This window comes from Lampetra fluviatilis, chromosome 25 (genome assembly GCF_964198595.1).
Source record: "Lampetra fluviatilis chromosome 25, kcLamFluv1.1, whole genome shotgun sequence".
In the NCBI taxonomy this organism is placed as follows: Eukaryota; Metazoa; Chordata; class Hyperoartia; order Petromyzontiformes; family Petromyzontidae; genus Lampetra; species Lampetra fluviatilis.
Window position 1 is genome coordinate 350693 of NC_136299.1, and position 72089 is coordinate 422781.

Genomic DNA, 72089 nt, shown 5'->3' on the forward strand with positions numbered 1-72089 from the left:
CCCCTCCCCCCTCTCTCTCCATTGTGTTGGCGTGTGCAGTAATTGGCCGCTTGCGCACAAGCGCTTCCACGTCCGTCGCCCACCCTTTTGGCCTCGCCCCCCCCCCGCCCCCCCCCTCCCTCCCGATACGTTCCATTCATTGGCTACCATAGTCTGATGAGCTCCCCCTAAGTTTGTACCCATCATCATTTTCGTTCTTTTGTCTATCATGTGTATTAGACCTCCCCTCCTCCTCTCTGCCCATTGTGTTGGCGGGTGCAGTGGCTGGCCGCTTGCGCACAATCGCTCCATTGTGTTGGCGTGTGCAGTAATTGGCCGCTTGCGCACAAGCGCTTCCACGTCCATCGCCCACCCTTTTGGCCTCGCCCCCCCTCCCTCCCGATACGTTCCTTTCATTGGCTACCATAGTCTGATGAGCTCCCCCCTCCCTCTGCCTCCCCCCTCAACTCGCTTTTAAGGGATTACATCTTGAATCATTGCCTCACTTGATACAGCTAATCTGGCTGTGACGGTCCCACCTGATGACGGAGACTTGTGTTGCCTCCGAAACGTCGTGATTTTTGTTTTTATTTTATTTTACTTTCTACGTGACTTTACCGAAAAAACCTAAGAACATATACGTACTACTCGTATTGCAAGACCTCGCTCGTTTATCAAATTAATATTTATTTTAAAATTTTGCTCGTCTTGCAGAACACTCGTATACCAAGTTACTCGCAATCCAATGTTTTACTATAATCTATTTTTACATCCATGAGTACTGATGTGACGGCACTTTGGGAGGCAGATGTGGCAGAAAGGCACCGTGTGTTTAAGCAAAAAATAAAAAATGTACTTCACTTGTTTTAAGCTTTCAGACTCTGAGAAGAAAAATGATCGCATTTTATGGGCTTATCTGCTGCCAGTGACCAGCAGGATGATTTGTTATCGAGTTATATCACCTAGAACCTACCTAACACACCGGCACGTACTGCCCCTCCGGTACAGGGACGTGAAGCACGTTTGCACTGCTACGCGGCGGCCAAGATGACACGCACTCTCTGCAAGTGTTCAAGCACACGCGAGCGCATGTCCTGTTACGTCGTTGGTTCCTTTAACACGTTGGTTTTACAGCCGATATTACCATTCACAAACACTCCCAAATCAATGATGAATCATTGCTTGTTCCGCTCTGTACTGGTTATCTGATATTATTTTTATTTATATAGCACCTTGGCTTAAGGCGCTGAACAAAGAATTAGCTATTTGTACAGCAAAATAGTGTGATGAGTTGATGAGAACGATGGTAGGACACGAATATGACACATGAAATTAACGATATTAGTCACGAGAAGATGCATTGCTGCAACGGTTAATAGACTCCTACATTCATAACATCAGCATTCCCATCTTGTGGTAAAGAATGATTATTTAGTCTTCGATGCAAACCCTCGGCTTGGGTTATACTCAGGCCAACAGCAAAACAAAACTGCACGAGAGACGGAAGAAACAATTCAAATAAGACGGTCGAAATCAGAACAAAAAAGAATGTGGCTTTGAATACATCAGCGAACCCCCAAATCCTGACAACCCCCGTGAACAACCGTGGATGGGAGGGGGATCATAGGTGATAGTGAGGGTCAGGCTTCAGTGTGGGGTGGCTCTGTCTCGGTGGCACTGTGACGGCGTGTCCGCGTGTCACGCGCCGACCTGGTGACCTCACTCCGAATGGAGTCATCACATTACAGCTGTGAATGAAAGCCACCGAGCATACGTCATCTAACACTGGAAAATTCCCGAGTGTGGCGGTGTTTGCCGCCACCAGACTTAAAGTCGCGAGCTGCCACTGTTGGGTACAAAATACAGCTGCCCTGACCCGTCTTGAGTTGACAAGTCTGTTGAGTTATTCCAGGGGCTATTGCGATCAATCCATTCACGCAGACCTTCCCAACCTGACGTACGGAATCGAGTTCATATTCATCTCCATGATCTGATCGTCTCACTTCAGCATACAGTATATGAGGTATATTACGTGCTGCATAATGTTTGACATTTAGTTAACTTGTAGATTTTCACAGCCAATATGATTCATATTCGATTTTTACAGATTGTCTGGTGATTGTCATTCCGACTTCCAGGATCTTACCTGTCAGATGCTTTATGCGTTTCAAGCCAAACATTGCATTGTCCAATCGCTAAGTTTGGCTGTGAGAATCGCCGTTCCAACTCCCCCACGGTGAGCTCAAACGATAATAACCTGCACGTCACTAAAAACACTTGTGCACCAGGTGACCTCAAATGAGCACGTTTGGCTACGTATGGTGCGAAAAAAGTTAATCATACATACATACACGTGACAATATAATTCGTTGGGCTCGCAACGTTTAGAAGGCTCATGGGTATCGCGATGGACGAAAGGCCGATGACGTCTCGGGTTGAGTGGTTGCGCATCTTGGACGTCTGTGGCTCTCAGAGCAGGCTGCTGGGGAACGCGTGTACATACGCGCCTTTCTTGGGAGTCACCGACATTACGGTGCCATTCAGCGAGTCGTCCTCCAGGAGGCGAATTACTCCCTCCACCACCGAGCAGGGCCTGCGCGCATGGACACGGAGTGAACAGTGAGCAGCGTGCTCGCGAGCGGGTGGACGTGCGGGCGGGCGGGCAGCGGTTGCGCTCGCCGCCGTCAGCAATCGTCCTTAGGCACTTTGTATTCGTCGCGTTTTCAGACCATCGCCATTCTGTGATTTAGATATTCCCGACGCTTTCACGAGCCATAATTCTGAGAATCGTTTCCTTTAACGTTTTTTTCTTTTCTTCACAAAAATAATTGCCTCCCTGTCCTCACATTTTATATTGTGCTGTATTGTCTAGGTGTGTTCCTCTGACGGACACATTACCCACGGTTTAATTAACTTATTGTATGTTACATTTTTAAGATGCGGGTGAAAGGGTGGTTGGGGTGCTTTAGGAAAATGGAACATAGCAATGAAGAGTAGCATAAATTATGGATGTGCCTCGAGGAGACTGCGTTTAATCGGTGCCTTTCACCTCCTACGACAACAAAATGGAACAAAAGTGAAAATCTGCAAAATAAGTGAAGTGGGACGTAGGCTTGGAAATACACCGAAAGAGAGAGGAGCAGGTGGACTAGAGAACGCACGCATGTCAGAGGCGTAACGTTGACTGTTAAGAAAAGTGGGGCTTGAGCAAGATGCATCATCGCAAACAGCAGGGACGACCTCTGGAGGCCGAGACTAACAGCAGAGTGGCAGCCAGAGTGGGGGGAACGCCCCCGACTAGATGCCCCACTGTGAAGTCGACAGTCAGATAACGCTTCAAGGTGTACATTCTTTAACCGGGTGAGACATTTAAGAGACCCAGGGATGGAGTCTCATTTGCAAGAGCGACCTGGGTCACCTACAATGACAAAGCAAACTAGTAAAACATGGCAGCGCTGTGGCAGGTGCCAGGTGAATCATGAGCTTGGGGACGTCTTCATCTAGCAGCGGATAGGTCATGCCCGATGACGACTATTAAACCTGCATGTACGTTGTACCTCTGCGTATGTTGCACTAATTTCACTGTCAAGAGGGCAGGCAAGGTAATGCACGGGTACTGTGTGTGAATGGGGAGGTCATAGCAATCACATCACAGGGCAGCGGTAGTGCAGTGGTTAGTGCACTGCGCTAGGAACCCGGCAACCCGAGTTCGGTTCCTGTACACGACCAATAACAGTGGAGAATATTTGAACCGGTCCTGGGCCTCCCCTAGGTCGACTCAGCCATACAATGAGTACCCGGTGCGGTGTGCAAACATCAGCACTGGGGAGCGGTGTGTAAACATCAGCACTGGGTAGTGGTGTTGGGCCACCCACCCCCTTGTGTGCCATGCTCGCCTTCACAGGCGTGGATTTTTCTCCGGCTCCTCCGGTTTTTCCTTCCACATTTAGAATAAATGTCCACATGATGATAAACCACTTCGTTGAGCTATCATTTTTGGTAGCCAGGTCGCTTCTAAAAAAAGAGCTAAACAGCTCAGTGGGCCTTAGCTGGTGAAATAACAAAAAATGTTTCAGTTTAGTTTATAGGTGCTCGCTACCAGCAATTTGTCTTGTTCTAACATCACGTGTGCGGGCATTCACACAGTGCAGTTCAGCAGCCAACCCCCGAGACTCAGACTTACTCTTTGCAAGCCCATCCTAAACAGCCCCTGGCTCCTTTATATTCAGTCATAATTACGATTCACAGGTCTCGTCATTCCAGAATCAGAATATGTATTTATACTTGTATATCCTATTGTGTAATTTGCGGTGCAATTTTTTTCAAAACTTGGCCAAACGTGGACCGTGATGCCATCACACACAATGGCCTAAGAATGATGTCACGGGACCTGTAACGTCCACTGTGAAGCAGAGTTCCGGTTAGTACTGTCAACATCATAATCTGTATTTATACTGCAGGAGGAATTCGATGAGCTACAAAGCTCTTTTTTCACAGACGGTTCAGTAGGGGCACAAGGTCAGAACGTTACAACAAACAAAAAGACGAACGGCGTGAAGAAATAACTTTAAAAATATACAAATTAAACTAAACTATTATTTATCTTCCCAGATAAAGCCCACTGGGCTATATTAACACATTTTTCAGAAGCAACCTGGCTATTACCAATGATAGCTCAACGAATAATTCTAGCGTGAATCTATGCAACAAGCCACAAACACAGATGTCCATTTAAACAACAAACAGGACAAAAACACGATAGTCGTACGAAAGTTAACAAAATCACCCAAACACATACAAATAAAACTAAACCATCCCCATCCTACCAGGCAAAGCCCGCTGCTGGTCGAAGGCCACCGCGTGCCATGTCAGTCATGGGATTCGTTTACCGTACTTCACCACGCTGGTCAGTGCCAGGGGGCATTTGTAGCTCGGGGCGCTATAAGTAGCTACTCACCCCGAGCTATAAATGCCCTGATTATATAAATTCCCTGATTGCATGTTCGTGTGGTTAATGCAGACAGGATTCCTTGCAAAAGGTTTCCGTTTGGTGTTTTAACATGTTAACACCTGTTTTATCGCCAGAAAGGGTAAAACCTATTCTTATATTTTGATACTGGCAAGAAAGGTCCCATATTACACCACACCAGGTATTTATTTGAGGTTGAGTCGGCCTAGGGGAGGCCCAGGACCGGTTCAGATAATCGTCACTGGTGTTGGCCATGAGCAGGAATCGAACTCGGGTCGCCGGGTTTGTAGTGCAGCGCACTAACCGCTACACTACCGCTCCCCACACACGTATCCGGGCGCACACACACACACACAGACACTCACTCTCAGCGCGCGGCTGACTCATTCCATCTGACGCAGGATCGCTCAAGCTGAACAAAATAGTTCAGCGTTTCAATTTGCAAGTTTGCCTTTTAAGTTAATGTAAAAAAAAAATGGAAGCTGGTTTGTAGTGCGGGTGTTCGCAAGTCTGGTGTTCGTAAATTGAGGACTTGCCTGTACGTATGTTGAACCGTGCTTATCGGAGGTACACTCCCCAAAATAACACACGCATAAAACACATTCGTGCACAGGCATGTATAAACACAACACGCACACAGTCTAACATGCATTTTTATTAAAAAATTGGCATGAACTGTGTGCAGAAACGATTGACAGAATACACCCTAGCCATACCTGAAAATGCAAACTGTTGTGACATAGCGACTTACCAAAGGAAGCTGGTGAGACGTGTGTACACAGGTGCGCCGTGTGGATATTTTAACATCTCTAATGTCACCGTGTTTTCAAGGCATTGTGAAATGCAATCCCCCAAAGCCCTACAACCTTCCCGCCACATTTGGCCAAATCACCTCTCTAGGCACTGTAAACTAAGCGGTAGGTCGCGCTCAGCCGCCATACATTGAGAGGGGTTTCTGCTATGGAAAGGTGGAATCGCCAGCAATGGATCAGAAAATCTGCCAACGTAGACCTCGTGGTTAGGGCGGAGACGTGAGCATGCGCGTCACCAGCTCGGGCTCAGCGGTGGCGCAGAGGTTCGCGGTTTGAAATCCTTGCAGGTCGCCCCCAGTTATTACCATAAAAAACATAAAATAATACGCGCCATCTGCTTCACTTGCAGTGGTCTAGTGGCATTATGGAAGATTAGGCCATCGTGTGCCGAAATCACGGTCCACATTTGCCAAATTTGAAAAAGATTATACTGCAAATGACTTTTTTACTTAATTTGAGAAAACACAAGGCAACATCGCTCTTTACTGACAGAATAATACACGGAGCCAGCTGCCACTGGGGGTGCCCCTAGGCCAGACCACGCAGCACCATTGCCCCTAGCGTGAACCAATGCAGCTCCTTCCGGCCAGCGCTATAAGAATGACAGCACCCAAATTCCACACGCGCACAGTTATTAATGTCATCATCGTCACTCACTGCATTATCGGCGTGTCCATGAGAGTCTTTACCATCCCCTCTCTCAGGTCCTCAAACTGCCCCATGGTGTCAGCCCTCCCCACCGTGCTCAGAAGCGGCGTGTCCACGTAGGTGGGACACACGCAGCACACGCGCACGCCACGGCCCTGCAGCTCACACGCGCCCTGCGTACACACGGATACGCGCAGGACGGGGATGCACGGGGACGCATGGTGACGCACAGGGTCAGGGGACGCTCTCCCGGGGAGCAACATGCGAAGCTCGAAGCGAGACAACGCTCGCGTGAAGGCAAAGCCCGGAGACACCCCGAGGCAGTTACGTGGTGGCCCAGCGGTGGCGCGGTCACCGCTAGTTGCAGAGGTTCGCGGCTCAAAAACTGGCTCGAGCACATTGCTAGGGTGCGTATTTGGGGTCTATACACCTCGCTGCATCAACCACGGATACCACGACGCCGACAGCTTCTCAGATACCGTGACGTCGCCCATAACGAGTAGGCAGTTGCATGCCAGCATCATGGACCGAAGATGCGCAATAAAAAAAAATGACACTGCAGCCGACTCAATTGTAATCAAGCATGGCGGCCAAACCTGAGTCACCTCGTTCCACACAGGGACAGCTGCGACTGGGGTGTGCCCTTTGAATGTTTGGGGTGAGATGCTACGTGAGGTGCTTTGAGTTGCTGAAGCATTTCAAGCGAGCGCTGTACAAGTGTAAATATTATGATTATTTCATAGCACATTTTAAAGGAAAGACACGCAGTAGATCATTGATTATCTGGGGGCTTAGGGGGGGAAGGGGGCGCTGGATTTTCAAAAACACCGGATAATCACTAATTATTTAAAACAGCTTATTTTTCATAATATAGGTTTTTGGGTCAGATCGCGTTATTTATAAATGTGTCGTAACCCTCCACCACCCGACACGGCCAAACAGTAAAAAATGTGTCACGTTTTCAAGGGACAAATTATTTGACTTCTTTAGCCCACCGGTGTGCTGAAGAGAGAATCAACAGCATTCTAAAATTTGAGTACGACGTTTCGCTGATAATTACAATCAGCTTCATTGGGCAAGAATGGTGAAGCTCTCCTGTTGCTTCCAGTCTTAAATAGAGCAGCATCAGGATGACGTCATCATTTAATTCAATTCAATGTGGTGCAGTGATTCGAGGCAAGGAGGGGGGTTATTGTAATTATATAGATTGGTAATCATTCAATTGTTATTCATTGGTATTTGTTTCCCTTATAAAGAATTGTAATTGTATTTATTTGATAATACGCTTCCAGGCCGCACTAAGCCTGTAGCTGTCAGAGCGATTGAAATTATTTCTGTTTCTCTCAATTTCAATGGATTCTCTAATTAGTCTTGGCCAGTAATAATTAGTTTTACACAACACCTCAACGTTATCAAAATCAATTGAGTGTCCTTGTTGACAAGCATGCTCTGCCACTGCCGACAGTTGTGTTTGAGATAATTTAATGTTTCTTTGGTGTTCTTTTAGTCTTACACTGATGTTGCGTCCCGTCTGTCCAATATAGCATCTGCCACATAAACAATTAATCTGATATACACCTTCAGTGCCAGATACCAGTTTTTGAATTTTGTGCACTGTACCAAATCTTACTTTAATGTTTTGCTTTTTCAAAACCCGGGCTAATTTGTCAGTTACTCCTGAGATGTATGGAATTTTGATTGTTTGAACAATCTTATCGCTTTCAGCAGTTTTGCTTTGCGTTCGTGATTTTGCCTTCAGTGCTCTGTTAATTTGAGCATTATTGTAGCCATTCTGTCTTAGTGCTTCTTTAAAACGTTTCATCTCTCTCACTAGACTCTCACCATCTGACACTGTTTTTGCCCGATGTATGAGTGTTTTGATAAGAGACGATTTCTGAGCTGGGTAATGATGTGAATCTGCATTCAGATAGGCATCAGTGTGCGTTTGCTTTCGGTAAACGCTGTGTGTTATTTTGCCATGAAGACCATGTCCCAGCAAAATATCTAGGAACGGGAGTCTGTTATTTACCTCCATTTCCATGGTGAACTGGATAGCCGGGTTTTGTGCATTGAGATGATTTAGGAAATCATTAAGTGCATCTTTACCATGTGGCCAGACAACCAAAGTGTCTTCTTGGTTCTTTCGGTAAAGTCACGTAGAAGGGAAATAATAAAATAATAAAAATAAAACATAATACAATAATTCTCACGACGTTTCGGCCACAACGCAAGCAGCCGTCCTCAGGTGAAGAACATGTCTGTCGAAAAAACAGCATCTGAATGAACACCACCAGGCTTGGCAGCGTATATTTAAGCTGGGTTGGAGGGGGAAGAGCGCCTTGACAAAATAATTTGCATATCAAGAGGAATTTAGCATATGTGTAATAAACGACTGGACCACGATGTCTGGCTCAGTGTCCTTTATTCGGTTCGTACTGTATTCCCACACGGCTGTCTCTACTCTGTAGCTTCTCCACGGTGCTGACTCCGATGTCGGCCCGGTCCACAACAGCAGCCCCGCTGCTGTTACTCTCACACAGCCCCCCCTTGGCTGTACTCGCTGCAACTCCTCTCTCCTTCGTCCTCTCTGCAGCTCTGACAGCCTCGTGCTGTCTCTCCCTCTTCTCTCCCGCCACACCTGGCAGCCACACCGCTGCCTCTAACACGCAGCCCTTCTGGCTGTCTTCTCCGCAGCTGCACACCACTCCGTAGCTTCCTCCTGTCTTCGGGGTTGGCTCCCGATGGCCGTCGGTGCCCCCCCTCTTCTCACTCGCCCGCGTGGCCTCACTCTTTTCCGTTCACACCCCGACTGACTTCCCCTTCCGGTTTACCCGCTTAAGGACCCGAACCTTCCACCCACGTCACATGGCTCCACCCCCCGTGACGTCACATCCGGAAGGTCGCTTACGCCCGCATTACACCACCCTCCCCCGTAGAAAAATCCCAGCCGACCTCGGCTGACCAATAGCAAATCGTAATGCGGCGAATCGACCTTCCCCCCTAAAGGACACTAAGCATACAATGTAACAGCAAGAACAACAACAACAACGCAATTAACATCAACGAACGTACAAAAAGCATGCAATAAATACAACTGTAAGAAAAAGATAACAACACAGCAACAATCAACGAAACGTAAGCGATTTGGAACGTGTGCGGGTCGCCGGCCCGTCCCGGACGGTCGGCGGCCCACTCGCAGAACGCGAACGCGATGAAAGTCGAGGAATGACAGGGGGTAATCCCCCTGTCGCAGCTGGAAGTCCACCAACGTCCCGTGTCCCTAAAGAATTAGTCTTGGGCTTGTCCCGTGACCGTGCCTGCAGCTGGGTCGGAAGGGCTGCAGGGTTCGAAGGTCCCGCAGACATGGCAGGCGTCCTCCGAGCAGGGCCCCTCGTCCCCCGCAATGTCACGGCCGGCCTGTCTGGAACAGGTACGACAGGCGCTCTAGCAAGATCAATGGACGCAGGCAGGGGAGAGTCAGCAGCAACAGACCCCGGCAAGGCAACATTGGGGGATGACGCATCATGTAAGGGAGCAACATATGGTTTCAAGCGCGATGTATGCACAACCCAGCGACGAGATCCAATTTGGACGCGTGCTGACTGTGGGTTGGGAACCGCAATGAGGCGTACGGGACCATGCCAGGGTTTGTGCAATTTCGGAGAGGTTCCCGGACGTACCTGTGGACAATGAAGCCAGGCTAGGTCCCCAACCTTCCAGGGGCACTCCCCCTCGGACCGTCGCGCATACCGCTCGTTCCGGGCCTGGGCTTTGGCCGTAGCCACGCAGGCATTCTCCCGCGCCTCCGTGACTCGGCGAACCGTGTCCTGAATGTATTCAGGAAGTGGTTTACGAGGTCCCTTCACCCCAGTTCCCAATTGCACATCCACCGGCGGCACGTTTTCCCGACCATACATAAGGTAAAACGGCGAATACCCTGTAGCCGCATGAGGCGTCATCCTGTACGCCGAAAGCACTCCGGGGATGTGCAGATCCCAATCTGATTGTTGTTTGCTCACGGTATGGCAAAGCATGGCAGACAATGTCCTGTTCAGCCGTTCAACCATACCATCCGTCTGCGGATGGTATGGGGATGTCCGTACTTTCTTAGTCCCAAGGCCCGCGCACACTTCCGCCAATAATTTAGAAGAGAAATTCCTGCCCTGGTCCGTGAGGAGTCTCTCAGGCGCCCCCTTGTCCATAATATACCCAAACAAAAAGGCGTCGGTAATGGCCGCGGCCGACTGATCGGGCAATGGCCAGGCCATCGGCCAACGGGAGAGGTACTCAACCCCTACCAGCAAATATTTATTACCCCTCGCCGATGGTGGAAAAGGTCCCAATATGTCCAGTGCCACCAATTCATTGACTCGAGACACCTGAATCGACTGGAGAGGCGGCACGTAAGGATGTTTCGGCGGCTTACGTCATGCACACGCAGGGCACGCGCGCACGTGCCCTACGACATCTGTCGCCATGCCGTGCCAAAAATAATGACGTTGCAACGTCAACAAGGTCTTCTGCACCCCTAAATGTAAGAGAGTGTCACAATGGAGAGTTCTAATCAACTCGAATCGCAAGGACGTTGGTACCACCAGGCGCCAACGTTCCTGGAACCCCTCCCGCCACATAAGCAGACCATCTCGGAGAGCGGTTTGCGGCCCCACAGCCGTACTCGGACTCCCATTGTCCCTAGCAGACCGCTTCCGCAAGGACACCAACGACTCATCCATCATCTGTTCCCGGATCCAGACAGACCGCGGCAGATTCAAAACCCCGTCAGCCGGTCCCGGTTCCATCGGAGTGTCCGACTTCTCGACGGCCAACGTAAGCGGCTGAGGGGGGGTTGGAATCGGCGAACACCTATGCGTCCCCGACGCACATTTACAAGGGGCGCGCCGCGGTAATCTGGAAAGTGCGTCAGCGTTCGCATGGCGCACTCCCTTCCGATGTTGAATTTGGAAGGAAAATTCCTGTAGTGTGTCCAACCAACGTGCCAACTGTCCGGATGGCTGGTCAATTTTAAGGGCATATTGCAAGGCCGCATGATCCGTACGCACAATAAAAGAACGACCGTAGAGGTATGGTCGAAATTGCCGTAGGAAAAAAACAACCGCCAATAGTTCTCTGCGAGTGACACAGTAGCGGGTTTCCGCAGGAGACAAGACTCGGCTACCATACGCCACGACACGCTCTACACCCCCTTTAGACTGTGATAATACCGCCCCAATACCCGTGTCACTCGCGTCCGTATCAAGAATGAATGGGTGATCGAAATCGGGATAATCCAATGTTGGGGCCATGGCCAATAGATCACGCAGACTCCGAAAGGCCGCCTCCTCCGGCTGTCCCCAAACAAACTTCCGTCCTTTACCCGTAAGGAGATGCAAGGGCCTCGCAATCGTCGCAAAACCCGGCACAAATCTTCGGTAATACGAGGCAAATCCCAAAAACCGCCGAACATCCCCCACGGTGGCTGGAGTCGGCCAATCCCGGACGCACGCCGTCTTTTCCGGATCCGTGGACACCCCCTCAGCACTCACAATGTGCCCCAAATAGCGGACGGACCGTTGCAGTAGGTGACATTTCTTTGGTTTGAATTTCAATTTGGCAGAACGCATCCTCGTGAACACTGTCTCCAGCCGCGTCAAATGTTCATCAAATGTGCGGCTGAAGACAATAATATCATCCAAATATATAAGACACGTCTCCCACTGCAACCCCGACAAAACGAGCTCCATCAATCTTTGAAATGTAGCAGGGGCCGCATTCAATCCCATCGGGAGACAGTTGAATTGAAATAACCCCTGCGGCGTACGGAATGCGGTTTTCTCCCGTGAGGACTCGTCAAGGGGAAGCTGCCAAAATCCCGAAGAGAGGTCCAGTGTGGAAAAGAACTTAGCCCCCGACAATGCGTCGAGGGAGTCATCCATACGCGGCAGGGGGTACGCATCTGCCACCGATATCTTATTCAATTTCCGGAAATCAACACAAAATCGCAATTTGCCATCCTTTTTCTTAACCAAGACGACCGGAGCGCCCCATGGGCTGTTAGATGGCGATATAATGTCCGCAGCCAACATGTCTTCCACTGCCCCCCGCACGTGTTCTCGCTCCGCAGGACTCATCCGATGCGAATTTAATCGAATAGGGGCAGCATCGCCCGTCTCAATGTGATGGTAAAGCAACGATGTGCGGCCCAAATCCAAATCATCGGAGCTGAACACATCGGAATATGTCAACAACAATTTACGCAGCGCACCACGTTGCTCCATGGACAGGGAAGAATTTCCGTCACATAAGTCAGCAACCCAACGATTATCCGAACCCCTTGGCTCGGAAACCCCAGCAACCACTCCCCGGCTATGCGGACAATCATGCGTCGCAAACGCCGTAGTGGCATGTGCCACAACCGTACCGGCCGGAACACGGACGTTTTCCCCCCCCGCATTAAGCACCTGTAAAAACGGTAATTGATCCGGCCGGACGATGGTCTGTGCCCCCACTAACGCCAACCCGGTTGTTATCGTGGCGGACGGTGACAACAAGACCCCTACTGCTCCTAGCCGATCAGGCAGGGGCTTCCGATACCGCAAGGGTATAAGCATCTGTGTACCAGGTGGGATGTCCACAGATGCAACGGACAGCGCCTGCACTTGTACGGCCGAAGCAGGTCGCCCCCAGGGCGACGGCAGAAACGAGATTTGACGGCCCCCCGGCAGTTCAATACAATTCTCATTGATTTTGATCAAAATGGGCATCTTAGCCAAAAAATCGGTGCCTAACAAACAAGGAACCGCCAAAGATCTCGATATTAACACAACGCCCGAGGCCGACACATCCCCAATAGATATTTTAGCATCCACCTGGCCCACGATACCCATGCTACCCCCGTTCGCAGCGACGCACGACCCATAAACCGGACGCACAGCCCCCGGCGGGATGCCCAACAGATGGAAAATGACATCCGAAATAATAGTCGCAGACGCGCCGGAGTCGACCAAAATGCGTACGTCCACCCCTTGTATAGACCCCGGTACAGTGGACGAACCCGTAGCGGCCGCGACGACTCTCCGTGCCAACTTGCGCCACTGCGTGACCGAGCGACAAGGCCCCGTCGAAGGGCTTTCTTTAACAACAACATTAGGATCGCGCAACGAAGGTGATGGGTGAGGTGTAAAGCCTTGCCGGGTGTCTGGTGCGTGCCGACATGCCTGTTTCGGAGGATCTTTAGTCGGCTTGTCCGGTACCGAGGCCTCCTGCTGCGGCGGAGCCGGGAAGCGGGCCCAGCAGTCTCTGGCGTAGTGGCCCCTACGCCCGCAGCGGAAACATTCGGCATCGTTGCGCCGAAGCGCAGGCCTTGCCTCCCGACGGCCCCGTTCCGGTAGCGCAGCGCGCGGCCTCGGCCCGCCGCGTCCCGTCCATGGAGCGGAGGCGGCCGTCAGCTGTTGAGGGCCCCGGTCATCCGGAACGTAGACAGCCTGCGCAGGGTTCCACCCCAGCGCATCCCCTTCTTTGACGGGCCCCCCCGTCCACGCTGTCACTTGTTTCCAGCGACGGAGATTGAATTGCGCATCGAGACAGCAGCCGTCCGGGAAGTTAGTTTCTCATGCCCACACACAGGCATGGGGATCCCTAGATCCCGAGACAGCTCCAACATTTTCCCTAATATGAGAGGCTCGAGCAGGTCCTGTGGCGTCTCAGGATAAGCTGCCATGGCCAGCTCCAGCACCGCACCCCTGAACGCCACGGGCGACTCCTCTGGTGCTCGTTGTCGTTGAGCGAATCGCCGATGCGCATCATCTGGTGGCTCATAAGCGTCGGCCATTTCTTGAAAAACACCACATAAAGTTGCCTTCTTATCGGTCGTTATGGAACGGAAAAATCGGACAGATTCGTCGTCCAGGAGAGTCGGCAACACCTCCAAAGCCTCAGCATCGGTCCATCTTGCTGTGCGTACCGCCGCCAAGAAGCGGCAGGAGAAAGCGCTCCAGTCCCCACCGATGGAAAATTCTTTAACTGTGGTAAGGTGGCGACTCCGACTCCTCTTCCCGCCGTCTTCCAATGGTGGTGGTTGTGGTGGCAAATTCAAAATGGCGTCGGCCCGCGGCGTGGCCAAGATGGCGGTTTGGCGCCGCGGAGCGCGCAAGATGGCGGCTTCTTGCCGCGTGGCCAATGGCGGCGGCAGGGCAGGCAACGTGGCGGCCCGCGGAGCACCAACTGCGTCCTCCATCGTCCCTGGCGCGACGAGATGGCATAAATGCGTCAGGACGTCCTTTAGTGCCTCCTGTTGTACCGCCATCTCTTGCCATCTTTGATCAGCGTCCGATGATGTCGACGGACCCGCCACCGCGCCGACATCCTCCACTCCCGTACCCGTGCTCGCCTCAGCAGGGCTCTCCTCCACCACCCCAGCAGAATCCGTGGTTGGAGGGAGTTCGTCGTCGTCGGACGAAGAAGCCGATGCAGGCGCCGGATTTACTTTCTTCCTCACTTGTTTCGACATGCCGTTGCACTTCTGACACCAGTGTAATAAACGACTGGACCACGATGTCTGGCTCAGTGTCCTTTATTCGGTTCGTACTGTATTCCCACACGGCTGTCTCTACTCTGTAGCTTCTCCACGGTGCTGACTCCGATGTCGGCCCGGTCCACAACAGCAGCCCCGCTGCTGTTACTCTCACACAGCCCCCCCTTGGCTGTACTCGCTGCAACTCCTCTCTCCTTCGTCCTCTCTGCAGCTCTGACAGCCTCGTGCTGTCTCTCCCTCTTCTCTCCCGCCACACCTGGCAGCCACACCGCTGCCTCTAACACGCAGCCCTTCTGGCTGTCTTCTCCGCAGCTGCACACCACTCCGTAGCTTCCTCCTGTCTTCGGGGTTGGCTCCCGATGGCCGTCGGTGCCCCCCCTCTTCTCACTCGCCCGCGTGGCCTCACTCTTTTCCGTTCACACCCCGACTGACTTCCCCTTCCGGTTTACCCGCTTAAGGACCCGAACCTTCCACCCACGTCACATGGCTCCACCCCCCGTGACGTCACATCCGGAAGGTCGCTTACGCCCGCATTACATATGTATGGGAAATGCAGATATGGGATTAGTCACTACTTGTGGAATGCGTAGGAGGTGGGCGGCGGGTTTCAAAGTCATATTATGCCCGTGCATTATGCAGGATTAGCAGTATCAAAGGGAGGGAGTAGGGTTAGCATTAATAAAGGGAAGGAATGTTAATAGTATGGAGCTGCAGCAACTAAACCACTACGTAAAAATTTTTTACAGAAAAAAGTTTAGCTGGAGGCATATTATATTTTTTGCGACATAGAATTGTAATGTATGACTTATTGTTAGTAGCTCAGCTTATTGGAGAGTATACTTAGTATACTGATGATACTGATGTAGTTTATATTTTAGTTTTTTACATGGTGGTTTAGTTGCTGCAGTTCCATACTATTAACATTCCTTCCCTTTATTAATGCTAACCCTACTCCCTCCCTTTGATGCTGCTAATCCTGCATAATGCACGGGCATAATATGACTTTTAAACCCCCCGCCCACCTCCTACGCATTCCACAAGTAGTGACTAATCCCATATCTGCATTTCCCATAAATATGCTAAATTCCTCTTGATATGCAAATTATTTTGTCAAGGCGCTCTTCCCCCTCCAACCCAGCTTAAATATACGCTGCCAAGCCTGGTGGTGTTCATTCAGACGCTGTCTTTCCGACAGACCTGTTCTTCACCTGAGGACGGCTGCTTGCGTTGTGGCCGAAACGTCGTGAGAATTATTTAATTATGTTTTATTATTATTTTATTATTTCCCTTCTACGTGACTTTACCGAAAGAACCAAGAAGATGAATCCCTGCAGTCACGAAAGCTTTAAATCGAAATTTAACCAAAGTGTCATCAACATACCTAAACCAAAAAAATGGTTTTAATGTACTCGAGGCAAGTGCTCTTGTTTCAAAATTCTCCATGTACAGATTGGCTATAGCAGGAGATAAAGGAGAGCCCATTTCTGCTCCTTCCCTTTGTTTAAAGAAATCGCCTCTCCATAAGAAGTACGTGTTATTTAAGCAATGATCAGCTAGTTTCGGAACATCTTTTGGTAAACCTGTATTCTTTACCAGTGTATCAAGTAATTTAAGCAACTCGTTCACTGGAACCTTTGTGAATAGAGAAATCACATGAAAACTCACCAGAATATCATTAGGGTTAAGTTTGATATCTTTAATCACATTCACAAGATGTTCTGAATTTTTAATGAATAAAGATGTCCTACCGATGTACAGCTGTATTTGTTTAGTTATATATTTTGCCAATTTATATGTGGCAGAGCCAATTGTACTGACTATGGGTTGTAATGGGATGCCGATTTTATGAACCTTTGGTAGCCCATACAATCGCGGTGGTTTTGAAGCCCTTGGCTTAATTCGGTATTGCTCATTCTTAGGAATTAATTCATTTGCAATGATTGCAGTAGTCTTACATTCTAAAGTATTGGTTGGATCTCGTTTAATATTAATGTAGGTACTTTCATCGAGTAAATCTTTAATTGTATCATCATAATCAGCTCGTGACATCACTACAGTAGTGCGGCCTTTATCAGCTGCTAGGATTTGAATATCTTTATTGAATCGGAGCTCTCTTAAGGCTTTTGCTTCGTTCAAGCTAATATTTACTTTTGGTACTTTACTATTCTCAATTATTTTGGCAACCTCGTGTCTAGTCATCTCTGCCTCATTATGTGGAAGTAGTCTTACTGCTGATTCTACCTCAGCAATTATCTCATCCACTGGAATTGTGCGTGGGGTAACGGTAAAGTTAAGGCCTTTAGAAAGGACAGAAATCATGTCACTGGTTAAAACAGTGTTAGATAAGTTCATTACGGTTTTGTTTTTAAATTGTTAGTTTTTAGTAGGGACTTGTTTACTATGAAGTCTAAATAATTTATTCATTTGGCTAGTTTTTGTTTGATTAAACACATTATCAGCTGATTGTTGTGTTATAGTATCGATTATATTCCAAAAATGCATAGATACATTATTGCTTATATCCAAGTGCAACAGCCTTAGAGATTCCGAAATATAAGACAATTCACTCCTGTTGTGTTGTATTCTCTCTATTAATAATAATTCGCTAGCGTTGTGTAGTATTTGATTAGCACATTATTGTTGTGTATATGTTTTTTGTGTTTTAAATTTGTTTACAAATAGACGAATAAATATTCTACTGTAAACAGTTCCTGTATTCAATGTGCTGTACTTATTACTCCAATCTCGAAGACTCTGCATGGGGTGATGATAAAGGGCTGTAGAATTGAGAGGTAGCCATTCAGAGTCTGAATCCAACTCCATCAGCTGTGATGGAGATTTGCCGGATCGGCCTCCGGATAATGTTGAAAGCCGGGTAATCGATGATGAACTGTATTTTAAAATTAAAATAAAAACTCCTTGTGTTTTGTACGATTTCACCTCTCGCGCTTGAAATAAAAAACTCACCGCGACGGCGCGGGAAAATCCGACGACGCCGTGCTTGGATGCACAGTATACCGGCGCGTACGGGATGACGCCCAGGCCTGCAAACACACAGTGGGCACAACGGCAAAGCGGGACAGCTCAAACCCCCCGCAGTGCGACCAACGAGACAACAGCAGCAGCAGCCCGAGCCAAACAGTGCCTGTATACAGCGGGGGTGGTGGGGAGGACACCGGCGTGGCTCCCGGGCCACTGCCGTGCACCCCCCGGCGTTACGACAACGTGCCAGCACTGTTCGGGAGATGAAATTACGTTGAACTGGGTGAAAAAGGCAGCAAAAGGATGAACAAGCAGAGTAAGTCGCCGATGGAACAATCGCTATTAACCACCCTCCCCGGGTCTGTCGATCCCCTGCTGGACGAAGGAGGCCTGTTCAAACGCCGGGCCCTGGTCACGTGGGTTGTGCCTCACCACGCTGGTCAGTGTGGTTTGATGATGGATAAGGCCCAGGGCCCAATCAAATATCGCTCGCCAGTGACCCTATGCTGACATCGATCTCATCTAAGCAGCAGTTTGAAAGAATCACCCACTGGCCATCACTCGTGACCCCTTCTAGACTGCTGCCCTTGCGGGCTCGGTGTGGGAGGGGGCGTGGGGTGAGGGGGGGTGTTGGATGGATCGGAGGCCACGTGATTTGAGCGACGTAACCTGGTTAGGCTTGGCACTTTTCTGTCCCCTGGCTCTGTCCACAGATTTTTCTTTAGAATTGCTGGTTGTTGTGTTTAGTTTGTTGTCCTTTTCCCCTGCAACTCCGATTAGCACGGTTGGCTATGTGCGGTGCGAAAGAAGTTCAACGTACATACATACACAACTCGCCAAGACGGGGGTGTGCAACCAGCGTCGCTTGAGTGAATCTCGATCACAAACGGACGAACGAAGTGTCCGTTGTTCCGTCGTCAACAGTTCCCCGCTACTCCCACACCGCGGCTGCCATTGACTGAGCACGAAGCAGTTTTTGCCGATACAGCGAACCCCTCACACTGTCTCAAACCCCGGGTGCATTTTTACCACGGAGGGGCTCATTTATTCTTTTCAACAACCCCGCGTCCAGTTTACGCGGGAGGATCCTTGGGGGGTGCGGTGGAGCAATCGCGACAATCATTGCATGGAATCGTTTCCAGATGCGACGACGTTCGCAGTGGCTGGCCGCACGACGAGGACCGTGAGGAGGGCCGCTCACCTGCCATCGACGCGATGTTGATGACGACGCCACCCTTGCTGAGCATCTCAAAGGCCAGGTACGTGCTCCTCACTACGGCCACCTGCACGCAACGCATGGCGGGTGCAGGGTCTGAGAGTGCAAAGCCGCCGCCACCGCCGTCGCACACGCGCGGCCTCAGTAGCGTCTGTGTGCAGCATCGAGCGGAATTCGCTCGATGCTGCACACGGACGCTACTTCAAGAGCCTCGGAGCAATTGGGGGATACGCTCTAATTAATCCGCTAGCAGCACCCCCCCCCCACTCCGCATTCCCATTGGCAGACACCGGTTTGTCCACAGAATGACCGCTGCTGACTTCCCACAAGCAGTATTAATATTATCGAATCTATGGGTCTCCGTGCAAGTCGATGAGTCTCCGTGCGAATCTATGGGTCTCTGCAAGTCGATGGGTCTCCGTGTGAGTCTATGGGTCTCCGTGCGAGTCTATGGGTCTCTGTGCAAGTCGATGGATCTCTGTGCAAGTCGATGGGCCTCCGTATGAGTCGATGAACACGCATCCACTGCGCGAGTTCTCCAAGAGCATATCACCAGGGTGACGTTCATGGTCTAGATGCCTCCACCAGGGTTATGCTGATGGTCTACACGCACACGACAGCTTGCTGTTGAAGGTCTACACGTACCAGGTTGATGTTGAAGGTCTTCTCCCACTCAGCTTCATTGTTGATACCGGCGTTGTTGATGACGATGTCGATCGCCCCAAAGTGGCTCTTGGTCTTGTCGAAGGCGTCTGCGTTGCAAGATCCACAATGGAAAGGGGGCATAGCGTCGTCTCGCTGCCGATCGCAATGCTCACAATGTCCCGGCCACCAGAGCTTCTGGACAAATGTGTTCCATCAGCGTCGGTTTAAAAACTAAACTTTTTATTTCACCAGGTAAGGCCCACTGAACTATAGAGCTCTTTTTCAGACGTGACCTGGCCACAAATCATAGCTCAACAAAGTGGCTTATCACCCACAACCTCCTGTATACCAGGTGAGGGAGTGAACATCTCACCACTGGTGGCACTCCGGACTGGTATCGCCTTCTTTGAACCTCATCAGCAGGGTGTGTGCCCTGTTCAACAAAATGCTGCTGCTGTGTCGACCGGTGCCATAGGCCGAGCTGTGCTGGGTGGACTTCGCATCCACCCGACACAGGCCGTGTGACTGCGCATGGGAAGGCAGTGGCATTATTATCCTGTTTGTCTGCACGGTGGCGTGAAGTCGGTTGCCTTTACGTTCGTGTGCATTTGGTGCAAGGGAACATGTTTGTGTGTTGTGGCAAAGGCCCTGCGCCTGTGGGCACGGCCTCTTGTCTGTCATTCAGGTGTTTGTGTTTGAATGTATTAGTGGGGAGCGGTAGTGTAGCGGTTAGCTATACGTTGCGCTAAAAACTCGGCAACCCGAATTCGATTCCCGCCCACGGCCACCAACACCAGTGGCGATTATTTGAACCAGTCCTGGGCCTCAAATGGGTACTTGATGCGGTGTGTAAAACATCACCACTCAGGAGACAAAGGCGGCCGGGTGTGGTGTTGGCCACCCACCCCCTCATGAGCTGTCAGCCTTCATAGGTATTCGCTTACAGCACTTGCCCCAAAAGTCTATTAAGGCTACACGGAGGTTCTTTGTCTTGTGTTTTCATTTCCAGGGGGCGGGAAAACCTGCTTAGCAGGAAAAGGCGTGTGCTCATGCCAAGAGGCCATTAAAGCAGGGACAGTGGGGCCCGCATTATAATAGATAAGGATCTGAAGGAGATTTCGGTGTTATTGGTGGCGTCCAGAGAGTACTTGACCCTCCTGCTGTCTTCGTGGCCTGGGTGATGACGGCCAATGTGCACGGCATTTTATGGAATAATGCCGTGATGCTTTAGAAGGAACCTGAATTAAGATATTACTCATGATATTAACCGGGTATTCCTTGTTAATATGAACATGATCTGGGTATTCCTTGTTAAAATAAAGAACTTATTTATAGGATCTTATCCAAATTGTAATGGCGTATTAGCATTATACACGCACACAAAAAGATACATATCTCCGTATAGCCTTAACAGACTCTTGGGGCAAGTGCTGTTAGCGAGCAGCACCTGTGTGTGTCTGAGTTTTGTTCTATTCAAACGACTTTGGTGGACAAGAGGGGTAGGTAGTGCGTTTGCAGCTTGTTGCATCGATTCACGGCTCGAATTCTTCGTTGAGCTATCATTTGCGATAGCCAGGTTGCTTATGAAAAAATTAGTGAATAGTTCTAGATTTGAAGCTTTCGTGACTGCAAGGATTCATAATCTTAGGTGTTTTCGGTAAAGTCACGTAGGTAAAACATTAAAATTTATAAAAGTTAAATAAAATAAAAATCACGACGTTTCGGAGGCAACACAAGTCTCCGTCATCAGGTGGGACCGTCACAGCCAGATTTGCTGCATCAAGTGAGGCAATGATTCAAGATGTAATCCCTTAAAAGCAAGTTGAGGGGGGAGGAGAGGGGGGGGGAGCTCATCAGAATGTGGTAGCCAATGAATGGAATGTATCGATACGATACGTTATATACAAAGGAGAGGGGGGGGGGAGCTCATCAGAATGTGGTAGCCAATGAATGGAACGTATCATATCGATACGTTCCATTCATTGGCTACCACATTCTGATGAGCTCCCCCCCCCTCAACTTGCTTTTAAGGGATTACATCTTGAATCATTGCCTCACTTGATGCAGCAAATCTGGCTGTGACGGTCCCACCTGATGACGGAGACTTGTGTTGCCTCCGAAACGTCGTGATTTTTATTTTATTTTACTTTTATTAATTTTAATGTTTTACCTACGTGACTTTACCGAAAACACCTAAGAATATGAGTGAATAGCTCTGTGGCGTTTACCTGGTAAGATAACAAATAGTTTAGTTGTATTTGTATATTTTTTAAAAGTTATTTGTTTACCTTTCCTATATTTTGCACTCTTATCATGTTTTGAATTGTTTATTATTGTAACGTTCTGACCCGCCCCTACTGGACATCTGTGAAAAAGAGCTTTCGCTCATCGGATTTCTCCAGTATAAATATTCTGATTTTGATAGTACTAACCGTAACATTATGCACCATCAGCTTCACAGTGGACGTTACAGATCCCTCGACATCACGGTCTCCGTGTGAGTCTATGAGTCTCTGTGTGAGTCGATGAACTCATATCCACTGCGCTACATGATAGCTAAACAAAGAATTTGAACCGTCAGTCTATGCACAATGGCGTGATGGCATCACAGTCCACGTTTGGCCAAATTGTGACAAAAATTACACCGCAAATTACTCAAGAGGATATACAGCACAGGAATCGTAATGCCCTACTGTGTACACTTGTCCATTACCCTCCAGGAAACGAATCACGAAGCGTAGAGGCTTTCCTGGGTAAACATGAAAAACAATAATAATCATGTATGTATGTTGAACTTCTTTCGCACCGTATGTGGCGAACCGTGCTAATCGCAGGTGTGGGGGACGCTGCTCGAAGCGCCCGTGCGGCAATGCTCCAAGTGCAGGCGTCGCGTGTGAGCAATGATTAGCATCGCAAGCGTGGGTCAAGGGAGCCGTGCTGCTGTTGAACAGCACTCACTCAATGATCAGCATAGCAAGCGTGGGTCAGGGAGCCGTGCTGCTGTTGAACAGCACTCACTCAATGATCAGCATCGCATATGTGGGTTATTGAGCCGTGCTGCTGTTGAACAGCACTCACTCAATGATCAGCAGCATCGCAAGCGTGGGTCATTGAGCCGTGCTGCTGTTGAACAGCACTCACTCAATGATCAGCATCGCAAGCGTGGGTCAGGGAGCCGTGCTGCTGTTGAACAGCACACACGGTCCAGGACCCAATCCACGTGTTAAATGAACAGTGTGAGCCTGCCATGCGCTACACAAGTGTACGAAACATCATCTTCCTTTATGAATGTTTTTCATTAAAATGAACGCTGCCTACATCACGTGGTAACGTGGCGATGCATGGCATGGATTTATGGAAATTATTTGGACTTTACCCTGGAGTAATCTATTATCCCTGTAATGCCAACGCACAAACAACACACGCCCTCAACACAGCTTTTCATCAATGCATACGGTAAATACGGTGATAGTGTATGATGTGATGCAATTGTGCAGTGTAGTGGTGTAGTGTAGGATTGTGTTCATGTGGTGTAATGTAATTGTGCAATCTAGTGGTGTAGTGTACAATTGTGTTGATGTGGTGTAATGTAATTATGTAGTGGTGTGGTGTAGGATTGTGGTGGAATATAAATGTGTAGTGTAGTGGTGTTAGTATAAGGTTGTGGTGATAAGGTGTAGTGTAATGGTGTAATGTAGTGATGTAGTGTAGCAGTGCAGTGAAGCATAGCGCTGGAGTATAATGGTGTACTGTAACGATGGTGCAGTAAAGTGTAGGCTGTAGTGTAGTGGTGTAGTGATAGGATGTCGTAGTTTTGTAGTGGGCCCATGTAGTGCGGTGTAGAAGACGTGACCATCACAAACCCTGCAGCTCCGTGGCACTGGTAACGTCACATTGCAGAAATATGCTCTTGTCTGCTCCAAATTGAGAATCCAGTTCGGACTTTGCTGCCTGTCCAACAATGGGGTTGATGTCAACCAAAGACACCTGCGCAGAGAAAGAGTCGTATTCAGTGGTGGAGATGTAGGCCGGTACATGCCAGTACGCCACAATGGCCAGATGTGCATAGCGGCTCTCTTCAGAATGGTCCCGCAGAGGAGAAAAGGGCATGTGAGCGTGGGCAGCTGCAGGATGAAGAGGCTTCATCATCGCGGCGCTCCGACACGTCCCACACATACTCTGACTACCCACGTTTTACGTTAAATGCACAGATAATCATCACCCACAGCACCCCCCATGTCCGAGCACACGTGAGAAGTTGCACTGCACGTCGGTGGCTTTCGGAGAACTTTGATCTTAAAAGTAAATTAATTAAGCACGCAGAAAGTAAATTTATGAGATGCCAAGGGTCAAGGCTGAGAATTTATTTAACTAGGACAAGTACCACTTCAGCAGAGACTTTGCCCTTTGACACACACTGCTCGGCATGAAAACAAGCAGTCAACAGTGAATGCGCCGTGTGCAAGACACACACATCATCATCCATCCAGGGCTGAATGAAAGTCTGTTTCCATATCATCACCATCCCCGAAGGTCTTGTGACACCGCAATCCATCCCAATCCATCTTGAAATGCTTGAACGTCGACGACTGTTATCACTGCCACGTTAGACCCCAGGTCGGCCCTGAATCCACCGGAACACAATCAATCCCTGGCACCATCTCACCTATACACCAGGTTGACCGCCTCCATCGCGTACCCTCAAACCCAGAAGCATTTGCACTCCACTTGATAAGGCATCCTCCACGATAGGTGAACAAGGCAGCAGAAGGACCCGTCACGAAGATGGACAACTGCAGCTCATACCCGCTTGCCACCGCGTCCAACGCCCGAACGGTGTGCTATCGGGTGGGTAGGACGGTGTTGAGAGTATAAATGAACTCACCAACAACTGCCCTCGGACAACAACAAAAAATCACGACAGACAAAATATTCTCCCCCCCTCGTCGTGCATTGTCTCCCCATTTTTTTTGTTTAGTGGAGCCAAGTGGGCCGAGGGCACATTTGCACCACGGACGGCAGCCAACCCCTAAGAGATAGGAGCAGGTCACATGGTTTTACTTGGAGCATCACAACGCAAAGATCCCCTGTATAGCCTGAACAGACTGTTGGGGCAAGTGCTGTTAGCGAGCATCTATGAAGGCTGGCATGGCACACGAGGGGGTGGGTGGCCGACACCACGCCTGGCCGTCTTTGTCTCCCAAGCGGTGATGTTTACACACCGCTCCAAGTACTCTTCTCAGGCTGAGTCGACCTAGGGGAGACCCATTACCGGTTCAGATAATCGTCACTGGTGTTGGTGGCCATAAGCGGGAAATTGCGGTGATGCAAAATAAAGTCACGTGTGTGTGTCCCTGGATGTGATTCTTTCCAAGGTTGTGCACCGAAATATTATTTGGCTGCCTTTGGCCACGACGCATTTTTTGTAGGATCCTATTTGAGGGTGTTTTTTATGATTCCTCATTCAATCATTTGCCCATGGTGGAGAGTGTACTGTAGTGAACGGATGGGACCCACATATAGAAGGTAATAACTCTGAAATCTAAGGCCAGAAGCATAATTTTCAATACCAACGTTGTTTTATCCATGAGCATTTGGCTTCCCTCCACGGGGCTAGTGATTACAACAAAATGTATTTTTTAAAAGACAAATCCTGAGTCAATTTTAACTTCACCTGGTCTCCTCAGCAGGGTGTGGCCGATTTAACCCATGCGAGTGAAACACGCGTTGAGAGTATTTGGCTGCTATACGTATCCACAAAATAAGCCACTTCGTTGCGCTCTCATTTGTGGCCAGGTTGCTTCTTAAAAAGAGCTATAACGCTCAGTGGGCCTAACCTGGTAAAATAAAAAGTTTAGTTTTAGTATATTTGTTTTTAGTGATTTGCTTACATTTTCTATACTTTTCACTCCTATATTTTCTTGTATTGTTTGTTGCTTTAACTTTCTGACCCACCCCCTACTGGACATATGTGAAAAAGAGCTTCATAGCTCATTGGATTTCTGAAGGATAAATAAATATTCTGAATCTGAGTGGGTGGCAACGTGTTGTTTTGCGTTCAACAGACCACCCCGTGGTTGGAATGTGTCCTCACTTCACATTTCGCTAATTGTGCTGTGGAAACATTGAGAGATCTTACTCTGAGAGTTGATTATGATTGCAATTTCCTCTTTCTCATGAGAAAGGTCAAATGTAAATATTGAACAATCCAGCCTCCTCTCTGGTGCACACTGGCACTTCCTCCATGTGCATGGAGACCCCGAGATTATAGCGCTCTTACCCTCAGCGGTTTTAGTCTCTGCTGAGGCATGAGGGGCAGCAAAGCCAAACTGTGCGAATGATCCTTCATTTGACCGAGTCCCTGCAAATGTATTTGGAGCGACCTTAAAAGGTGTCGCACGGATTTGTAAGCCGTATTATACGGCCTACATGTCTTCTCACTTGGCGCTCGCTGCAGGGCGTGTGCAAAAGTGGGGTTGGCGGATCACACACAGATCACGTATATGTGTGTATGTTGAATTTCTTTCGCACCATATGTAGCCAACCGTGATAATCAGACAACAAACTTGTCCTATAGGGGCAGGAAGAGGCCTGTAGGAGACTACAGTAAGAGGGCTGTTGACCTTACACATCAAATTTGTGACAAGAAAACCCCAAAGTAAGAGAATAATAGCGCAGGCTGCAAATCCACGTTTCAAACCGCAGTGATACGTGTGAAATTACTCGGCTTCTGCGCATCGCGTGCAAAACCATCAGCGCTTCCTTGAGACGTGCAGTGTGGTCCTCTTGCCTGTCAGTCGATCGCAATCGCTCAAATTTACTTTGAGAGTGACTTAAACATCACCAAATAATAATTTAAGTTTTAAGACGATTAGTTTCACAATGCAGTTCTTCAGGAACTGCTCGTGGTTTTTTTTTGCTGCCAAACGCACGTGTTTTTTTGTGTGACCCATCTGGTACAGGGTGGTCTTGGGTATTTTTCCCCTTTCCAATGGCTATTTCCCCTGGTTACGCCGGTTCACATGCGCAAACAAAACAATGCGGTTATTCCGCCGGGTTATATGAATGCTACTAATAGCACGAGTTCAGCTTGTAATGTGCTGCCGCACAGCATTCGCTCAGAGAGACAGAGAGGGTGACTCCAGGAGGAACCACTGACAAAACAGGAAGGCAGCAGCAGCAGCCAGGCTGTAAACCGGCGACAACTGCCCAAGTTCTGCGGTCCTATATTCCAGGGGTCGGCAACTTATAGCTCCGGAGTCGCATGTGGTGGCTCTTTCGCTTCCTCCATGTGGCTCTTTGGTTGCCCCCTTGCAGGTAGTCGCTTGCTTTTTTTTACTTAGATCTTAAACGTAATTTAATGTAAAGATGATTAATAAAATATGGCAGGGAAAAGGGGTCACTAAGGAATGTATTGATGACAACAAAATGTACAACAGTCAAACTGTAGTGTTAAAGAATAGGGGGGAACAGGGAAAATATAAATAGGCGCAGTTTATTCCATGACCTATTTTGTTGATTAAGTCAGAATGTGTATTGTTGTCATCTGCTGTATACCTTATATTTCAGTGTCGTGGGTCCCATCCGCTCACGGCACTACAATCTCTGCCATAGGCAAATGAGTTTCATGAGGAATCGGATAACCACCCCCCCCCCCCCCCTAGATTATTGATGTATCCACAGTTGCGCCCCCGGTCGACTGGCTCCACCGGCGCCAAACGCGAAGCGGTGGCCCGCGGCGAGAATTCCCCGCCGCGTGAATCTCCCGAGGGGGCCCACAAAGGTGCACGCCGCACGGAGGGGGGGGGGGTCGGGGCGGCGATTGTGCTCCACTTCCTCGGCGCACAGCGCTCACTTCGCCTTTGTTGGAGCTGCTCCGCTCCTGGGCCGCTTCCCCATTGCAGGGGGTGGATGGGAATTATGGGAGAGGTGCCACAGGGACATGCGGTGTGTGTGTGCGCCGCGAGACGCGTCGATCACAAAAGGCCCGAACAGTAGAAAAACACACAACGTCCACACAATCGCTCCCAAACACCCACCCACTGTAGCAGCAACAGGACCCAGCTCCTGAAAACCCCCTCGGCGAGATCCTTCTGGGGATGCGCCACGCCTGTGTAAGCAATGTAATGCTGTTGTTGTTACCTAACCTCCGATTAGAAGTTGGATAAATGAATGAACATATTTGCATTGGAGAGTTAGTCCCAAATTGTTACACAGTCGCGCTGTGGTCTCGTGAGCGGGGGTAACCACTTAATGAGGGCATAAATGATGGTGCCTCCACTACCACCACCACGGTTACTCCACCACCAATGTCTTCACCACCACCACCACCAGCACGGTGTCTCCACCACCACCACCAGCACGGTGTCTCCACCACCACTGTGTCTTCACCTCCACTCTCAATCACTCTGCGTCTCTCCACCACGAACGGTGTCTCCACCACCACCAACCACTCCTCTACCACCACCACCACCACCACGCTGTGTCCGTCCATGAATTATAACGGTCTCCACCATCCGCGTCTCCCCCGTCTGCCCTCGTGTGTGCGTGTCGCCTCAGCCTCACACTCACCTTCCCTCCCCTGGCGAGGATGGCCTCTGTGAACGCCTTCCCGAGCCCCTGGGCCGCGCCGCTCACCAGCGCCACCTTCCCCTGGAGCAGCATCGCCTCCTCCTCCGCCTCCTCTCTCTGTCTGTGGCCTCCGCAGCGCTGTGGCGTCTCTCGCTCTCTCTCTGGGGGCTTCACAGCGCCCTCGCGTGCGCTCTGCCGCCTCCGACTCCTCCGCCTCCTCTCTTTAAAGGACAACTTCTGCCCGCCGCTGCCGCCGTGGACCTCGCAATCTCCGCCCACACGAGGGGCAGGAGGCGGGGGGGATTCTCCTGCTGCTGCCTGCCGCTCAGAGAGCGCCGGGTCCCGGGGGTCACGGAGAGTGCGAGGGGTGGGCGCCAGGGGGCGGTAGAGCGCAGCCACTCTCCTCATCACTCTCCTCACTCTCACGGGACGTGACCACTCTCATCACACTCATCACTCTCCTCACTCTCACGGGACGTGACCACTCTCATCACTCTCCTCACGGGAAGACACAGGTGTATGTATTCGCGTCTATCCATGAAGAGATTTACTCTAGGAGCGTAGCCCTCTTTGTGAATATCTAACCGGACTCCCTTTGAACGGGGACTGCTGTCCAACGACTACAGCAGATATCACCATTCACGATACCCTCCATAAAGAGCAGAACGGTCAGTCTCATTTTGCTCAAAGGTCGTCTGGTTTTTGTCCCCTTTTGCCGAGTCCATAAGATTGAAGAACCAATGCGTAGGTTGGCCTTGAATGCGGCTACTTTGAATGTGCACCCACATGCACAGGATGGGAAACAAATACACCCAGACTCTTCATGCAAAGTGATTGAGAAACAACCTGCACTGTAACACTGCTTGTAAGTCGGACGATGGCAGCACAGTGCAAAGACTGCGTTCGCGAAACAAGCCTAGCGGCGGTCTCATTGCGAAACTGCGTTCTGATGCATTCTGATGCGGTACCGTTCTGTTCCTCTGTGCCCCCTGTTCTGTTCCTCTGTGCCCCGTTATCTTCCCCTGTGCCCCCTGTACTGTTCCTGTTCTATTACTCTGTGCCCCTGTTCTGTTCCTCTGTGCCCCCTGTACTGTTCCTGTTCTATTCCTCTGTGTCCCCTGTTGTTTCTCTGTGTCCCCTGTACTGTTCCTGTTCTATTCCTCTGTGTCCCCTGTTCTGTTTCTCTGTGTCCCCTGTACTGTTCCTGTTCTATTCCTCTGAGCCCCCTGTTCTGTTTCTCTGTGTCCCCTATACTGTTCCTGTTCTATTCCTCTGTGCCCCCTGTTCTGTTTCTCTGTGTCCCCTGTACTGTTCCTGTTCTATTCCTCTGAGCCCCCTGTTCTGTTTCTCTGTGTCCCCTATACTGTTCCTGTTCTATTCCTCTGTGTCCCCTGTTCTGTTTCTCTGTGTCCCCTGTACTGTTCCTGTTCTATTCCTCTGAGCCCCCTGTTCTGTTTCTCTGTGCCCCCTGTACTGTTCCTGTTCTATTCCTCTGTGCCCCCTGTTCTGTTCCTCTGTGCCCCCTATACTGTTCCTGTTCTATTCCTCTGTGCCCCCTGTTCTGTTTCTCTGTGTCCCCTGTAATGTTCCCGTTCTGCTGTAATGTGCACCGATGCCCATTTAAATGAGGGCGATATTGGCAAGTACAATACAGATTGATGGATTGATAATGATGAAGCTTGTGCCTGGCTCAGCGCAGGCACACACACAATAAATACATAGGTATCGACCGAAGTGTAATGTTCCACCATCGCCGACTCTAGTTTGGCCTGGACACCTGTGCACAAGAGCTTCATAGCTCATCAGGTTCATCCCAGTTTCAATCAAATAGCTATGTCTAAGTGTTATACAATGGCAAACGTATCCACATTAAGACAGCTCAGTGTTGTTTTCCATAGTACTAGTTACATGTTTATTTTATTTTATGTAAATTGTGGTTAAGCAGAAAGGATAGGTAATTTAAAACATTTCTTTCTAAACAGCATCATCAGAAACAGCAGCAACAACAATAATTTTATTCGCCATTCTCACAGCACATTTACGATGCATGCTTTTCTGCGCGTAGAATACAAACAGCAACGACATCAAAGGTCTCGAAACAGTGCACAGAGATCACCAACAAACCACAGCGCGTCTGCGACGTTTCTTTTTTGTTTAACGCACGAGGCTCTTCCTGAAACGCCAATCCAATGAAGGGCTCTGCAAAGCTCAGGACTTCATTGATCTACACAATGGATCTGCGTGGCGACCCACCTGTTCGCTCACTGGACTCGAATGCCCCAGCATTTAAACCCTCACGCACACGACGAACCTTGCAAGAACTAGCCCATGTCCACGTAACAGCCAGAGTTGTCCCTAGGGTACGGTACGAGTGAATCAGGGGCAACCGCCCTGGGCCCCGCGCATGGGGGGGAGGGGCGCGTTTCGAAGTCAGTGTCAGATGTAACACTTCCGGTTTAGTTCTAAAGCTTCGGGGGGCCCACACAGTGGGGTTTGCCCTGGGCCCCGCATGCCACCCTCCCCCCCCCCCCCCAGTGCAGGATTAAGCTAGTGCGGGGCCTGTAGCATATGTTATAAAGGGGCCCTAAATGAAAATAAAAAACACAAAAATGAAAACCCACGTATTTTTTACTTCCATAGCAAATTAATTGTATTTTTCATTTGCTATACAGCCAGATAATACGACAAATCGCTAACCGTAAACACCCAGTCTTTCATAACAGTTGAAGGTAGCATAGTACTATAGTAATAGAGCAAGTGCAGAATCACTGAATTGATAGCTTGAAAGCATTTAGCGTGGGGCTCTTGAAAGTGCGGGGCCCGTAGCTAATGTAGCTACTCTTGATCCGGCACTGCCCCCCCCACCCCTCGCCTATGGATACAGCAATAGAGGCAGCATGCTTGCCACACAACCTAGACACCAGAGGGGACAAACGCCTGTTCATTCAACTCAAGCAATAGTGACGTCTACAGTAACAGGCCGAGTTCACAAGCATGCGTAAATGCAGAACGCTGCTAAATTCACGTTGTCTTACCGCTTCTAAAACAAATCACAAAATGACACGAAACGTCAGCGGGCATGGTAATGGTGTCACGCGTACAGGCTGCAGAAAGAGCCGTAATCGATATGCACGGGGTACTCCAGGGACGTGCGGGCAGGGGAGGCAGGGGAGGCAGAGGCTCACCTGTTATACTCCAATGAAAATAGCTCTTACGAAAAAATAATCAAATAAAATAAATATTAAGATTTTTCCACTGATCTGTGTTATAAATGTAATTTTTGTACGATTCCAATAATTTTTATAGTGAAAATCGCCAAATTTGCGGAGCTCCGCTGCAAATACAGGAAGAGATTAGAGGTGAGGCAGCAAAGAGCTCAGCCTCCCCTCTGATTGCGCAACCCCTCAGGAACTGGATGGAGCGCGGGCAATAAGCGCGTGTCTGTTACTATCTCAGCATGTCACCAATATAATGTTTGTAGACCCCTTCATTTCATGCCCTCGCCTTCCATACGCCATGTAACTTATTTCACGTATGTGTATAAAGATATTTAGGCTCGCTGGTCTCGTCATGAAACTGCAATGAAAAAGCACCAGGGGAGGCAGCTATCACATCTGCCTGACTGAGGGGGGCGTGTTAGACACGCCCCCCTCAGTGAGGCCACGCCCCCATCAGTGTGTGAATCTGGCTCTGACACGAGCCAGTGCCTCCCCAGCCATTGACCTCACCGCACGTCACCGGGTTACACAGATAGGACCCCATTCGGGGAACCTTGGAGAGCGCTGTTACAGAACTCCGTAATCAACTACAGCCATTCTTGAATTAATTTTGCTAAACAGGGCCACGACCACCTTCTTGGGAGAGCATCGCTCTATTCTCTGAAGTCGGGGGCTCGTGGTTCAGAATAGAGCTATCTTGGTGCACCAACAATTGACTTCCATCAGTATCAGATGTCATAAACTTCTCTGCACACAAAAGTGATGTTTAAATACTGCACTCGCTACAAAACCTACTGAAACCGGTACAAGTGGCTGATGATTAACCATTCTGTGGGTCAGATGCTTATGTGCATCATACCCCCCTTCCACCCAACTATATAATTAAACTTGTCACGTGAACAAACATGCCGATGTATTACTGCTTCAGCACTCCGCTGCTGATGAAGAGCAATTCATAGCAACTCAAGAAGCGACGTGTTTCACCGGTAGCTTACATCCAGCATCAGGCGATTTACACAATTTAAACAAAAAACATTGACGCTTTCGTTCGTATGACAACTTCATTTATTTGGCTGTATCGGGTGGAGGAGGGTGCATGGCAAATATTGCCATTTGTTTTTCCTCACGCGATCTTATCCAAAAAAATAGATTATTAATCATAACAGAGTGTTTTTTTTACGTTACGCTTCACGCACAAAAAACACAAATACTCTGATGTGCATGCATTAATTCTGCTTGCTCCGGCCGGGAAGCGTTGTGCCAGATTGCTCGACTTACAATGTAAAGAAAGGGTTTGAGTTTAAGTTTTTCGGGATGTCAATAATGGTCACGAACAGTGGTTGTCACTGGGACAGATTGGAATCCACCACAATAATGTGGAATGTCCACCACTGACTCAAAGCTGCTCACCGAGGCAAGCACCGTGAGAGACACTTTGGCTTTTGTCATGTTGCTTTAGTTGCTGAATCCAGTTTCAGTAGATTACAAAAAAAGTAAATTAGGTTTCGATCCTCAACTCTGAGTCTTCAATCAAGGCAGATTAAATGCATGCATCAAAGTAAATGGTTAGTTTATCCTATACAGTATAGCCTTGCAACAAAAACAAAACATATAAGAGTTTCCCAATTAGTTTACGCGGAAATGGATGTAATCCACCACATTGTAAACGTGCCGCATGGACTTAGCATCCGAGTCGTGTCGACGTTCCGATGCGGTCGATCTTCAACCCAAAGCAACCGTTTCGCCCTTTTCTGGCCTCCCGACCTTTCTTGCTCGCTTTCCGGTCCTCCTGCAGCGCCCTGCGATTCACGCGGCCGATTTCCCTCGACGCTTGCCTCGGCAAGGCGGTGCGCTCCCATCTCGCCTCGTGCTCCCGCCGTCGAAGCGACGCTCGCGACACCACCGCATGGCCGCCCGGGCCGCCGAGCTGCCGGCGCGCTGTGCCGTCGGGCTCCTCGTGGCGTCGGCCCAACCGCCCGCCGCCGTCCATCCGCGACCCTTTGCGGGTTCGGCCGCGAAAGCGCCGTTGGTATTTCAGGAAATCCAAGATGAGCTGGGACCAGTGCAGCGTCGGGTCGTGACTGGGGCCCTGGCTGCTCTCGCGGTCCGCGTGGAGCGGCCGCTCAGCGGAGCGCTGGCGCCCCCTGCCGCCACCTCCAAGCACCGGCACGCGCGAAGCCGCTGCCAACGGGCGAGCGTCGTTCCGAGACGTCGCCTTTTGATTAGATTTGCCAGCATATTCCTTCTCGCCGTGAGCCCCGTGATCGTTTGCTATAATGGGGTGGTCGTATTCAGCTTTGTGTTTGGAGATTTTGAATTTTGTGTCTATGTCTGCCACCTCGAATTCATTGGCCTTGGGTGACCGGTGAGATGCGGCCAATGCGTGAATGCCTCCGCTGTTTAATAACGCCCTCAGAGGTGTTTTATACACAGAGGCTCGAGTGGTATCATTTACGCCTTTGTGAAGATTTGCTTTGGCAGAAACATTCGTAAATTTGGGAGGCATTCCAGATTTCACTGGTTTGGAGGTGAAATTGAATACAGTAGCTTGAGGAGAGGGTGGTTTAGTACTCATTTTGATACCGTCTCTTCCTGCGGCCAATGTTGGGATTTGTGTTGTACGGTTCATTTTGTTCCTGAGTTCCACGGTGAAGACTGGAGCCTGTGTATCACTTGCAATCGTTCCTCGTTTAACCGCTGAGCGCAAGATGTGTGCTTGTGTTTCGCTTGGACCGATTCCATGTTCACTTTTAGATCCATCGCCTTTGATTGAGGAGTTTATTTTTCCACGCAGTATCCTTGGAGGGATCACGGGATCCATCTGCTTCTGAGGAATATTTTTTTGGGGGGAGGGGGGTTAGAGGGGTGGGTGGGAATGTGGGGGAAAGACAAGCGTAGAGTGACATGACGATGGAAAATGCATGTCCAAGCGATGTTAATTTGTGTTTCCAATGCAACGGGGCTCAATTGTTGGCAAGGAGAGGTCATCACACTTCTGAGTGCCTGTAATCCAGGTGGCCTGCGTTGTTTTGCATCCAGCGTGTTGTGCACGTAAAGGATACACAGCACATGAACTAAACTATAAACTATATTTTATTTATTTTAACCAAGTAAGGCCCACTGAGCTATGTAGCTATTTTTCAGAAGAGACCTGGCTACCACAAATGCTAGCGCAACATTGGGCGTTCATAATTTGACACCCATAAAGGCAACGTGCTGCAGTGTATTTATTTGATCATGAGTAATTTGTGAGTTAGGGACCCATGTGGTAGACTAAGGTTGGGTAGGTGACGTTAGTTGCTTTGCTGGTCAAGCAAAGTTGATGTGCAGTCATTAGCTGATGGGGCTCAACTATATCAAGAGTTTCAATTTAAAGCTTTCGTGACTGCAGGGATTCATCTTCTTGGTTCTTTCGGTAAAGTCACGTAGAAGGGAAGTCATAAAATAATAAAAATAAAACATAATAAAATCAAATAATTCTCACGACGTTTCGGCTACAACGCAAACAGCCGTCTTCATTCTTCACCTGAAGACGGCTGCTTGCGTTGTAGCCGAAACGTCGTGAGAATTATTTGATTTTATTATGTTTTATTTGTATTATTTTATTACTTCCCTTCGTCGTGAGAATTGTTTTATTTTATTATGTTTTATTTTTTATTATTTTATTACTTCCCTTCTACGTGACTATATCAAGAGTCACGATTCCCAGAATAAGACAAATTCTAACATCATCAAATGTAACTCTCTCCCACGTGAATAATGGAGCCATTAATGTCACCGGCTCATTTGCAATCCGCTAAGCACGTCCCCTGCTCACCACAGTCCCACGGCCGCAGAAACAGCCTCATAACAGCGTGCTGTAACTCTGACACTCACACATTCACATAACTATGCGCAGATGTGTTTAAATATTACAATTTTCCAACGGTGAACTCATCGAATAAATTCGGGATGCCACCTGTCTACGTTTGACCCGGAGAATGCCGGAATCTGGATTGATCGGCGTTCGTGTGGCAGGAATTGATTGGGCTCGGCGGATCTGCTACTTTGCATCATGTGAACATTTATTACAGTAGACCGCACAGTTTTTATAATATAATAGACCCCGGCTGAGATATATTTCGGGTTTTTGTTTATCGTGGAATAGGTGGAAATCCCTATAATCAACTTATGGAACACTGAAGTTTACATAATTGTGATAAGGAATGGACACCAGATAGTCACAAACGCATCGATGACTCCAGCAGCAAGCCTGCTGTTGAGGCTTAAGGACACTTACGCCAAAGGGTGGAGTGCTATTAATAGTCACATTTTTTAATTCAGCGTTGCTATTTAAACACGTACAAATCCCGCAAAGCAGCAGCTGTATGCAAAAGTGATTTAACTTTAGATCTATCCACCACCACCACCGCTGCTGACATTATGAGCCTGTGTGCGCACACATAGCGCCTTGTACACGACTGCTGCACCGCGCGACGATTCAATAAGGACGAGGGGGGGAGGGTGATAGATGTTTAGAACTCCCACGCACTTGGGTGGGACTTCCAAGTTATAACCATCACCACATTGGAACCAGAACCACATTATAACTTCAAGCATATAACCACAACAGCCAGAATATAACCACAGTATAACCACAAGAGGCACATTATAACCACAATTGAAACCACAACATAACCACGACATTATAAACACAAAATCCACATAACTACAACAGCCACATTATAACCACACCCATTGTAACCATAACCACAGTATAACCACATCATAACCCCAACCACAGTATAAATAAATATAACCGAGACTGCATTACAACCACAAACATAACGAGTTTTTAATAATCATCATCACTGTGACGACAACCACATAAGAACAACCTTCCATTGCCGCAAGAGAGCACACACGCCGTCTAAATCTCATCTCCCATGGAAGCCGATCACAGGGTCAGACGGCTCACTGTGGGGTCACACGGCTCACCGCGGGGTCACACGGCTCACCGCGGGGTCACACGGCTCATTGCGGGGTCACACGGCTCATTGCGGGGTCACATGGCTCACCGTGGAGTCACACGGCTCACCGCGGGGTCACACGGCTCATCGTGGGGTCACACGGCTCATCGTGGAGTTACACGGCTCACCGCGGGGTCACACGGCTCATCGTGGGGTCACACGGCTCACTGTGGGGTCACATGGCTCACCGTAGGGTCACACGGATTGATTGCGGGGTCACACGGCTCATTGCGGGGTCACACGGCTCACCATGGGGTCACACGGCTCACTGTGGGGTCACATGGCTCACCGTGGGGTCACACGGCTGATTGCGGGGTCACACGACTCATTGCGGGGTCACACATGAAGTGGTAGCGAATCGAGGGAAAATGAGCAGATCAAAGGTGATGTCTCTCTTGGCGAGAAAGTTTAATTATCAGAACGACTCTCAGAAAGTTAGGAGTTTCTGCATCACAATTAACCCTTATCTTTATTTTCAGCTTTACTTTTAGGCTTACATCTACAGTACACGTATACCTGTTAACTACATTACATGCTTCTTCCAGATTATAAGCTTTTGTGACTGCAAGAATTCATACGCTTTGGTTTTTTCGGTAAAGTCACGTAGGTAAAAAATATAATAAATGAAAACAACTCAATTAAATCACGACGTTTCGGAAGCAACACAAGCCTCCGTCTTCAGGTGGAACACTCCACAGCAAAATCACTGTAGTGAATAAAGAGAGCTGTTTAGATACACGCGATTATATGGGGTAAGCGAAGGGGGAGGAGCCAAGGAGTCGGGGGGAGGGGGGGTATTAGCTGATTAACAGATAAGATAAGGATAAGGGTAAGTGTAAGAGAAATGTGAAGCGGCCAGGGCGGACCGAGCATTGGGATGCGGATACTATAGAGGCTCCTGGGCTCCTGGGCATAATGCTTCTGGGCATAATGCTATGGGGGGGAGGGGTGAGTATTGGGCACTATTAAAACACTGTACGTCAAATTTCGGAGTGATGGTAGTGTATAAAGCTGGGAGTAAAATAATGGAAATATGGATATGACTGTAAAACTATAAAGCAGCTAACGTTTAACTTGGTTAATTGCATCCTTCCAATGATTGTTCAATTTGAAACCATCCTCTTATGTCTATGTTTGTGTATCTGGATAGCTTCATGGACAAATCTTTGGTAGTATCCAGGAGGCTTGCAGAGTACCTTGGTATCGGAGAACACAATGTCATGCGAACCCGCAGTGTTATTACAGTGGTCAGCTACGGCCGAAGAATTCGTCCGACCGTGTTTAAAAACCGACTTGTGCTCGCGAATGCGGTCAGAAATATGTCGTTTCGTTTCCCCGATATAACAATCACCACAGGTGCAAGTCAGTTTGTACACACCAGGGTATTGTAAGTCAGGAATGACATCCTTTACGGATGGGATCAGATCACGGATTTTGTGTACTGTACTGAATCGGACCTGGATCTTGTGTTTGTTTAGGATTTTGGAAATCTTTTTGGTCACGCCTACTATGTATGGCAACGTAATGATTTTGATCGGAGTCTCAAGGGGTTGTTTCTCCACGGTGGGAGAAACAGCTTGGCGGATAGCACGGTCCGAGTATCCATTCATCTTGAGGGCAGATGTACATGTTCCAATTCACTGGCCAGGTGGTGTTGGTCAGAGATGCAATGGGGCCTATGGTATAGTGTTGTGATGAGGGAATTATTTTGTGCCGGATGGTGGTGGGAATCAGGCTTCAAGTAGGAATCTGTGTGGTTGGGCTTCCTGTAGACAGAATGTCCCAAAGAGCCATTGGGCCTCCTTTCAAACAGAACATCCAGGAATGGTAGCTTGCCATCCTTCTCCACTTCCATGGTGAATTTGATGGATGGGTGTATGGAGTTGATGTGGTCGAGAAATTGGTTCATTGGCTATCACTGGTGACAAGGGGGAAACCATAGGGGTGCCCTCATTTTGTTTGTAGAAGGTACCATTCCAGGTGAAGTACGTGTTGGTGAGGCAGTGCCTAACCAGCGCAGGGACATCAGGGTTCAGTCCATGTTGAACTAAGTCTTCAATTATTGTTATGGTGTCAGGTACTGGAACTTTGGTGAATAGAGAGACCACATCAAAGCTGACGAGGACATCAGGAGATAGTACAATGTCCTTGACTAGAGAGACTAAGTGAGTTGAGTTAAGTACTGCTGAGGTGGTCTTGCCAGTGAAGGGAAGCAGAGTATCCGATAGAAAACGGGCTAGTTTGTAGGTAGGTGAGTTGATCGTGGACACGATGAGCCGTAGTGGGGTACATTCTTTATGGATCTTGGGAAGTCCATAGAATCTGGGAGGTCTCGCAGCCGAGGGTTTCAGGGAGAGTCGTTTGATTGGTTCGATAAGTCGAACTAGTGATGATCTTATATTCTTAGGTTTATTCGGTAAAGTCACATAGGTAAAAAAAAGAATAATAAAATATTAATAATAAAAAATGAAAATAACTACATTAAATTACGACGTTTCGGAGGCAACACAAGTCTCCGTCTTCAGGTGGGACCGTCACAGCCAAATGTACTGTATTAAATGAAGGGAAATCCAAGAGACAATATCTTATATACTGGTTAAGGGGAGGGGGGAAGAGCTTATCTAAATGTGTCAGTCAGGGACTTGGAGGGTGGGGGGAGGTGGGCGGGGCTAGAAGGGAAGGTACAGGTTAAGCACCTTCGCAAGAATTACGGCCGATGTTGGCATCCAAAACCAAAATATAGCAGCACTGTTAAACGCTGGGGATGTGTGATGCCGCCGCCGCGAAGCCGCTCGGCGGGCGCCCCATCGTGATGCCGCCGCCGCGAAGCCGCTCGGCGGGTGCCCCATCTACAACCTCGCCACCACCAAGCGACGGGGCCGACCCCGCTTCCCCCTCACCGCCCCCCACATAAAAACACCTTACATCATTTCCCCCCCATAGAGCTCCGAGGGGAGGTCACCTGGCCAACAGGTTTTCACCTGGAAGCCCTGATAGGGATAATCTTCACGGTTTCCTGCGGCCAGGGAATTGGGCGATCTCCCCCGATGCTAATTCGCACCGCGGCGCTGCGACCTGGGTTGAGATTACATGGTCACGGCGGGGGCTATCCAGCCACCACGGTTAAACGCACCCCCACACATGGATCGGCAAGGCAGGCAGGGGGGCGCAGCCACGAACGGGAGAAACCACGGTGGGCGGCTGATTAGCATAGCAGATGTGCTCGTGGACCGCCGCCGCGCAGCAGCCAGTGGAGGGCCCTTTGTTATGGAAACCGCGGCTGATTAGCATAGCAAAGGCGCTCGTGGACCGCCGCCGGCGCCGCAGTCCGCGGCGGGCCCTTTGTTAGGGAAACCGGGAGTGCGGCTGAGCAAGCACAGCGACCTGATTGGCCAAGAAGACCCTCGGGTCGGCGGCGGCTTTCTTTGATGTGGGTTAGCCATAAAAGGGGGGCGCAGAAAGGTAGAGCGCTCTTGCTCCTAAGGTCAGCCCTCGGAACGGTCTCCAGTTCGGCCACTCGAACGTCCGTGAGACGCGTCGAGGTGAGCAGCGAGGACGAGACCACTGGAGCGCCGTACGCATCTAACTGTGAGTAAGAGGAAAGAGAGTGTTAGGATTGAGTCTAGGGAAACCAACACCGCTTAGAGCCCATCAAATTAGATAAATCGGGTACAGACCCTTGGGCGATAGTGTAGGCCTGCCTTGCCAATCCTTACTGACTCAACAGTGAATCACAGTCGGCCGGTAATAAATCATTAATAACTAATCACAGCCTCGTGTGGTTTCGACGAGCGTGTGAAAGCGCGTGGTGCTGTATGTACGTGCGCTCACAGCGTGTGTAGTCAGTGCTCCACGGGTGTGCGCTCCCTCTTGCTGCTGCGGACCCCGCACCGCGTACGGACTAACTCCCCTTGCGAACGCCCGTCTCGCAGCCCTTTAAACCCCCCGTAACGAAAACCCCAATCGGCAACGCAGACGCGAGCGACGTCATTCGCCCTCCGATCCCTGACCCCACGTTCAGAGCGTGTGATTGCTGCGCGGGGCTGTGTGAGGGGAGGCGTCGCGTTTGATTGGCGGAGAGGCAACGAAGCGTCTACAGGCGACCGTGAGCCGGCGACCGAGCCATGCCCCTCTCGCGAACTCGCGGGGGTGCGACCCAAGGAGGGGAGCCGTCGGGCGACAGACCTTATCCCGTGAGTGATGAGCCCAGCGGCGGCAGCAGCTGTTCGCACACCAGCGAGGGATCGGGAAATGGCGGGACCCCTGCAGCCGGCACCCAGCAGGGAGAGGCCTCGGGGGCCAGCGGCCCCAACAGATGTCAACAACTCGGTAAAATAGACTAGTACCTGTCAAATAAGATGGTACAAATATGTGCAGTTAATCTTTTTTACATGGTTTTATGTACTGTACTTAATTGGACCTGGATCTTATGTTTGTTTAGAATTTTGGAGATATTTTTAGTCATGCCTGCTATGTATGGCAACGTGATGGTTTTGATTGGAGTTTCAGGTGGTTGTTTCTGTATGGTGGGAAAAACAGCTTGGAGGATAGTACGGTCAGAGTATCCGTTCATCTTGAGGGCTAGATATACATGTTTCAATTCACTGGTCAGGTGGTGTTGGTCAGAGATGCAATGAGCTCTGTGGTATAGTGTTTTTTATGAGAGGATTATTTTGAGCCGGGTGGTGGTGAGAATCAGGTTCACACTACAGCACATTTACACTCACAAGGAAGCCATCTCTCTCCAAGAACCCCGAGCACGCCACCCACCCCACTTATATATACTCCATCTTTGTGCAACCTTCCAGTAGCTCTGTTTTAGTATTGCCTTAAATTGTGAACAATCACCGTATCGTACATGAGTACATCTTATCGGCATAATCATTGGTTCACTGCAGCTCAAAAACTCGGTCCCTACAAGGCGTGTGGTGAAGTTAGGAGATGCCTATGTGTGTGCTCGGCATTTGAAGGTCTGAAGACCAGAATCGGTGACTTCGCCGACAATGTGTTCAGTGAGGCCGTTCCGTATCTGGACAGCAGAGTGAAGAAGGGAGCTTCTGTCCAGGGAGCATGTTCTGGAAACTGGGCGGGGCGGGGGCGGGGGGCGTTGCTATAACAACCAATCCGCTGCTTTCCAATTGCCTTCGAGTGCCATTTAATACATTACTTAAACTTTAAACAACTAAACAGTGTTTAGTTTTTAAAAGTAAACAACGTGTTAAATCTTGACGTAAAGCTTTCGTGACTGCAGGAATTCATATTCTTTGTGTCTTTCGGTAAAGCCACGTAGATATTAAAAAAATCACGGCGTTTAGATCGCAACAAAAGCAATCGTCGTCAGGTGAAAAAATATAGCGGGAGAGGAAAAATATATATCACGACGATCGAAACGTCGTGATATTGTTATTATTTTTTCTATCTACGTGGCTTTACCGACAGACCCAAGAATATAAACAATGTGTTGTTATTTTAACAGTTAAGGTCCCCAATGAGATATTTAGCTCTTTTTCAGAAGCGACCTGGCTATCAAAAATAATAGCTAAACGAAGTGGCTTATCACGTGGGTATGTATAGCAGCCAAATACTCTTCAACGCATGTTTCTAAATGTGGAGGGGAAAACCGGAGGACCTGGAGAAAAATCCACAGGACTACAGGGATAGAGACACGTAAACTCTAAATATTTAAGCATCAAGGTCGGGATCGAACCCACGACCTGCTGCATACCAGGCGAGGTAGTTAACTGCTGTGCCGAAATGCCCTTACATCACCCCAACTTGTTCTTACACGACCCTTACATCACTCCCCTTCCTTGAGAGTGAATTTCCCTTGGCTAATCAAGCGTAATTTGTTTTTCTAACTGATAAACAATATAATATTACCCTGTTCTCCCATTACTCCTTTAAGAAAGTAAATAAAACCCCGCTGTGGCCAGACAAAAAAGCGACGAGAGAGAGCGAGAGAGAGAAACACAGAGCACAGAAAGGAACAAAACAGAAAATTGCACAACGCAAAAAAGCATGCACATCTCACATGGTCGCACGGACTCTGACAACAACTCTGTTGATCTTGGAGAAGGAACAGCAGGAAGTGAACCCGACGGGCGAGCAGATGGGTGTGCAGCGGGTGACACCTTGGCACCCGGAAGGGTCGATGACGTCGAAGATGCAGGTGATGACGGACGAAGAGTGTCTGGGTTATGAATATTTGCTTTGGGAGATAAGGATCAACGTACTGATGGCGATTCCCCCCATTGAGGCGCAGTGCTATGGCACAAATCGTTGGTAAAAAGACACGAAGCCAATTAATCTATGTACATCGGATACTGACGTGGTACGGGCCATTCCCTAATGCTCGCTGTCTTTGTGGGGTCCATAGCGACACCCGCCGCGCTGATAATGTGGCCCAAGTGCCACAGCGACGACTGAAACAAATGGCGTTGCAAGGGATTGAGCTTCAGCCTAGCTTCCTGTACTGGGTTTTGTCAGGTTTGTTGTATGTTGCAGACGCCTACACATTGCTTGGAGCTGATTTGGATCGGCTGCAGTCCTTTCACACGTGATGCTAAAGACGTCTTCTTGGTATCTGATGGTTAGACTTTATCAGAAATGTCACCATTGCATCTGTGACCAGTGTCCTAGCGATCGATGGAGCTCAGTTCGAGGGAAACTGCTGTCACTCTGTGGGCGCCATCACCCCGTCTTTGACGTGCAAACTCTAGCAGCAAATAGCGCACTTCAGTTGGCGGTCGACGTTCGAAGTGGACAGTGATCCTCAAAAGAATGGCGGCACCCCATCCCCGTAGTCCCCCTCCACCCCACTCGAGATGCCGGTGTACGGAAGTGAGAGTGGTTCATGCAAATGCTGCTGCAACGGTCTTTCGCTGCTTATGCGGGATGAATTAATTAGCTTCCTGAACCCTATAGATAACACTTGGTACAACCAGGAACGTTGCCGGAGCGATCTCGGCAAACAATTGGAATGGTACAGCTCCTTCCAGTGTCCTAGCACCCGTTTTGGGTTGAGACTCAAGAGCTAAAGGGAAGCTGCCAGGACCCGGTACAAGAGGTATTGACACCGTCAATGCAGCTAATGAGCCATCAAGACTTGGGCAAGGCTAGTATGCGTTGGTCCAATGGAAGTCCACACAAAAGTGCTGGTGGCCTCCCATATAGGTTGGTGGACAGGATAATTAATGTCTATCCTACGCACCACCCGATGTGCGTGATTCTTTTCGATGGGGCTCAACAACTGCTCCAATTGTTTTGCCGAATAAGGGCCACATTGCTTGTGTCGATGTTGGTGATCCATGAGTGAAGTACACCGCAAGTCACAGGCGTCCCAACTGAAAATATCTCAAAATTTGCGGAACAACGTCCGGAGCTGTATTATTTCGACCTCTTGACAGCTCGGGGTTGTCTAAGCTGATGGTATCCATCCATGAGTCATCGCTCGAAGCTACGGGACTTCTCACTGTTGCTACCATCTCCGAGTCGCACCGATGCAACTCGTTAGACAAGGGGCCTCACATGGCTAGTCTATTTCCTATTTCGGCATCTTACTAACCAGTGTAGTCCAAAATGATCACACTCATGATGATCTTTTAAGAGTAAAACTCTTTAATATTAAAAATAATGAAAAACCTGACCAGCCACAAAGCACGGCCACACTCCCACTCACATCATAGCTCCACCTCACTGTCCATAAACGGTGGGAAGAGAACGGCTCTGCCCCTTTTAACACGACAATGCTTGTAAGTTATCTACACATGGGCCAGTATACTTCCAGCCTAGACAGTGGAGGCTACCTCTGCATTGGTTGTTACGTAAACAATATTTCTGCACCCACCAGGGAGTGGAGGTTAGCCACCCCCAGCACCGGAGAAGCTCATGGGATGAGGGAATCCAAGCGAGAGGTGACTAGAGGAGTCCGATAACGCGAGGGGAATCCTCAGACTTGGCTCATCCAGCTTCTCCATCTCGTCTGTCTCCTCCTCCTCATCTTTCCTGACTTCTATGGACTCTTTCTGGTGAGGGTTTACATCAGGTACTGGAAAACATCCCAGAGCTTCCATCATATGAAAGGGAATCCACATAGGGAAATCTTTGGGTAAAGACTTTATTTTTTGTTAAATCCCTCACACTTCAACACATTCGCACTTGTAAGAAGCCACCTGTCCAAGAACTCCCGAGCACACGTCACACTCCCATTCTATATCCTCTCACCTAGATCTTTCTGGAACCTTGTAGCACGTTCCTCCCTCTCCTCCTTCCCACCAACTAATCCCCTGACTTTCTCTTGCTTAGCTGTCTCCCAGCCATAATTAATTAATTAAGTAGTTATACTGTGCCTACATCAGTGTTCTTCACCAATTTTCAAATGGGGGCCACTTTCGCCGATAAGACATCATCAGTGTGAGGGCCGCCACGCATTTGAAACCATTGGGGTTTGACAGCAGCACGATGATGATGATGATGGGGGGAGTTTTCTCCATTTGTGTATTGTCGGTGGGCCGCACGTCAGGGGCCGCACTAAAGGCCACCAGGGGCCGCCAGTGGCCCGCGGGCCTTGCAATGAAGATCACTGGCCTTCATGCCCATACACCATTCCAACATGTCCTTACACGATCCTCACAAATGTTTTGTTTGTTTCAGCACGTTCATTTAAATAATAATAATGCAATGTTAGGTATATGTGTTATGTACGAGAATATTCAGTCTCTTTCCACAATTTCCCCAGGAATTTCTTTACCAAGAAACTGTTTTTGGTTTCATGATTTTTCCCATGTAGCATTTTGGGAGATCCAGAGCGTAACAAACGGACGGTCATATGGGAACAATATATATGAAGTATTGCTCCTATATTCATAGGTTTTAGCAGCCAAAAATATAATTGAGTTTTTGTTTAGGCCTCACGGTAATGATCTGGCCAAATTAGTATCGTGAAGACACCCGGTTAAACCACCCCAACATAGCCAAATAAATTATTTTGTCACGTTGTGTGTTAATGTTTGACACGCCAATTACATAATTATTATTGTGTAAGCTCACTCAACGGTGAGCCGATGCACAATTCTCACAACCACATCTAGCAATCTGATTGCTACATTTCGTTGTCGGAAATTATTCTCCTGTACAGCATAATCATCGCCACCAGAGTAGATACTGCGGCTTGAAGCAAGAAACCAGCAGCAGTGATCGTGCTGGCAGCTCTGCCTGAGCCAGTGGTGGAAATTCCCCATTTCCATGATAGGGACAAAGATGGCGTGGAGGAGGCCGTGATGGCGGAGAGGAGGCCGTGATGGCGTGGAGGAGGCCGTGATGGCGTGGAGGAGGCCGTGATGGCGGGGAGGAGGCCGCGATGGCGTGGAGGAGGCCGTGATGGCGTGGAGGAGGCCGTGATGGCGGGAAGGAGGCCGTGATGGTGTGGAGGAGGCCGTGATGGCGTGGAGGAGACTGTGATGGCGGGGAGGACGCCGTGATGGTGTGGAGGAGGCCGTGATGGCGTGGAGGAGGCCGTGATGGCGTGGAGGAGACCGTGATGGCGTGGAGGAGGCCGTGATGGCGGGAAGGAGGCCGTGATGGTGTGGAGGAGGCCGTGATGGCGTGGAGGAGACCGTGATGGTGGGGAGGACGCCGTGATGGTGTGGAGGAGGCCGTGATGGCGTGGAGGACGCCGTGATGGTGTGGAGGAGGCCGTGATGGCGTGGAGGAGGCCATGATGGCGGGGAGGAGGCAGTGACGGCGGGGAGGAGGCCGTGATGGCGTGGAGGAGGCCGTGATGGCGTGGAGGAGGCAGTGATGGCGGGGAGGAGGCCGTGATGGTGTGGAGGAGGTCGTGATGGCGTGGAAGAGGCCGTGATGGCGGGGAGGAGGCCGTGATGGTGTGGAGGAGGTCGTGATGGCGTGGAAGAGGCCGTGATGGCGGGGAGAAGGCCGTGATGGCGTGGAGGAGGCCGTGATGGCGTTGAGGAGGCCGTGATGGCGTGGAGGAGGCCGTGATGGCGGGGAGGACGCCGTGATGGCGGGGAGGACGCCGTGATACACTCACTCATCTTACACTGACTCACTCACACATCATACACTGATTCACTCACATATCATACACTGACTCACTTATCATATGCTGACTCACATCATACACTCACTCACACTACCACTGACTCACTCACACATCATATACTGGGAGTTTCATGCTGCCAGCTATGGCTGCAAGTTTGGTCGTACATGTTATGTATATCGTTTATTGTTAAATTTGAATCACAGATTCTATGATTATTGTTGTTACATTGTTTTTATAGCTTTATTTTGCTGATTTCGAAAACATATGGTTAAGCCATGTTTCTTGTGGAAGTGCGGAGTTGGCCTGATAACTTTAATCTAAATTGTCTTATGGTTGTTATTGTTTGACTTGCATCACACTGGGATTTTTGCACACAGCGTTGTAATACTGTGTTTTGTTTTTTTCTGGAAGATTTGCTGGTTTATCCAGGATGTTTCTGTTGCGCGTCGTCGCTTTAAGATGTTCTCTGTTCATTCTTTGTTTGTTGCAGTGGCACCCGACTCAAGAGCCGTATGGCTCACAGGGCTATACCTAATAAATCAAACTTGAACTTTAAACAATCCACAATTCTTGCAAGATAGTACCTATTTTATTGGCGCAAATAGATGATGGGCTGCATTCTGACTGTGTGCGAGTCTATTGTTGTGAAAAATCAACATTTGTATCAGCAAATCTGTTTATTAATCTTTAATTGACCCTGTCGCCAAGTTTGACGCGAATCAAAGGTTTATTCAGTCTACTGAGACTTGATAAAAAAAGGTCAACATTGACCGTTGATTTTGGTTCGGTGAATCGAGTAACCGTCCGGCCAAGTCTAGGGCATGTGGAGGCTTGGGACACAGAGCAGTCAATTGTCATCAGGCTGGGTGCTGCTATACGCCAACAGATAGTGACGCTTCTTCGTGTTCAGCCGCTCGTATAAATATTCACCTTTCCGACTGCTTCGACATGACAAGAACTTATTGACGCACCACCACCCCACTTAGATTTCATGAGCAGTTTTCCCGGGTGGTTGTACATCGACGGATGGTACTACAGCATACGGCAATCCCGCAGCCGATGGTTTACATCAGCCGGCACCCATTAAACATGCACACTGGTCCCTCGCTGGTAACCGAGACAGCACATCTGCGTTGTAGTGCTGTACACCCTTCGTGTAGGTGACCATGAAGGAGTAGTCTTGCAAAATTTCCAACCAGCGGGATAGTTGGCCGGAAGGCTGGTCAACCCGTAAGGCATATTGAAGATCCGCGTGATCCGTGCACACGACAAAGTTTTGTCCGTAAAGGTACGGCATATATTGCTGCACAAAGTGCACTATGGCCAACAATTCTCTGCACGGCACGCAGTAACGCTGCTCTGCGGGGGACAGCACACGTATCGCATAGGCCACTACTCTCTCTGCATCGTTCATGACCTGGGACAGTACAGCGCTGATTCCGGTGTCACTGGCGTCCTTATCCAACACAAAGGACAGAGAGAAATCAGGGTATCCGAGTGGAGGCACGTTGATGAGGCCATTGCGCAGTGCAACAAACGCGGCCTCCTCAACCTCCCCCCACGAAAATCTCTGGCCTTTGGCAGTGAGCGTGTGGAGTGGCTTATCGATCGACGTGAACTTGGGGACGAACCGGCGATAATACGATGCGAACATGACAAAACTGCGGACTTTGCCATTTTGTCGGGATCCATGGCTACCCCGGACTTGCTAACAATGTGGCCCAAATACCACACCAATGTTTGCAAGAGATGGCACTTTTGCGGTTTGAATTTGAGATTGGCCGCTCGCACCTTGATAAACACTGATGGCAGTCACCGCAGATGCTCCTGAAACATGCGCCGGAATACAATGACGTCGTCCAAGTAAATGAGGCACGAGTCCCATTGAAGACCTGCCAAGACCAATTTCATATGCCGCTGAAATGTGACCAGAACCGAGTGAAGTCCCATTGGGAGGCAGTTACATTGGAACAACCCTTCTGGTGTTTGGAACGCGGTTTTAGGCCTGGATCCTTCGTCCAAGGGCAGCTGCCAAAACTTCTCAACAAGTCAAGGGTCAAGAAAAACCGTGCACCCGACAAGGCGTCCAAAGAGTCATCCATCCGGGGAAGCGGATACGCGTCTGCCACAGAAATTGTATTAAATTTACGAAAGTCGACGCAAAAGCGCACGGATTGGTAGAAAGGGAGATGACGTCCACGGCCAACATTTCACCAACTACCTGGCGAACATGGTCCTTTTCCTTGGGACTGAGCCTATACGAATTCTGCCTTATTGGAGCAGCGTTACCCGTGTCGATGCGATGTTTCAATAGTGAAGTGTGGCCAATGTTAAATTTCCCCTGGCTAAAAATATCTTCCCTGGACAATTTAGAATTTTCCCCACACAACACGTCCATCCAAGCCCCATCCGATGCGTCTCCTCGCGCCACCGCGGCAACAATATCTGCAGCCTCCGCGCAGGCCTCACAGTGCACGGCCATTGCGTGGGCTAAAACTGTACCGGCTTGGACCGCCGCAGCCCCCAGCTCAACGTTTAGCACTTGCAAAAATGGTTTCTGCTCCACCCTTACTTTGGTCTGAGCACCCACCAACACGAGACCCCGAATCGCCATGTTAGAAGGACCCCAGTTGCTTCCACAACCGCAACAGCACCAACATCTGAGCACCTGGTGGAACCATAACAGTTTCCTTTGCCAGGGCCTGAGCTGTGGCGTTGGCCCTTGCCAACCGGGTCGGAGACTTCAGAAAGGCCAACCATTGTCCCGACGGCAATTCAACACAACCTTGATCAACAAGAAGCCCTCCATAGCCTCCGCATCGGACCACCCGACCAGGGTGCAAGCCGCTTTGAAGCGGCGTTGAAATGCTGTCCAGTTGCTCCCCGCGGCCACGAACTCACGGTCGGGAGGCAGGCACTTCCGTTGGGACAGCGCCCCTGCAGAAGCCACTGATGGTGACTTTAATTTGGCGGGAAAAATTTCGCGCTCAGACAATAAAATGGCAGTCACTTGCTGCGCCGCGCCCGTGGTGGGAAAAGTGGCGGCCGCTTGTGTGGGTGGGAACTCCGCCGTTTCCCATGCTGGCACGGCGGCAGAAAGTGAGCCATCCGCCTGCTGCCCTTGTGATGCAGCATCTCTGGCAGGCGCCACGGGCCCGAGCTGGACGACCAGCTGTGCTGCGAAGGAGAGCAGGTGTGCGAGGCACCCGGTGAGGTCGCGCCACCCTTCGCCAACCGGCGGCTGCAAGGGGCCAACGTCTTTCTCCTGCTGCTCCGCTGGTATCGCCGTCCCCCATATGAAAGTCAAGCTCCACCTGTGAGTACTCCGATTACACAGCACTAAAGAAGAATGAAATCAGAGTCACCTTAAACTTCAATCACAAAAAAAAGCAGGAATGAGGCGAACGAATTGGACCAACTTTGTGACATTGCTGCTGCTGCTCCTCATTACAGACCGTACATTTGGCAATCTCAAAGACCAGATGCATCATGAAGCAATCGTTGTGCTGTCTCCTGCATGCACCAAAGCTAGAAAGAGGCGCACTCTTTGCGGAAATGTGACTGCCTGCTCGCGCTAAACAAGACCATCAGCATAGCGCCTACATTTTTTTAAAATGTCTCAAGGAAGTGTGAAGACGATCACAACTCATGGAGGATGCGAGTGGGATGGTAGAAGTCAAAGTGAGCGAGACGCCGTGCGCAGAGGAGTCAACTACACGTGTAGTGGTGTTATTTCACACGGACAACTTATTTTTTTCTCTTGTGTCACTTTATTTGTACAGAACTCCTCGTGTTCAACACCACGTATCCCCATCGCAACTCTTCCTCTTGTGCTGCTCGTCTGCTCTGCTCCGCTCGCTCTCTCTCGCTCCGCTAGCCTGCTATGTTGCACTCTGCTAGCTTCTCCACTGCTAGCATCTTGCTATACACTCTGCTGGGTTCTCTACTGCTAGCCTCATCACACTGATAATAAGGATTCCATTAGCATCTTACTATACACTCTGCTAGCGTCTCTACTGCTAGCCTGATCACACTCACACTTAGGATTACGCTAACCTCTCTACTGCTAGCCTGTCTACCCTCACTCCTCCAACCTCACCCATGCTTCCAGCAGGGGATCAGCCAACACTTCTGGAGAGGACGAGGTGTGGAGAGCGGGGTCCCGGACTTCTCTTGTAATAATCTTCTGACTTCACTCCAACCAACTCAACTCCGCATCCCTGCACATCAGCTTATATTCCCTCCCTCATTAAGAGACCTCAGGTGGCCCTCGTTGAGCCGCCGCTTACGCGGCGACTACGCCCCGCTTATCGCCTCCATCTCCCGCCTGCAAGGCGCCTACACCGCGTTTGCATTTGCAGCCAGCCAATCACTGCTATGCATCTTAATTGGTCGCCTCGCTCTCGTTGCTCTCTCTTTCTCTCTGTCTCCCTCTCTGCACCTGTTCGCCCTGACGTGACCTCACTGTCCGCAGCTCACACATGTGTGCACACTATTTGCAAACCCCCGCACGCGTTACTCCACTACACACGGGCAAAACTCCGAGAGCCTCGCTGGAAATAAGGGCACCGTTCCACCACTGACGATGTGCAACAGCAATGGTGACTTTTTGAGGCATGTCGCAGAAAAGCCAGCAAGGGCAGCCACGCATGCTGCGGACACAGACATCGGTCGGATCGTGCACGCAATGGAAGGGGATAAAGACCTCTGGTGGGAGGTCATCCCAATTGAAGGGAAACGAGTCTGAGTGAGGGGGAAAACATAGGACCAACCCTGTCGATCATTCCTCTTAAAAGTCTATGAAGAGTTAGGCTTTTATGTAGTCAATAAGCAAGTCGACGACTAAACTGTCCCCCAGCCACGCGCACTGTTCTCCAGTCAGGTGCGCTATTCCCCAGCCATGCGCTGTTACCCAGCCACAAACACCATTACCCAGCCACGCACGCTCTTACCCAGCCATGAGTGCTGTTCCCCAGCCACACAGGCTGTTCCCTTGCAACGCGCTGTTACCCAGCCACGAGCACAGTTACTGAGCCTGGAGTGCTGTTACCCAGCCACGCATGCTGTTCTCCAGCCTCACGCACTGTTATCCAGCAATAGGCGCTTTTACCCAGATACGCGTGCTGTTATCCAGCCACGAGTGCTGTTGCCCAGCCACGAGTGCTGTTGCCCAGCCACACACGCTGTTCCCGAGCAATGCTCTGTTACCCAGCCAAGCACGCTGTTACCCAGCCACGAGCGCTGTTACCCAGCCAAGCACGCTGTTACCCATCCATGTGTGCGATTACACAGACAAGCGCTTTTCGTCAGTCACGAGCGCTGTTACACAGGCACACACGCTGTTTCCCAGCCACGAGCGACGTTCCCCAGCCACGAGCGCTGTTACCAAGCCATGAGTGCTTTTAACCCAGACACACGCGCTGTTCCCCAGTCAACAGCACTGTTACCCACATACGCGTGCTGTTATCCAGCCACGAGTGTTGTTACCCAGCCACGAGCACTCTTACCTAGCCAGGAGTGTTGTTACCCAGCCACGCGCACAGTATCCAGCAACCAAGTACAACCTGATGCTGAACTTTGATAAGTGCCAGGTCAAGTGCCAGGTCACGCACATGGGCCACGATCACCAGTGCAAGACTAATGGTGGATAACCTAGAACAGTGGTTCTTCTTAACCTGGGGTGCACGCATCCCCTGGGGGTGGAAGATGCCCTTTCTCGGGGTGCGAGACATGGCCAGATTATTTTATAAGATCAGGTAAGAAAAAATACTTTGTTTAATTAAGGTGAAGAACCACTGACATACAGGTTCCCACAAGCGAAGTCTGAAGTGGACTTTGCGTCTCTCTTTACCCCAACGCTGTACAACACTTGACGAGTTTCTGCACAACATGAGCGAGGTGGATGGCCCCGCTGCGCTGGGGCCTGTGATGGTGGAGTTCCACTGGGACAAGCCTCAACAAGGCCGGGTGCTGATTCCGACTGCAACCCCGGACGGACGACCAAATGTCTGTTGTGCGACGCGAAGAGTTTTCCCTTTTGGGGCAGCACTTCTCCGGGGTGGTCGCCCTGTTACTTTACCTTAGACATTGCGTGACTACATCTTCAGCAGGCCAGTCACAGAGGAAAGTTCCCACAAATTATTGAAGTTCATTATATATATTTTAAACCACTTAATCTCGCTGCTCCGACTGCAGCAATATGACTTGTCGGTGACATCCAAGCCAGGGTCAGAAATTCACAATCGCTGATGCACTCAGCCGGGAAAACCTACCAGAAGCAGTGCCAGACAATTGAGCTAGCACTGATCATGGACTACATCAGAGTGAACCCCATCCCCCTATGGTGCATTTACAACAGGCATATAGCGCAGGAGATACATGAGCTGCACGCCACAATAATCAGAGAGTGGCCTGACACGTAATCGTGGGTGCTCCACAGCATTCTCGCTCTTCCGTGACGAGCTGTCTGTGACAGAATAAATCTATAAGGGCACGAGCATCGTAGTGCCACTCTCAGTGAGGCCAGCCAATGCGAATGCAGATCCATGCCTCGCATCTGGCGATAGTGAAGTACAAGCTATGGGCCAGGAACATTTCTGTTCTGGCCCAAGATCGTGGCCCAGATGGAGGCCGCTGTCAGCGATTAGCCGAGGGCCCAACGAGTTTCAGGCTCAGCAGCAACGCGAAACGCTACGACCAATAAAGACACCAGACCTGCCGCGGTTCAAAGTTGCAGCAGATCATGTTTTGGCGTGGCAAGACCGGCAACTACCTTGTAACCTTCAACTACTTCTCAAAGGTTCAAAGTAGCGAACCACCTCGACGGCCTCACATCAATTGCTCACCATCAATGATCTGAAAGCCCACTTCTGTTTTTCATGGAATATCCCAAAAAGCTGTGAACAGATAACGCAACCCAATTCACCTCCCGAAAAATTTGCAGACTTCTGCCGAGATTTTCGGATCGACCATTGGACGTCACCTTCATCATCAACCTCGCGGATAGAGACATTCACACGGTCATAGTGACTCAGGACCAAGTGTGCAAATAAACAATTGGCCCTCCTAGACCTCAGAACCAATGAGACAAAAACATAACTTTAGAGCTGCAACCTATTATCTGCATGTGGCCCGCGGGTCACGGAATCTACGTACAGCTGCCAGAGAGCTTCTGCGGCCAGTAGTCTATGACTTAGCAGATCTGCGCCGCAGGCTAGACCAAGGAAAAGGGAAACAAAATAGCGAATGCATCGTGAGAGGAGGAGCGGGAAGGAAATGCAGGGTCTCCTCACAGGGGACCCAGTCCAAGGTGGCACCATTGCCCGGAAAACAAGCATTCAATGCGGGCAACCATGGCAGGTCACCGTCATTTCCAAGGTCCTACATTGTGGAACGCGATGGACAAAAAAAGTTCCACTGATAAGAGACGGGGCCTGCGACTGTCCAAGTACAATGCTCACGACTCCTCGGTCGTGCCACTGGCACCTCGGGGGTAGCCCCAACCCCAAAGTGACCCACCAGAGGGGACGGTACCTGACAATGCACCTGCACCAACCGTGCCGTTTCAACACACGATCCCAGTAAAGGACACTGGTACGCGTTGGAAGCCCAGGCAAAGTGTTCACTACGATGGCTGCTCTGTGAGGCAGGTTCTCGTTTCGTTAGCAGCTGTCCAGCCCACTGACAGAGGCGATGGCAGCAAGAATGTCTCGGTCCCACACTGAGAAGGCTCCTGTAACGACCACGATGAGAGCTGGAGGGCCAGTGAACAAACCACGCCACCTCGGAGATTATGTACCTAGATACGGACAGGGGAAAAATAATCCCCTGTTCGAGGTCACATCAGCATTACCTGGTAGTCCCACCCCTGTTCCATTTGCGTGGTGCTCACAGCATACAGTCACACTTCTCTGAAGAACTGGTGGGATATTAAGTGGCTATTAAGGTGTTGAAGTTTGAAAAATAATGTTAATAATCTATATGTATAAAAGGGAAATGTGTGAATATGTGTGTTTGTTCAAAATGTTTAGCGTACTTCCCGACATGCAACGAACTTGAAATTTGCCATGTGGGTACTTTCCAGACTGTACACCATGCAAAAATTATAAAAATAGACTTTGGTATTTGGGGGGGGGGGGGGGGGGCGCAATAATGTATATATTTTTTGCACGGTAAGTGAGCTGTGACGTCACATCTGTCATGTCACCTTCGCATGCGTAGTGCTTCGCGCGCTGCGCGACGAACCCGGCGACCCCAGTTTGATTCGCGCTCACGGCCACCACCGGTGACGATTATTTGAACTGGTCCTGGGCCTCCCCTAGGTCGACTCAGCCTCAAACGAGTAACTGGTGTGGTGTGTGAACATCGCCACTGGGGAGACAAAGGCGGCCGGGCGTGGTGAATCCAAGTCCCGGGCGAAACCGGGTAGTAAAGTTAGTGTTTTTATAAATGGAAGCATTAGGATGGTGTTCCCTCATGTTACTTAGGTGCGCAATGTTTAAAGTTGTTTGTGAGTAATCTGTTTATATTTAACTTTGTTGTTTACTGCGATTAAGTTGTCTTGCCAGAGGAGAAGGCAGCAGAGCGCGGGAGAGGTGTATAAGTAATGTTGGGAGCCAGCATCGCGTCTTGTGGTGCCTCTATACCACAAGCCACAACATCACGTGCTACAGGACCGTCATTGGGGGAAAAAAGCTGCTGAGATCAATGGGCCTTACCCATAATTAACCGAGATCCGAGGGCATTCAAAATAATACTTAATAATACGTGCACACTCCTCTTAAGCTATTTTAACTATGTTTTTTACCAGGTAAGGGCCACTGAGCTATACGGCTCTTTTTCAGAAGTGAGCAGGCCAACGAAGAGGCTTATGACCACATGGAAATTTATAGCAGCCAAGAACTCTAAACGCGTGTTTCTAAATGTGGAGGGGAAAACTGAAGAAAAATCTACGCGACCACGGGGAGAACATACAAACTCCAAATATACAGCATGCGTCAAGGGTCGGGATCGAACTCATGATCATGTAGGCCAGGCGAGCTAGTTAACATCTCGCAACGGTGGCGCTCGTCTGTGTAGTGCAGTAGTTCCCAACCATCGTGAGCCTGAGGACCACTGTCAATTAATCACGAAAAAAAGTTTCGTCTGAAAATGTTCCGTGGACCACTTCCCACGGCCTGTGATGAATATATATTGCCTCATGTCCCATTGGTCTCCCAGACACGTGAAGAACGCTGCTTTCTCAAGTTCACACCGTCACATCAACCGCTTCGTGACGATAAGATGCGCCCCTATTGTCTGGAACAAACCATCACTGCTGTAACTTCTCCGGCTGTTTAGATGTATTTACATGCATTCTCTTCTGGGATATTATTTTAAATTTCCATTAATCATGACTCATTTGTATATCGGGTTACTGGATTTGTTATTTCGCTCATAGGCTTAAGACTTATTTATATAATTTAGCCTTATAAATGTATTCTGGCTTCCTATGATGATGATCTCAGTTTTATGAAATTTTCACTCCTGTTTTGTATTTTTGTTATTTTATGCGTCAGTTTAACACGTAGGCTTTCGCGACTAAAATCATCCATAATACAGGTTTTTTGGGTTAGATCACGTAAATTGATAAATGTGTTTGTTAAACCCGCCACAACCCGACACAGCCAATTAGTAAGGTTTGTCATGTAAACATAACATGCCAATTCGTTACTAGTGTAGTGTCGTCTCTTTTCTTCTTTCTCCCTCGCGGCGTGTGTGTGCGTGTGGCGTGCGGCGCGCGCTCTCAGTCAGAGACGAGGTAGTCGCAGGAGGCACCCTCTCTCTTTTGTTAGTTCACACCACAAACTCCGGTCTCCTCTCTCTCGACCACGCTACCGTACGGCCCGGCCCAGACACGACCCTGTCTGCGTTGCACCGACGGCATCGACAGCCAACTACTGTTTGGCCGCGCAATGATCGGGCGAACGCGGCAACGACGAAGGCGGTGACGACAGCGACGACGAGACGAGTCCACTCCCAGAACCGGCAACCCAGAGCTCTCGCTCTCCGCTGCTTTTATTCCCCTCGGTGCGACTTGGCTCTAGAACCAACTAGAGGGTTCCAGGGGCCTCCCTTTGAGGTCTACCGTGACCCTTTCCCCAGTTCCTCCGCCCTGCTGACACAACCGTGTATATGCTCAACAGCGTGTGCGCTAAGTTTTCACTGCAGTTGCTGCTGTACAGCAGTCGGCGCTGTGTCACTACACTAGTACAGCACACCGGTGTGTTGGAGAGCCAAGCCACATTTACAATCTGATTCCGACGTTTCGCCAGTAATCACAATCGATTTTAACGACACATGTGTCACATCTAGCGCATCAATCTGCATCTGAAACGATATCAAATAAAATCGTCTTGTAATGCACATATATCATGAATACATATGTTGTTAAAACATTATAATTGAAGCTTGTAATGCCGATTGAAGCATTTCACTATACAGGGTACAAATAAAACACACTCAACCATGCAATCAACAAGAATCAACAGCGCATATTAAATGCAGACTTATCTTACTCTCGGCACGAATGTAATGTTGAACTTCTTTCACACCGTAACAATCGGGAGGTACCCCAACTTTAGAATGCGCACCAGAGCTTCGGTGACTGGGCACGTCCTCATACCTGTCAACCCCTCATAAGTGCCCCTACCTTATTATTACACACCAATTCAGACATCAATGGTCACCCCGTGTCCCTTATAAATCTAAACGTTCATCCTACAGTCCCATCACAAGGGAGAAACACAAACAAATTGACATTTATTTAGCCCGTATTGAAACGGCTGTACACCGTATGGACCTGAAAACTCAATTTCCTTGTACAAGAACATAGGGGTGGGGGGGGGGGTAAATCGTGTGGGTTGACAGCCGTGCGTCCTTGTTGAATCGTTCCACGGCCGCATTCTCTCATTCCAGGATACAATGTTTCGTTTAAAAAAAAGTGTCAGTTTTGTTGCCAGATAAAAGGGTAAAAAAACAATGAGCATATTTTGCTACTGGCAAATTGAGGTTCCAATGGTAGAATGTTTTACTTTTCAGACACTCGCGCATTTGCGACCGCTGGTGGCGACCAGCAGCAGGACTCACCTGGTGCGGAATTGGGAGTTCCGACGCCGCCTCATCCAACATCGCTCCCACCAACAACATTAACACGCACAAGTGCAGCCCCATAGCTTCGAATGGTGGCAAACCCAGCGACGACCACTCGCTATATACACACACGCACACTCGCGCGTGTGCGTGCGTGTGTGGGGGGGGGTCACTGTGGGGGTGCTGGAGGCGTGTGTGGGGGGGTGGTCACTGTGGGGGTGCTGGAGGCGTGTGTGGGGGGGGGTCAATGTGGGGGTTCTGGAGGCGTGTGTGGGGAGGGGTCACTGTGGGGGTGATGGAGGCGTGTGTGGGGGGGGGGGTGCTGTGTGAGATGTGGGGAGTGTGTGTGCGTGTGGGGAGGGGGGTCACTGTGGGGGTGCTGGAGGCGTGTGTGTGGGGGGGGGTTGTGTGAGATGTGGGGAGTGTGTGTGCGTGTGGGGAGGGGGGTCACTGTGGGGGTGCTGGAGGCGTGTGTGTGGGGGGTGCTGTGTGAAATGTGGGGAGTGTGTGTGCGTGTGGGGAGGGGGGTCACTGTGGGGGTGCTGGAGGCGTGTGTGGGTGGGGGTGCTGTGTGAGATGTGGGGGTGCTGGAGGCGTGTGTGGGGAGGGGTGTCACTGTGGGGGTGCTGGAGGCGTGTGTGGGGGGGGGCTGTGTGATATGTGGGGAGTGTGTGTGCGTGTGCATAGGAGTTGGTCACCCAACAAAGACAAAGATCCCCCGTATAGTCTGGAACTGCCTGTTGGGACAATTGCTGTTAGCGAGCACCTATGAAGGGCCTGCATGGCATACGAGGGGGTGGGGGACCAGAACCACGCCCGGCCGCCTTTGTCTCTCCAGTTGCGAAGTTTACTACACATCGCACCAGGTACTCATAGGGGAAACTCAGGACCGGTTCAGATAATCGTCACTGGCGTTGAGCGGGAATCTAACTCGGGTGGCTGGATTCAAAATGCAGCGCACTAACCCCAACACTGCCGCTCCACGGTAGGCACACACGACAAAGACAAATTTCCCCCGTATAACCTTAACAGAGTGTCGCGGCAAGGTCTGTTAGCGAGCACCTATGAAGGACCGGATCGGCACACGAGGGGGTGGTTGGCCAGCACTATGCCTGTCCGCCTTTGTCTCCCCTGTGGCGATATTTACGACACTAGGGTGTTAACCAGAACACTTTCACATCATTACACCCGTTTTGGCCTCCCTGCACTGGCGTGGAGGAGACCGTGATGGTGGGGAGGACGCCGTGATGGTGTGGAGGAGGCCGTGATGGCGTGGAGGACGCCGTGATGGTGTGGAGGAGGCCGTGATGGCGTGGAGGAGGCCATGATGGCGGGGAGGAGGCAGTGACGGCGGGGAGGAGGCCGTGATGGCGTGGAGGAGGCCGTGATGGCGTGGAGGAGGCAGTGATGGCGGGGAGGAGGCCGTGATGGTGTGGAGGAGGTCGTGATGGCGTGGAAGAGGCCGTGATGGCGGGGAGGAGGCCGTGATGGTGTGGAGGAGGCCGTGATGGCGTGGAGGAGGCCGTGATGGCGGGGAGGACGCCGTGATGGTGTGGAGGAGGCCGTGATGGCGTGGAGGAGGCAGTGATGGAGGGGAGAAGGCCGTGATGGCGTGGAGGAGGCCGTGATGGCGTTGAGGAGGCCGTGATGGCGTGGAGGAGGCCGTGATGGCGGGGAGGACGCCGTGATGGCGGGGAGGACGCCGTGATACACTCACTCATCTTACACTGACTCACTCACACATCATACACTGATTCACTCACATATCATACACTGACTCACTTATCATATGCTGACTCACATCATACACTCACTCACACTACCACTGACTCACTCACACATCATATACTGGGAGTTTCATGCTGCCAGCTATGGCTGCAAGTTTGGTCGTACATGTTATGTATATCGTTTATTGTTAAATTTGAATCACAGATTCTATGATTATTGTTGTTACATTGTTTTTATAGCTTTATTTTGCTGATTTCGAAAACATATGGTTAAGCCATGTTTCTTGTGGAAGTGCGGAGTTGGCCTGATAACTTTAATCTAAATTGTCTTATGGTTGTTATTGTTTGACTTGCATCACACTGGGATTTTTGCACACAGCGTTGTAATACTGTGTTTTGTTTTTTTCTGGAAGATTTGCTGGTTTATCCAGGATGTTTCTGTTGCGCGTCGTCGCTTTAAGATGTTCTCTGTTCATTCTTTGTTTGTTGCAGTGGCACCCGACTCAAGAGCCGTATGGCTCACAGGGCTATACCTAATAAATCAAACTTGAACTTTAAACAATCCACAATTCTTGCAAGATAGTACCTATTTTATTGGCGCAAATAGATGATGGGCTGCATTCTGACTGTGTGCGAGTCTATTGTTGTGAAAAATCAACATTTGTATCAGCAAATCTGTTTATTAATCTTTAATTGACCCTGTCGCCAAGTTTGACGCGAATCAAAGGTTTATTCAGTCTACTGAGACTTGATAAAAAAAGGTCAACATTGACCGTTGATTTTGGTTCGGTGAATCGAGTAACCGTCCGGCCAAGTCTAGGGCATGTGGAGTCAAATTTGGCTTGGGACACAGAGCAGTCAATTGTCATCAGGCTGGGTGCTGCTATACGCCAACAGATAGTGACGCTTCTTCGTGTTCAGCCGCTCGTATAAATATTCACCTTTCCGACTGCTTCGACATGACAAGAACTTATTGACGCACCACCACCCCACTTAGATTTCATGAGCAGTTTTCCCGGGTGGTTGTACATCGACGGATGGTACTACAGCATACGGCAATCCCGCAGCCGATGGTTTACATCAGCCGGCACCCATTAAACATGCACACTGGTCCCTCGCTGGTAACCGAGACAGCACATCTGCGTTGTAGTGCTGTACACCCTTCGTGTAGGTGACCATGAAGGAGTAGTCTTGCAAAATTTCCAACCAGCGGGATAGTTGGCCGGAAGGCTGGTCAACCCGTAAGGCATATTGAAGATCCGCGTGATCCGTGCACACGACAAAGTTTTGTCCGTAAAGGTACGGCATATATTGCTGCACAAAGTGCACTATGGCCAACAATTCTCTGCACGGCACGCAGTAACGCTGCTCTGCGGGGGACAGCACACGTATCGCATAGGCCACTACTCTCTCTGCATCGTTCATGACCTGGGACAGTACAGCGCTGATTCCGGTGTCACTGGCGTCCTTATCCAACACAAAGGACAGAGAGAAATCAGGGTATCCGAGTGGAGGCACGTTGATGAGGCCATTGCGCAGTGCAACAAACGCGGCCTCCTCAACCTCCCCCCACGAAAATCTCTGGCCTTTGGCAGTGAGCGTGTGGAGTGGCTTATCGATCGACGTGAACTTGGGGACGAACCGGCGATAATACGATGCGAACATGACAAAACTGCGGACTTTGCCATTTTGTCGGGATCCATGGCTACCCCGGACTTGCTAACAATGTGGCCCAAATACCACACCAATGTTTGCAAGAGATGGCACTTTTGCGGTTTGAATTTGAGATTGGCCGCTCGCACCTTGATAAACACTGATGGCAGTCGCCGCAGATGCTCCTGAAACATGCGCCGGAATACAATGACGTCGTCCAAGTAAATGAGGCACGAGTCCCATTGAAGACCTGCCAAGACCAATTTCATATGCCGCTGAAATGTGACCAGAACCGAGTGAAGTCCCATTGGGAGGCAGTTACATTGGAACAACCCTTCTGGTGTTTGGAACGCGGTTTTAGGCCTGGATCCTTCGTCCAAGGGCAGCTGCCAAAACTTCTCAACAAGTCAAGGGTCAAGAAAAACCGTGCACCCGACAAGGCGTCCAAAGAGTCATCCATCCGGGGAAGCGGATACGCGTCTGCCACAGAAATTGTATTAAATTTACGAAAGTCGACGCAAAAGCGCACGGATTGGTAGAAAGGGAGATGACGTCCACGGCCAACATTTCACCAACTACCTGGCGAACATGGTCCTTTTCCTTGGGACTGAGCCTATACGAATTCTGCCTTATTGGAGCAGCGTTACCCGTGTCGATGCGATGTTTCAATAGTGAAGTGTGGCCAATGTTAAATTTCCCCTGGCTAAAAATATCTTCCCTGGACAATTTAGAATTTTCCCCACACAACACGTCCATCCAAGCCCCATCCGATGCGTCTCCTCGCGCCACCGCGGCAACAATATCTGCAGCCTCCGCGCAGGCCTCACAGTGCACGGCCATTGCGTGGGCTAAAACTGTACCGGCTTGGACCGCCGCAGCCCCCAGCTCAACGTTTAGCACTTGCAAAAATGGTTTCTGCTCCACCCTTACTTTGGTCTGAGCACCCACCAACACGAGACCCCGAATCGCCATGTTAGAAGGACCCCAGTTGCTTCCACAACCGCAACAGCACCAACATCTGAGCACCTGGTGGAACCATAACAGTTTCCTTTGCCAGGGCCTGAGCTGTGGCGTTGGCCCTTGCCAACCGGGTCGAAGACTTCAGAAAGGCCAACCATTGTCCCGACGGCAATTCAACACAACCTTGATCAACAAGAAGCCCTCCATAGCCTCCGCATCGGACCACCCGACCAGGGTGCAAGCCGCTTTGAAGCGGCGTTGAAATGCTGTCCAGTTGCTCCCCGCGGCCACGAACTCACGGTCGGGAGGCAGGCACTTCCGTTGGGACAGCGCCCCTGCAGAAGCCACTGATGGTGACTTTAATTTGGCGGGAAAAATTTCGCGCTCAGACAATAAAATGGCAGTCACTTGCTGCGCCGCGCCCGTGGTGGGAAAAGTGGCGGCCGCTTGTGTGGGTGGGAACTCCGCCATTTCCCATGCTGGCACGGCGGCAGAAAGTGAGCCATCCGCCTGCTGCCCTTGTGATGCAGCATCTCTGGCAGGCGCCACGGGCCCGAGCTGGACGACCAGCTGTGCTGCGAAGGAGAGCAGGTGTGCGAGGCACCCGGTGAGGTCGCGCCACCCTTCGCCAACCGGCGGCTGCAAGGGGCCAACGTCTTTCTCCTGCTGCTCCGCTGGTATCGCCGTCCCCCATATGAAAGTCAAGCTCCACCTGTGAGTACTCCGATTACACAGCACTAAAGAAGAATGAAATCAGAGTCACCTTAAACTTCAATCACAAAAAAAAGCAGGAATGAGGCGAACGAATTGGACCAACTTTGTGACATTGCTGCTGCTGCTCCTCATTACAGACCGTACATTTGGCAATCTCAAAGACCAGATGCATCATGAAGCAATCGTTGTGCTGTCTCCTGCATGCACCAAAGCTAGAGAGAGGCGCACTCTTTGCGGAAATGTGACTGCCTGCTCGCGCTAAACAAGACCATCAGCATAGCGCCTACATTTTTTTAAAATGTCTCAAGGAAGTGTGAAGACGATCACAACTCATGGAGGATGCGAGTGGGATGGTAGAAGTCAAAGTGAGCGAGACGCCGTGCGCAGAGGAGTCAACTACACGTGTAGTGGTGTTATTTCACACGGACAACTTATTTTTTTCTCTTGTGTCACTTTATTTGTACAGAACTCCTCGTGTTCAACACCACGTATCCCCATCGCAACTCTTCCTCTTGTGCTGCTCGTCTGCTCTGCTCCGCTCGCTCTCTCTCGCTCCGCTAGCCTGCTATGTTGCACTCTGCTAGCTTCTCCACTGCTAGCATCTTGCTATACACTCTGCTGGGTTCTCTACTGCTAGCCTCATCACACTGATAATAAGGATTCCATTAGCATCTTACTATACACTCTGCTAGCGTCTCTACTGCTAGCCTGATCACACTCACACTTAGGATTACGCTAACCTCTCTACTGCTAGCCTGTCTACCCTCACTCCTCCAACCTCACCCATGCTTCCAGCAGGGGATCAGCCAACACTTCTGGAGAGGACGAGGTGTGGAGAGCGGGGTCCCGGACTTCTCTTGTAATAATCTTCTGACTTCACTCCAACCAACTCAACTCCGCATCCCTGCACATCAGCTTATATTCCCTCCCTCATTAAGAGACCTCAGGTGGCCCTCGTTGAGCCGCCGCTTACGCGGCGACTACGCCCCGCTTATCGCCTCCATCTCCCGCCTGCAAGGCGCCTACACCGCGTTTGCATTTGCAGCCAGCCAATCACTGCTATGCATCTTAATTGGTCGCCTCGCTCTCGTTGCTCTCTCTTTCTCTCTGTCTCCCTCTCTGCACCTGTTCGCCCTGACGTGACCTCACTGTCCGCAGCTCACACATGTGTGCACACTATTTGCAAACCCCCGCACGCGTTACTCCACTACACACGGGCAAAACTCCGAGAGCCTCGCTGGAAATAAGGGCACCGTTCCACCACTGACGATGTGCAACAGCAATGGTGACTTTTTGAGGCATGTCGCAGAAAAGCCAGCAAGGGCAGCCACGCATGCTGCGGACACAGACATCGGTCGGATCGTGCACGCAATGGAAGGGGATAAAGACCTCTGGTGGGAGGTCATCCCAATTGAAGGGAAACGAGTCTGAGTGAGGGGGAAAACATAGGACCAACCCTGTCGATCATTCCTCTTAAAAGTCTATGAAGAGTTAGGCTTTTATGTAGTCAATAAGCAAGTCGACGACTAAACTGTCCCCCAGCCACGCGCACTGTTCTCCAGTCAGGTGCGCTATTCCCCAGCCATGCGCTGTTACCCAGCCACAAACACCATTACCCAGCCACGCACGCTCTTACCCAGCCATGAGTGCTGTTCCCCAGCCACACAGGCTGTTCCCTTGCAACGCGCTGTTACCCAGCCACGAGCACAGTTACTGAGCCTGGAGTGCTGTTACCCAGCCACGCATGCTGTTCTCCAGCCTCACGCACTGTTATCCAGCAATAGGCGCTTTTACCCAGATACGCGTGCTGTTATCCAGCCACGAGTGCTGTTGCCCAGCCACGAGTGCTGTTGCCCAGCCACACACGCTGTTCCCGAGCAATGCTCTGTTACCCAGCCAAGCACGCTGTTACCCAGCCACGAGCGCTGTTACCCAGCCAAGCACGCTGTTACCCATCCATGTGTGCGATTACACAGACAAGCGCTTTTCGTCAGTCACGAGCGCTGTTACACAGGCACACACGCTGTTTCCCAGCCACGAGCGACGTTCCCCAGCCACGAGCGCTGTTACCAAGCCATGAGTGCTTTTAACCCAGACACACGCGCTGTTCCCCAGTCAACAGCACTGTTACCCACATACGCGTGCTGTTATCCAGCCACGAGTGTTGTTACCCAGCCACGAGCACTCTTACCTAGCTAGGAGTGTTGTTACCCAGCCACGCGCACAGTATCCAGCAACCAAGTACAACCTGATGCTGAACTTTGATAAGTGCCAGGTCAAGTGCCAGGTCACGCACATGGGCCACGATCACCAGTGCAAGACTAATGGTGGATAACCTAGAACAGTGGTTCTTCTTAACCTGGGGTGCACGCATCCCCTGGGGGTGGAAGATGCCCTTTCTCGGGGTGCGAGACATGGCCAGATTATTTTATAAGATCAGGTAAGAAAAAATACTTTGTTTAATTAAGGTGAAGAACCACTGACATACAGGTTCCCACAAGCGAAGTCTGAAGTGGACTTTGCGTCTCTCTTTACCCCAACGCTGTACAACACTTGACGAGTTTCTGCACAACATGAGCGAGGTGGATGGCCCCGCTGCGCTGGGGCCTGTGATGGTGGAGTTCCACTGGGACAAGCCTCAACAAGGCCGGGTGCTGATTCCGACTGCAACCCCGGACGGACGACCAAATGTCTGTTGTGCGACGCGAAGAGTTTTCCCTTTTGGGGCAGCACTTCTCCGGGGTGGTCGCCCTGTTACTTTACCTTAGACATTGCGTGACTACATCTTCAGCAGGCCAGTCACAGAGGAAAGTTCCCACAAATTATTGAAGTTCATTATATATATTTTAAACCACTTAATCTCGCTGCTCCGACTGCAGCAATATGACTTGTCGGTGACATCCAAGCCAGGGTCAGAAATTCACAATCGCTGATGCACTCAGCCGGGAAAACCTACCAGAAGCAGTGCCAGACAATTGAGCTAGCACTGATCATGGACTACATCAGAGTGAACCCCATCCCCCTATGGTGCATTTACAACAGGCATATAGCGCAGGAGATACATGAGCTGCACGCCACAATAATCAGAGAGTGGCCTGACACGTAATCGTGGGTGCTCCACAGCATTCTCGCTCTTCCGTGACGAGCTGTCTGTGACAGAATAAATCTATAAGGGCACGAGCATCGTAGTGCCACTCTCAGTGAGGCCAGCCAATGCGAATGCAGATCCATGCCTCGCATCTGGCGATAGTGAAGTACAAGCTATGGGCCAGGAACATTTCTGTTCTGGCCCAAGATCGTGGCCCAGATGGAGGCCGCTGTCAGCGATTAGCCGAGGGCCCAACGAGTTTCAGGCTCAGCAGCAACGCGAAACGCTACGACCAATAAAGACACCAGACCTGCCGCGGTTCAAAGTTGCAGCAGATCATGTTTTGGCGTGGCAAGACCGGCAACTACCTTGTAACCTTCAACTACTTCTCAAAGGTTCAAAGTAGCGAACCACCTCGACGGCCTCACATCAATTGCTCACCATCAATGATCTGAAAGCCCACTTCTGTTTTTCATGGAATATCCCAAAAAGCTGTGAACAGATAACGCAACCCAATTCACCTCCCGAAAAATTTGCAGACTTCTGCCGAGATTTTCGGATCGACCATTGGACGTCACCTTCATCATCAACCTCGCGGATAGAGACATTCACACGGTCATAGTGACTCAGGACCAAGTGTGCAAATAAACAATTGGCCCTCCTAGACCTCAGAACCAATGAGACAAAAACATAACTTTAGAGCTGCAACCTATTATCTGCATGTGGCCCGCGGGTCACGGAATCTACGTACAGCTGCCAGAGAGCTTCTGCGGCCAGTAGTCTATGACTTAGCAGATCTGCGCCGCAGGCTAGACCAAGGAAAAGGGAAACAAAATAGCGAATGCATCGTGAGAGGAGGAGCGGGAAGGAAATGCAGGGTCTCCTCACAGGGGACCCAGTCCAAGGTGGCACCATTGCCCGGAAAACAAGCATTCAATGCGGGCAACCATGGCAGGTCACCGTCATTTCCAAGGTCCTACATTGTGGAACGCGATGGACAAAAAAAGTTCCACTGATAAGAGACGGGGCCTGCGACTGTCCAAGTACAATGCTCACGACTCCTCGGTCGTGCCACTGGCACCTCGGGGGTAGCCCCAACCCCAAAGTGACCCACCAGAGGGGACGGTACCTGACAATGCACCTGCACCAACCGTGCCGTTTCAACACACGATCCCAGTAAAGGACACTGGTACGCGTTGGAAGCCCAGGCAAAGTGTTCACTACGATGGCTGCTCTGTGAGGCAGGTTCTCGTTTCGTTAGCAGCTGTCCAGCCCACTGACAGAGGCGATGGCAGCAAGAATGTCTCGGTCCCACACTGAGAAGGCTCCTGTAACGACCACGATGAGAGCTGGAGGGCCAGTGAACAAACCACGCCACCTCGGAGATTATGTACCTAGATACGGACAGGGGAAAAATAATCCCCTGTTCGAGGTCACATCAGCATTACCTGGTAGTCCCACCCCTGTTCCATTTGCGTGGTGCTCACAGCATACAGTCACACTTCTCTGAAGAACTGGTGGGATATTAAGTGGCTATTAAGGTGTTGAAGTTTGAAAAATAATGTTAATAATCTATATGTATAAAAGGGAAATGTGTGAATATGTGTTTGTTCAAAATGTTTAGCGTACTTCCCGACATGCAACGAACTTGAAATTTGCCATGTGGGTACTTTCCAGACTGTACACCATGCAAAAATTATAAAAATAGACTTTGGTATTTGGGGGGGGGGGGGGGCGCAATAATGTATATATTTTTTGCACGGTAAGTGAGCTGTGACGTCACATCTGTCATGTCACCTTCGCATGCGTAGTGCTTCGCGCGCTGCGCGACGAACCCGGCGACCCCAGTTTGATTCGCGCTCACGGCCACCACCGGTGACGATTATTTGAACTGGTCCTGGGCCTCCCCTAGGTCGACTCAGCCTCAAACGAGTAACTGGTGTGGTGTGTGAACATCGCCACTGGGGAGACAAAGGCGGCCGGGCGTGGTGAATCCAAGTCCCGGGCGAAACCGGGTAGTAAAGTTAGTGTTTTTATAAATGGAAGCATTAGGATGGTGTTCCCTCATGTTACTTAGGTGCGCAATGTTTAAAGTTGTTTGTGAGTAATCTGTTTATATTTAACTTTGTTGTTTACTGCGATTAAGTTGTCTTGCCAGAGGAGAAGGCAGCAGAGCGCGGGAGAGGTGTATAAGTAATGTTGGGAGCCAGCATCGCGTCTTGTGGTGCCTCTATACCACAAGCCACAACATCACGTGCTACAGGACCGTCATTGGGGGAAAAAAGCTGCTGAGATCAATGGGCCTTACCCATAATTAACCGAGATCCGAGGGCATTCAAAATAATACTTAATAATACGTGCACACTCCTCTTAAGCTATTTTAACTATGTTTTTTACCAGGTAAGGGCCACTGAGCTATACGGCTCTTTTTCAGAAGTGAGCAGGCCAACGAAGAGGCTTATGACCACATGGAAATTTATAGCAGCCAAGAACTCTAAACGCGTGTTTCTAAATGTGGAGGGGAAAACTGAAGAAAAATCTACGCGACCACGGGGAGAACATACAAACTCCAAATATACAGCATGCGTCAAGGGTCGGGATCGAACTCATGATCATGTAGGCCAGGCGAGCTAGTTAACATCTCGCAACGGTGGCGCTCGTCTGTGTAGTGCAGTAGTTCCCAACCATCGTGAGCCTGAGGACCACTGTCAATTAATCACGAAAAAAAGTTTCGTCTGAAAATGTTCCGTGGACCACTTCCCACGGCCTGTGATGAATATATATTGCCTCATGTCCCATTGGTCTCCCAGACACGTGAAGAACGCTGCTTTCTCAAGTTCACACCGTCACATCAACCGCTTCGTGACGATAAGATGCGCCCCTATTGTCTGGAACAAACCATCACTGCTGTAACTTCTCCGGCTGTTTAGATGTATTTACATGCATTCTCTTCTGGGATATTATTTTAAATTTCCATTAATCATGACTCATTTGTATATCGGGTTACTGGATTTGTTATTTCGCTCATAGGCTTAAGACTTATTTATATAATTTAGCCTTATAAATGTATTCTGGCTTCCTATGATGATGATCTCAGTTTTATGAAATTTTCACTCCTGTTTTGTATTTTTGTTATTTTATGCGTCAGTTTAACACGTAGGCTTTCGCGACTAAAATCATCCATAATACAGGTTTTTTGGGTTAGATCACGTAAATTGATAAATGTGTTTGTTAAACCCGCCACAACCCGACACAGCCAATTAGTAAGGTTTGTCATGTAAACATAACATGCCAATTCGTTACTAGTGTAGTGTCGTCTCTTTTCTTCTTTCTCCCTCGCGGCGTGTGTGTGCGTGTGGCGTGCGGCGCGCGCTCTCAGTCAGAGACGAGGTAGTCGCAGGAGGCACCCTCTCTCTTTTGTTAGTTCACACCACAAACTCCGGTCTCCTCTCTCTCGACCACGCTACCGTACGGCCCGGCCCAGACACGACCCTGTCTGCGTTGCACCGACGGCATCGACAGCCAACTACTGTTTGGCCGCGCAATGATCGGGCGAACGCGGCAACGACGAAGGCGGTGACGACAGCGACGACGAGACGAGTCCACTCCCAGAACCGGCAACCCAGAGCTCTCGCTCTCCGCTGCTTTTATTCCCCTCGGTGCGACTTGGCTCTAGAACCAACTAGAGGGTTCCAGGGGCCTCCCTTTGAGGTCTACCGTGACCCTTTCCCCAGTTCCTCCGCCCTGCTGACACAACCGTGTATATGCTCAACAGCGTGTGCGCTAAGTTTTCACTGCAGTTGCTGCTGTACAGCAGTCGGCGCTGTGTCACTACACTAGTACAGCACACCGGTGTGTTGGAGAGCCAAGCCACATTTACAATCTGATTCCGACGTTTCGCCAGTAATCACAATCGATTTTAACGACACATGTGTCACATCTAGCGCATCAATCTGCATCTGAAACGATATCAAATAAAATCGTCTTGTAATGCACATATATCATGAATACATATGTTGTTAAAACATTATAATTGAAGCTTGTAATGCCGATTGAAGCATTTCACTATACAGGGTACAAATAAAACACACTCAACCATGCAATCAACAAGAATCAACAGCGCATATTAAATGCAGACTTATCTTACTCTCGGCACGAATGTAATGTTGAACTTCTTTCACACCGTAACAATCGGGAGGTACCCCAACTTTAGAATGCGCACCAGAGCTTCGGTGACTGGGCACGTCCTCATACCTGTCAACCCCTCATAAGTGCCCCTACCTTATTATTACACACCAATTCAGACATCAATGGTCACCCCGTGTCCCTTATAAATCTAAACGTTCATCCTACAGTCCCATCACAAGGGAGAAACACAAACAAATTGACATTTATTTAGCCCGTATTGAAACGGCTGTACACCGTATGGACCTGAAAACTCAATTTCCTTGTACAAGAACATAGGGGTGGGGGGGGGGTAAATCGTGTGGGTTGACAGCCGTGCGTCCTTGTTGAATCGTTCCACGGCCGCATTCTCTCATTCCAGGATACAATGTTTCGTTTAAAAAAAAGTGTCAGTTTTGTTGCCAGATAAAAGGGTAAAAAAACAATGAGCATATTTTGCTACTGGCAAATTGAGGTTCCAATGGTAGAATGTTTTACTTTTCAGACACTCGCGCATTTGCGACCGCTGGTGGCGACCAGCAGCAGGACTCACCTGGTGCGGAATTGGGAGTTCCGACGCCGCCTCATCCAACATCGCTCCCACCAACAACATTAACACGCACAAGTGCAGCCCCATAGCTTCGAATGGTGGCAAACCCAGCGACGACCACTCGCTATATACACACACGCACACTCGCGCGTGTGCGTGCGTGTGTGGGGGGGGGTCACTGTGGGGGTGCTGGAGGCGTGTGTGGGGGGGTGGTCACTGTGGGGGTGCTGGAGGCGTGTGTGGGGGGGGGTCAATGTGGGGGTTCTGGAGGCGTGTGTGGGGAGGGGTCACTGTGGGGGTGATGGAGGCGTGTGTGGGGGGGGGGTGCTGTGTGAGATGTGGGGAGTGTGTGTGCGTGTGGGGAGGGGGGTCACTGTGGGGGTGCTGGAGGCGTGTGTGTGGGGGGGGGTTGTGTGAGATGTGGGGAGTGTGTGTGCGTGTGGGGAGGGGGGTCACTGTGGGGGTGCTGGAGGCGTGTGTGTGGGGGGTGCTGTGTGAAATGTGGGGAGTGTGTGTGCGTGTGGGGAGGGGGGTCACTGTGGGGGTGCTGGAGGCGTGTGTGGGTGGGGGTGCTGTGTGAGATGTGGGGGTGCTGGAGGCGTGTGTGGGGAGGGGTGTCACTGTGGGGGTGCTGGAGGCGTGTGTGGGGGGGGGCTGTGTGATATGTGGGGAGTGTGTGTGCGTGTGCATAGGAGTTGGTCACCCAACAAAGACAAAGATCCCCCGTATAGTCTGGAACTGCCTGTTGGGACAATTGCTGTTAGCGAGCACCTATGAAGGGCCTGCATGGCATACGAGGGGGTGGGGGACCAGAACCACGCCCGGCCGCCTTTGTCTCTCCAGTTGCGAAGTTTACTACACATCGCACCAGGTACTCATAGGGGAAACTCAGGACCGGTTCAGATAATCGTCACTGGCGTTGAGCGGGAATCTAACTCGGGTGGCTGGATTCAAAATGCAGCGCACTAACCCCAACACTGCCGCTCCACGGTAGGCACACACGACAAAGACAAATTTCCCCCGTATAACCTTAACAGAGTGTCGCGGCAAGGTCTGTTAGCGAGCACCTATGAAGGACCGGATCGGCACACGAGGGGGTGGTTGGCCAGCACTATGCCTGTCCGCCTTTGTCTCCCCTGTGGCGATATTTACGACACTAGGGTGTTAACCAGAACACTTTCACATCATTACACCCGTTTTGGCCTCCCTGCACTGGCTTCCAATTTCACATAGAATACAGTTTAAAATCCTATTGTTAACTTATAAAGCAGTGAACCATCTTGCCCCCGCCTACATCATTCACATGCTGCACCCCATGTGTCCCCTCAAGGTCCCTAAGATCTGGAGATGCAGATCTTCTCTGCTTTCGCATGTCGAGGTTCGGTCTACGGGAGACAGAGCTTCTCCAGTGTAGCCCCCAGGCTCATGTCTCGCTCGTCCGCGGGATATCAGCGATCTCTGAGG

The 72089-nt window shown here is 50.1% G+C and overlaps 1 protein-coding gene across 1 annotated transcript; it reads right to left on the bottom strand.

The window, feature by feature from the left end:
- Nucleotides 1–410: 410 nt before the first annotated feature.
- HPGD (15-hydroxyprostaglandin dehydrogenase) lies at nt 411–28675 on the bottom strand. Its single transcript, XM_078867953.1, has 7 exons — nt 28353–28675; nt 23645–23768; nt 19782–19888; nt 19122–19203; nt 17906–17982; nt 6418–6581; nt 411–2572 (listed from the first exon to the last, which is right to left on the bottom strand). Exons 1-7 carry the CDS (start codon nt 28443–28445, stop codon nt 2449–2451), a joined length of 771 nt encoding a protein of 256 aa, XP_078724079.1. The 5' UTR covers nt 28446–28675; the 3' UTR covers nt 411–2448.
- Nucleotides 28676–72089: the final 43414 nt, after the last annotated feature.

Coding starts and splice junctions, on each gene's coding strand:
- HPGD (XM_078867953.1), bottom strand. CDS start 28,445: ATGCTGCTCCAGGGGAAGGTGGCGCTGGTGAGCGGCGCGGCCCAGGGG. Junction 19,889..23,644: donor CAGTGCCACGGAGCTGCAGG/GTTTGTGATGGT, acceptor CTTGCAACGCAG/ACGCCTTCGACAAGACCAAG. Junction 19,204..19,781: donor AGACCTTCAACATCAACCTG/GTACGTGTAGAC, acceptor CGTTGCGTGCAG/GTGGCCGTAGTGAGGAGCAC.